At 37.8% G+C, this 72,089-nt stretch overlaps 2 protein-coding genes across 7 annotated transcripts; one reads left to right on the forward strand and one right to left on the reverse strand.

Annotated features, from left to right (window-relative positions):
• Window positions 1-12,671: 12,671 nt before the first annotated feature.
• Window positions 12,672-56,734, reverse strand: SFPQ (splicing factor proline and glutamine rich). Of its 4 annotated transcripts, XM_074334371.1 has the most exons (13): window positions 55,811-56,734; window positions 54,877-55,065; window positions 54,250-54,551; window positions 54,058-54,153; window positions 53,332-53,528; window positions 53,150-53,234; window positions 52,700-52,817; window positions 52,310-52,358; window positions 52,108-52,229; window positions 46,515-49,674; window positions 43,332-43,377; window positions 42,333-42,421; window positions 41,467-41,555 (listed from the first exon to the last, which is right to left on the reverse strand). In XM_074334371.1, exons 1-10 carry the CDS (start codon window positions 56,624-56,626, stop codon window positions 49,537-49,539), a joined length of 2,112 nt encoding a protein of 703 aa, XP_074190472.1. In that variant the 5' UTR covers window positions 56,627-56,734; the 3' UTR covers window positions 41,467-41,555; window positions 42,333-42,421; window positions 43,332-43,377; window positions 46,515-49,536. The 4 variants fall into 4 exon arrangements, with proteins under 4 accessions (XP_074190474.1, XP_074190475.1, XP_074190472.1 ...); XM_074334373.1 differs by lacking the exons at window positions 41,467-41,555; window positions 46,515-49,674 and adding an exon at window positions 12,672-14,863; XM_074334374.1 differs by lacking the exons at window positions 41,467-41,555; window positions 46,515-49,674 and adding an exon at window positions 25,042-30,685.
• Window positions 18,999-34,253, forward strand: ZMYM1 (zinc finger MYM-type containing 1). 3 transcript variants are annotated; one of them, XM_019730109.2, is made up of 9 exons: window positions 18,999-19,131; window positions 20,246-20,318; window positions 20,498-20,747; window positions 26,218-26,392; window positions 26,483-26,695; window positions 28,642-28,795; window positions 29,656-29,808; window positions 29,966-30,003; window positions 30,517-34,253. In XM_019730109.2, the coding sequence occupies exons 1-9, from the start codon at window positions 19,036-19,038 to the stop codon at window positions 32,830-32,832; spliced, it is 3,468 nt and encodes a 1,155-aa protein (XP_019585668.2). In that variant the 5' UTR covers window positions 18,999-19,035; the 3' UTR covers window positions 32,833-34,253. The 3 variants fall into 3 exon arrangements, with proteins under 3 accessions (XP_019585668.2, XP_019585669.2, XP_074190471.1); XM_019730110.2 differs by lacking the exon at window positions 26,483-26,695; XM_074334370.1 differs by lacking the exons at window positions 18,999-19,131; window positions 20,246-20,318; window positions 20,498-20,747; window positions 26,483-26,695; window positions 28,642-28,795 and having other exon boundaries at window positions 26,258-26,392.
• Window positions 56,735-72,089: the final 15,355 nt, after the last annotated feature.

A 72,089-nucleotide genomic window follows, 5' to 3' on the forward strand; every position in this document is an offset into this window, starting at 1 on the left:
TCTGGCTAGGACTTATTTTCAGGGAAACAGGGTAGTAGAAATGCAGATTGGTGCAGGTGCTCTGGAAGGGAGTGTGGAGGTTCCTCAAAAAATTAAGACTAGAATTACCATATGACCCAGCAATCCCTCTCCTGGGTATCTACCCAAAAAATCTAAAAACATTTATCTGTAAAGATATATGTGTTCCTATGTTCATTGCAGGTTTACATACGGTGACCAAGACATGGAAACAACCAAAGTGTCCTTCGATAGATGATTGGCTAAAGAAGATGTGTTATATATACACAATGGAATACTATTCTGCTGTAAGAAAAAAATGAAATAATGCCGTTTGCAACAACATGGATGGATCTTGAGATTATAATGCTGAATGAAATGTCATTATAAATGAGTGAAAAGTTGAGAACCATATGATTCCACTGATATGTGGTATATAAACCCAAAACAACAAAAGAACGAGAAAAACAACTGAAAGAACAAAAACTCATAGACACAGACAATAGTTTAGGGGTTACCAGAGGGTAAGGGGGGAGGGCGGTGGCCTCAAGGTTAAGACCAACTTAATAGTGCAGCTGTAAGACCACATTAGGAGGTAAACAGTGTCCCGTGGACCCTCTCATCTAGATAGAAGGGCTTCTAAGAAACATAAGGTCATTGTCCCATAGCAATTTGACGTACCCAAAGTAGAGAGAGCTTTGTCTCAGAAGTATGGATGTGGTTCGGGGAGCATGGAGGGAATCCCAGTAAGATTCATGAAACACCCACAAGGTTTTTAAGGGAAGCAATTTGGCAGTTGACTAACCACTGGATTCTCTCAAAACCAAAACCTTAAATTATAAGGAACAATGTCAGTTTGAAATGAAAAAGATCTTTAGATTCTCCACATTCTATGAGCAGAGAGAAGCTGAAAAAGCTATGCAGTGGCAAATATGAACCATTCCTTACGGAAAAGAAAGGTTTGTCAGGGGGGCAAAGCCACGAGCCCAGAATGCTGTGGGAGAGCTCCCTCACTACAAAAGTTTTAAGCCTCCCTCACTATGGAAATTTTAAGTCTCCTTTCCCTAGTTTCTTGGCTCCTTAGCCCCTGGCTTTGATTATTCTTCTAATCAGTTTCTGAGCCTTAGACTAAAGATTGCTCATAGCCTGAATCACAGAATGTCTCGCAGATAACGGTTTAAAAGCCTGTGACTTCCCAACATCCCTCAAGCCATTCCGGACCTAACTTTTGGACATTTCCATCCCACAGGCCAACTAAGTTTTAATATACCCCACAGGCCAGTAATCACTGTCCAACCCCTTCTGGCCTCAGCTCCTGGACAATTGACACCACTTAAATGACTGGTTGAATGGCCACAGGCTCTAGAGAGCTAACGGGTTTATTAATTAAAATCTATTTTTCCTCATTCAGGGGCCTTGGGGATACAGAGGATACCCCAACAAGATTGCCAGTGGCAACCAAAGAAGCCAACATGGTCTTCCAGGCAGATCTCAGGATCCCTTCCTCTCATCTGAGATCAGATAGGGTGAGAGTTCTGCGAACCCCCCAATAGGTAGGGAGAGCTCTACGCCCCTGCCCAGCAGGAAGCAGATACAGAAAAACAGACCTTCTGTCCCTCAACTTCCCATAGAGATTTTATGGGGATCACGTCTCTCAAGGGGAAAACAAGGCAGGCAGTTAGACATAGGCATCATGTCTCTGCATCACATCTCTGCATTACTGCCCAAAAGACCTCCCCTCTCTGCCCAAAACTTCCCCTTTCCATTGTAAACAAATGGGTACTAGATACCCAACTAGATCAAACTGGCCACTCACACCTGCACAGTTTAAAAAAGATGAGGTAATAGCCTCTTGTCAATCACAGGTCTCAATCAGGTGGTCAACACTCTGGGAAAGGAACAGCCCATTTGAGAGAAAAAGAAAAACCACCAAGACCTCTTTAGTCAGGGCCCTTGAGCCATTCTCTACTGCTCGGGTCCGCTTCCATTTCTTTGAAGTGTACTGTCTCTTCTAATAAACTACTCTTTCACCACTTTATTTTTGTGTCTTGTTCAATTCTTTGCTTGAGACGCTAAGAACCTGGACATCGTGCCGAGAAGGACTCACTCTCCGGTAACAAGAGGGCAGAAGCAAAAGCCTCCAAAAAAATGGATTAGGGAACTATTCCCATAGAACAAAACAAAGAACATCCCTGTCTTAGAGTATAAGAATCAGTATTAGTGGATGGGGGTGGAGGGTGGCTTTCTTTTCAAAAGGGTTCCAATTCCATTTGGAAGAGGAGAGTCTGTAGCACTGGAGAGGATGTCTGTCTGTCTGTCTGTCTGTCTACCTGCCTGCCCTCCTCTCTGTGTTCCCTGGTCTAGAGGGTTCTGTCTGTGCTTCCTTGCCTAAGCACTACCTCCCACAATGTTAGACTGGGCCTCAGAGTCCCCCCTACTTCAGCTATATTGGCCTGGCTGGCTTGGGGAGTGATTGTGAATTTAATTATTTAGTTTCTCCAGATCGGTAGATTAATCCATCCATCACAGGCAGGCCAAGCCTTCTCCACCTCTCCCCCTCTCAGCACTGCCTGGCAAATCCCAAGAGAAAAGAATTACATTGCTTACCTGGGCCTGGGGACAATGGAAGAAGTTTTAATTAGGGTGAAGGAGAGTGTAAAAATTGGGGGCAGTGAGTGTTTATTTAGTGATGTGGTCAGATTTAAAACATGTTTATCTGAGAAGGATATATGAAGATGAACATTCATAGAAACATGAATATACAGGCAGGTGTTTCTGTAAGTTGTATGTGAGTTAAATTACTATAAATATACATGTGCAGATACAAGCAAGGGCTAGAAGGAGTTAGGAGTCGATTAGGCTGTGACATTCTCCTGAGTGGCCTCAGGCAACCTTGACAATGACAAGACAGACAGCTTTCTGCGTGTTGTGCCTCTCTGGGACCAGCCTCGGGTCCTCGCACAATGTTAGACTTCAGAATCGGACAGCACTTTGGTGATTACGTGGTAGAGGCTTGAGAAGTACATGAATCCCTGCCACAGCATTCCAGAAAGAGTCTCTGGTCTCTGTTTGCACACCTTTCAAGGCAAGGAGTTAACTCCTCCTTGGCAGCTCCTTTCCCAGTGGACAGCTCTGCCATCAGAAAGGTTCTGATGACAAACCCTGGCCGGGCCACAGGAAAGTATCTCCCTTTTCTGCCCTCACCCCCACTTACTTAATTCAGCTCTGGGGTTTCATCAATCACTGTGCCTAAAGTTATCAAGTACTGTTCAGCCAGAGCCACTGCTGGGCCCTAGAGACAGATAGATGGATGAAGTAAATTTTGGCTTTTAAAGTTCATGCCTTAGAGGGAAGGCGGATATGGAAAAATTATAAACAAGAATAGAGGAGGGAGTGATTAACTTGGCCTGGGGGAAGAGGGGCGGCTTTCAGGAAAGGATTCCTGGAGGAAGGAAGACACTGGAAGTAAATCAGAGGGCAAAGTCAGGCAGAGGGAACTTTGCAGTCAATGCTGCCTCCTCTACCCACATAAGCTCCTACTATGTCCCTAGCTCTAGGCTCTCTTCTCTCCTGCCAAGTCCAGAAATCCAGAGCGAAGAAAACAGGCATAGAAATCCCTGAGGCCAGGGCAGGGTCAGGCAAAGTTACAGGTAGAGCTGAAGGTGCCACCATATAAACCCAGCAGTTAGCCAGCTGCCCCGTGGGGCCCAGACCTATGCTTGACACCGCTGTGGAAGAGGCCCAGAAGGAAAGGACAAGTCCTTGATGAGGCAGAATAGGGTTAAAAAAGTGAACCTGAAGCAGGACTGCCCAGGCCTGCATCCCCTCCCCAGGAACTGCCAAGGCTCATCCCCTAGAAATAAATCTGATGTCTAAACCCTCATAAAAAGAGGAGATGAGACACAACTGGTTTTAACTGGTTCTTCACACATGTGCAAACTGCCGAAACCTACCCATTATTGAACTCTAGCGTAATTATAATGCAATTAGAATAGAATGAATATTAAGGCTTGCCACCCCACCTCTGTGGGTTTTTCTGTATGCATTCTGGGTAAGAGCATGCTCAAAAAGAAACTAGTTATATAACTAACATACGTCAATCAAATGACCTCAGTCTATACGTCACATCTCCTGCATAAGGAAATTTACCTACACTTTCCTATATAAGGAAAAGCTAACCTAAAGTTAGGGACAGTCCTCTGTCCTGGCACCGTCTAGGCCAGCTTCTTTCTTCTTGAATAACTTACTTCCTTGCTCTCCTCATTTCAAGCTGAGTCTGTGAATTCTTTTCATCTTTTGTGAATGACTAGGGGTTAATTCCAATGACACAACAGTCCTGGTGCTGAAAACCCCCATCCCAGCTCACACAGAGAGCTTACAGGAGGGTGTGCTAAACCAGGAAGCTGTCCTAAGTTCTGGCCTTGGTGGGTGTCTGGACCCCTGGACAAGAGAGTAGGAAAGGCCATGGGCCTGGCCTGGCTGAACAAGCTCTTGTGTCATGGATCCCTGCTATAGACTTGGGCTCCTAACTACTGCTATGCAGGCATAAGTCTGTGAGCACCGTGGAAGCTAGGACACACCTTGGACTCTATGGTCACACCATCCCAGCTCAACACTGGTCATAGATTGTCAGACTAGAGAAGGCTCTAGGGCTCTAAGGAGGAAGAAAGGAAGGAAGCAAGTGAGTTCCTACTGGAACAGCCACTACACCGGATGCCGGGTATTTCACACAAATTAATACCACAGCTCTGAACTTCATCCTGGTCCCAAAGAAGGATACACATTAAACTATTAACAGCACTTATCTCTAGTGAGTAGAATATTAGAGGACTTTGTTTCAATGTTTTACAGGATGATATATTATCAGGAATAAATTATTTCTAACAGCCAAAATGTCAGATGATCAGTATATCTGTAATCTGCATGGATTTAACAAAAAGAGTCTCTAAGGGCTCTTCCAGCTTTAATAAGTTATGATCAGATGCAATAATTAAAAATATATAGATAAAATATAGATATAGATATAGATAAGGTATATACCTTATTTCCCACTTTGTGTATGTAAGGAGTCAGTCATTATAGAACTAACTTCTGTCCACCCTCTCATTCTCCCTCAGTTGAGGTAGTGACTTCTCTAAATGGGGAGATTGGAAGGATAACCTGATTATGTGCCTCTTCCTCTTTTCTTTCTACATAGAAGCAAGTTGTCAACAGGGAACAGTAGTTGTTTTTTGGTTCTTCTCTGCCTTAAGCCTCACAGAGGCAGGCTTGCCACGTGGGGAGGCTATATCCTCCAACCTAGCCTTTTCCAGTGATGAAGGTGATATTTGCCATTTCCTGAGTCTTATTTCTCAATTGGTTTAGAAGTTAGTGGGGAAGAGGAGTACTAATTATTGGGGCCCCTAAAGGCCCCCAATAATTTAGTTGAAAGAACACTAAATCAGGAGATGCAAGGTCAAGTTTGTAATCATAGATCTGCCACCCATGAGTTGTGCCCTGGGGTACCTCAGTTACCATTAAGGCCTCAATTTCTTATCTGATAAAGTCTAAATTCTTGATTATAAGCAACAGAAACAAGGAATGGTTATTTTAAGCCAAAAAGGGAAAATATGTGATAAGGATATTTATTGGTGGCTTGCAGAATGATAAAAACTAAAAGAAATGGTTGAGACAATGGACAGAATCAGGGACCTCCCAAGATCTTGCAGCTTGATCCATATTACTGCTATTGCTAAAACAAACGTTATGCTAAACATTCTGTCTTTTAGTCTGGGTAAGCTAAATACTAAAATAATCTCCCAAATTACAGAGGTTCTACACAATGCAAGTTTCTGTCTCACACAACTGTCCAACATGAGTGCCCCTGGTCTTGTAGCTTTTTTGGGCAGCTCTCCTCCAGGCAGTGTCTCACGGACCCAGACTCCTTCCATCTTGTGGCTCTGTCCTCCTCTATGTCCGTGGAGTCCTTTCCATTCAGCTAATGATTGGGAAAAAAAGGGAAAAGATCTTGTGTAGGAGGTTTATACAAGTCTGGCCTAGATGTTGGGCATTCCATTGTCCAGAACTCAAGTTACATGACTACACCTAACTACAAGGAAAATGTAGTTCATCTGTATGCCTAGGCGAATAAGAAAATGGGGTTTGGTGAACATTTGACAATCTCTGTCACAACATCCCTTGAACAAAATTCAAAGTTCTGAGAATGGTCATCTGATTGGCCAAGTTTAAGTCACATGCTAATCTACTGGCCATACCATTTCCCTGAAAATAAGACCCACCCCAAAAATCAGCCCCAGTTAAGATCGTCAGCCAGATGGACACATTTAGTACGTTATGACAATGTTCCAGAAGAATATGACATGACTGTATTTGAATAAATGTAGGTTTTTGTACATGAAAAAATAAGACATCCCCTGAAAAAACGTCCTAAAGTGTCTTTTGGAGCAAAAATTAATATAAGACCCCATCTTATTTTGGGGGAAATACGGTCTAAGACCTGGTCTTATTTTTGGGGAAACATGGTATCAGGAAGGAAATACAGGAATAATCTATACTTCTTTATGAATTTCCCTAAAAAGGGGATCAGGGTGCTTAGAAACAGGGGAGAATTGGATGCTAGGCAGCCAAAAATGACGAGTGTCCAGGATATCTATAATATGCATAGATTAAACAAGAAAGTCTTCAAGGGCTTTTCTAACTTTAATAGTTTATGATTCAAATGCCAGAACTAAAAAAATATATAGATGTCCCAAGATTTCTAATGAGGGCAATAGTCCTCCCTGAGTCCAGGGCCTCCCTTGGAAGACCGAATAATTCATAGAACAAGATAACATTTGTCAGTGTATAGGAAAGCATTAGTGGTCAATGGAACCATATACTGTAAGAAAAGTGTGATTCAGAATGTAATATATTAAAATCGAGAACAGCACTGCAAGGTCATGACCTTAAAATATTTTTTCCCCAGGTTTCTCACTACTACTTTAGCAGCTCTTAATAGTTTGCCAAACATTTACTCTCAAGTATACTCCTAAATCTTAAAAGCAGTCTTTAGTAGTTTTATTCACCAAAAGAATCTGGAAATCATTGCAGAGTAGCTGATTCTATGGGACTGGGTGGAAAATTCAGTATGACTTTAGAACATTCTGTTGTGTTAAGAAAGAAAGGATGTTTCAAGGATGTCAGGAGTAGAGCTAAAGGGAGAAAGCTTAAAGATGTACCCACTGGCCAAGTTGTAATAATTTGATTTTAAAACATAATTAGAGTTAATAGGACTAGGTCAAATCTACAAAGACTATGCATTCATAATAAGACTCAAAAGAGAAAAATAAAAAATAACTTTAATATAAGTTTGAATACAATGTGATACATTTAATAATGAGTTATATGTGTACCTTTGCATTTGCAAGTATGAATGCATATTTTTTCTTCTGTAAAGGGTATGTTGATTTAAATATATCCACATATAATTTACTTGTATTTATGTTTTATACATGAGCAAGCTGGTAAAAATGAACCAAAAACTTATGAATATGCCAAAGCACCTTTTAAAAGTACCAAGTACAGGAAGGATCCGTCAGTACTAAGTGATTTCATTAAATTGTTATGACCGGATAGGAAAGTCCACCAGTTAGTTAATTAGCACCAGATTAACAATAAGCAAGTAAAAATAGAGTTCGACAGATATTTTAAGAATGAAAAGAGTGAATCAATCCTTCATCTCTCAGGAGATAAAACAACTACACGGCCTTGCTAATTATAATAAATGACTGATAAGAAATACGTAAGGTTTTAAGCAGATTGATGTCATGTAATGGCAGGATGATTGATTAGGGACTACTGGTCATGCAAAACTTAGAGCTTACATCATTTCCTGAGTAGAAATGAAGTTTCAAAAATTAAAAACCATAGGAAAACAGAGACTTATAAGTCTCACATTATTTAAAAAATTTATTATAAAAAAGCATTAAGTTAATGGTCTAAATTACCTTGGACAGAAAAACTAGGTCTTATATCTCAAGCAAGAAAGAATTAGTTGATATCACAGATCACAGAACCTCAATTGGTCTAAAACTGTATTTCTTTTTCTACTGGATTTTGGAAGATTTCTGAAATCCCAGAAAATAATCAAAATTATATTACTTAAACCTCAAAAAGATATCAAAGTAAATATAGGTATAATCTTAAGAGGTATAAAAACAGTGCAAAAATAATGTAGTAATATCTAACCCATGGCACTGAATAGGTTTAACTATAAGTGTAGTCGACTTTGTAAACTGTGTATTTGTGCATGCTTTGCTGATGTTTGTGGTATATGAGGTACTCAAAAAAATCAACCATATTAAATTTGAAATTGCAATTTAAATTGTTTAAGGGAATTAATCAAATGTGTAGTCCATGTTTAATGCTCAAGAAAAAATGATCTAACCTTTCATTAGAAATATGACTTTGGTAAATTGTTACTAAACAACAAATTGTAAGTTTTCTTCCCCAGGTGAAAAAGCCCATTGGAAATGAAAGAATCCATCAATAATTCTGAATCATAAGGCACAAAGTAGATAATGTGCTTTTACTACTCCTTAGGAAGAAGAGGAAATAATAAATGGGAGACTGGAATATGGGGTAGGTTGAAAGAATTTGGGAAACTGTTGCATACACGTTCTGAGAAAGATGGACAACCAAACAGATAATTAGTCCACAGTGTGGTGAATATTGCAGAAGGAATGCTCTGGGAGCACAGAGGAATAAGAGGTTAACCCAACCTATTACATACCAGATATAGTAGAATACTATGTAATTTGTAACCAAGTATCATGGAAACCTCACATCAGTTCTAATTACAAGGTTTTCTCAGAGTGTGGGGAAACCAGATTAAACCTAAAATGTCCCCATGGCTATGATCTAGATATGTATTCTCCAGGCCTACCTAATTGAAAAGATAGCCAAGAAGTCTCTTTGCCAATAGGCTTCTGGGAGAGAACTGATGTGAAGAGAAAAGATAAACCATCAGTACAAGCCTGCTACAGTAACGAGCCTCAGGGATAGAGGAGAGGCAACCAAATAGATACAGTGTCTGTCACTTGGATTTGATTCAACCTCAGTTCAAAGGGACTCATGTCTAGGTCTAGGGAAAGGAAGAAAGACAGGCCAAATGAGGTCTCAAGAAGAAGCCAGAAAGAGCAATACTCAAAACTTGAAATATCAGTTTTAACTAGCATTTCTGACATATATTAACACTATCTTGGGACCCATTTAATTGAGTATAACACAAAAATGGGAGAGATCATCTCCTCACGTTTATTATAGATATCAAGAGGTCCACATTACCAGGGAAAGAACCAGGAAAATGTTGAGTACAAACAAATTAAGGGGCTCAGAGATTAGTTAAGCAGCTTCTGCCAGGTTGTAAGTGATAGAGTTAGAGTTTGGATCCAAACATTGTGTGGATCCAATTCCTATCCCTTTTTCAGTTCAACATGCTTCTCTGTGGTCTCCTGGCTTTGTTTATTTCAAATGATAACTACTTCACCTGCAGCTCTCTCAAGTGGAGGATGCTCGGTCTCCTATACCACCTGCTTTAAGATCTCAAGTTGAATCTACATCCCCCATGCTCCCCATTGCTGCTCTTATGTAAAAATTCATGTTTCTTTAAAGCTTATATCATCAGGCTTTATTAGACACTTCTCCTTACTACTGGCATCTACTCATCTCTTAGTCACTCTTCAACACTCATTGAAGAATTTGGCTGCTAGCTCATTATTTATCTTTTCTGCCATGATTTCACCTTCCTCACGGACACTTCTAACACCCTATCTCTCAGTTTTTTAGCTTCTCATTTTCAGTGAACTTTCCCCCATTCCACTTGAACTTACCCATCCCAGTGACCACATCTTGAATCTTTTGATTGCCTAAAATTTCTCCACCTCTGAAAATATACTCAGATATCCCACTTTATAAACATAGCCTTTTGTCTTTTCTGTTTTCTCACTCAATTTCTCCCTCTAAAGCTATACTTCTATTTATATAAGCTATAAAGACTTCTGGTTCCTCGCTCTGTCTACTTTCTTCCTATTTATTAACCTTCTGCTGTCTTCTCTTCCTTTTATGTTTTCTCCTAGTCACCTGCCAATATCCTAAATTCTCTCCTATGGACCTGCTATTGTACCTACCTGGAAACACAACCCTGAGGCAACTTCTTCATGCCCATCCCTGGGCTGCTTACTATTGTTGGTAAAAATCATGCAGACTACCAACTTGGTGCAAATATAAATTCAAGGTCCTCAGCCTCAACTGGGCTAATGGTATTGCCCAGAAATCATCCCATGCCTGTTCTCTCTTCCATTCTTCACAATGACTATTTAGAGTTTCTCATTTGTTTTCAAATCTCTAACCCTATCACCTCATTCACAGCAGATGACCTGACCTCTTATTTCACAGAGAAAATACTATAGAAGCCATTAAATAAGAACTTCCTCAGCCCCTAGCACCAAACTCTCAAAGTTTTCTGCAGTTACGCCCACCATTCTTTCTCTCCTCCCATTACAAAGGAAGGAGTGTCTCTCCAGCTACCACTTTGTCTTTGTCACAGCCACACACCTCTTAGAAGAGCTGACGACACTCACTGGTTTCATTTCTTCATATCACACCCACGCCTCAATCCACTCCTATCTAGATTCTGCCTTCTATGGAAACTGCTCTTGGTAAATTCACTAATGACTTTTTTGCTAAATCCTATGGAAGTTGATCTGTCCTTATTTTATGAATCAGCAGTATTGCTATTGTTGACCTCATCCTCTTTTAGACCCCCTTTTCACTTAACTTTGTGATACCATATTCTCCAAATTTTCCTCATACGACCTTGGCCGTTTCTTCTTAGTCTCTTTTTGTGTTCTCATCTCTATGAGGTTGGACAATTAAGTTTGCGAACTCATCCTAGAAAAAGTGCTACATACTTCATTGCTGAATATCACTATGGTCACCTTCGAAGTACTCCCCTTGGGAAGCTATGCACCAAAGCCAGCACCTAGTCCACCCTTCAAAGCAATTTTGGGACTCTGGAATGGCCATCACAGTTGTCATCATATTACCCTTGATGTCCTGAATATCATCAAAATGTCTTCCTTTCAATATTTCCTTTATCTTTGGGTAAAGGAAGAAGTCACTGGGGGCCAGATCAGGTGAGTGGGGAGGATGTTCCAATACAGTTATTTGTTTACTGGCTAAAAACTCCCTCACAGACAGTGCTGTGTGAGCTGGTGCATTGTCATGATACAAGAGCCACGAATTGTTAGTGACAAGTTCAGGTTGTCTAACTTTTTCATGCAACCTTTTCAGCACTTCCAAATACTAAACTTGGTTAACTGTTTGTCCAGTTGGTGCAAATTCATAATGAATAATCTCTCTGATATCAAAAAACATTAGCAACATTGTTGCAACAAGTTTGTGAACTTAATTGTCAGACTAATTCTTTAATTATAAGTCTGCCTCAAGGTTTCTCTCTTTGGACTTCTTTTCATCTCACTCTACCCACTGTGACTATTCTTTCACCACCCACCTCTATGGCTGTAATGATCAACTCCATATGATGACTCATGAAGCTGTAACTCTTTCCCAGATATTTCTTCTGAACTGTTTATCCAACTGTCTATTAAATATTTCCCTTTGGGTATTCCACAGGATCTCAGACTCAACATATCTAAAATTGAACCCATTATTTGCCTCAGTTCCATACCCCCTCAACTGCTCCTCCTTCTGTGTTACCTATCTCATGGAATGATACCACTATCCACCAGGTTTTCTGATCAGCATACTTAACTCTTTCATCACCCACATTCGTCTACAGTGATTCTTCTCTTAAACATCTCTTTAATCAGCTCGTTTTTCTCCACCCACACTTCCACTCTCCAGGTTCAGTACACCATCCTCTCTGATTTGGTTCAGGACACCATCATCTCTAATTTGGAGGCTGGAAGTAGATGAGGCCACATCATGTTAAGCATTATAAACCAGATTACGAAGTGGGAAGGGTAGAGGGAAGACATAAAAGGCCTTTGATCAGCAAGTTACTGGATCAGATTTACATTTCAGAAAAACTGCTCTGGCTGCTGCTGTTGGGTAAGAAGGGAAGAATAATTGTTATGTACAGAGACCACTTCTGAAGGCCAATTTGGAACCTAGACTGGAATCTGAGTACTCCACCTCCCAGGTATTTTGATTAAGTGAGTGATGGTCATTTAACAGACTCAGCACCTTGCTGAGATTATTTTCCCCTCTAAATCATCAGGAAACTCATGTCTATATCCAGTAAAAATATCCTTCAGGCATGGAGGTAAAATAAAGACATCGTTATAGGAGAAAATCAAAATAATTTGTTGCTAACAGACCTGCTCTAAGAGAATTGCTAAAGGGAAGTTCCTCTGATAGAAGAGAAATGGTACCTGAAGGAAACTTGGAACATCAATAACAGAAATGGTAACTATCTGAGTAAACATAATATACTACTCTTCTCCTCTTGAGTTTTAAAAATCCTTGATAGTTTTCACATTGATGGAATTTACAATTCTAATACATAAGACAACTGTAACATAAAGGGTAGGGAGAAGATAAAGGGACTTATATGGGGTAAAATTTCTACCTTTCACTTGAAGAGGTCAAATATTGATTCTAAGTGGACTATGAAAAGTTACTTATGTTTATTGTAATCCTAGAGTAACCACTAAATATAACATACAAAGAGATATGGTCATAAACAAAAATTAAAATGGAATACTGAAAAATGTTCAAATTAGCCAAAAGAAGGCAAGGGAACAAAGGGAACAAATAACAGATATAAAATGGTATACCTAATTTCTATATACTATATTAGGAAGGTAAGAATAACTGTTGGAGAAATTAACTTCAGTTACCAGTCTAGTACAGCAGATCCTCCAATAACATTGTTTCAGTGTTACTCATTATAACGATGCCCTAGGAACTTAACTTGTCTATTATCAATTAGCCTATGGCAAAATTGGTTTCGTTATACTTTGTTTCCCTTAAAGTCAGAACCTATGGACGATGTTACACGAAGACTTACTGTATTCAACATCACCAAAGGGTCTGAATTTGAAGTTAATTACAGAGGATATTTAGGGACCAAAACAGCAGGGTCAGGAGGCGCCTAGACATCACATTCACAAGGAGCCTCATATTTAGACTTTTCATAGTATCTCAAGAAGTATGGTCAAAGACAGGATTGCAATAAATTAATCATTCGACTTTATGTATCTTTTATAATCCTATTATGACTTTAAGAATAGCACTTTTTTTTTTTTAAGATTTTATTGGGGAAGGGGAACAGGACTTTATTGGGGAACAGTGTGTACTTCCAGGCCTTTTTTCCAAGTCAAGTTGTTGTCCTTTCAATCTTAGTTGTGGAGAGTGCTGTTCAGCTTCAAGTTGTTGTCCTTTCAGTCTTAGTTATGGAGGGCACAGCTCAGTTCCAGGTCCAGTTGCCGTTGCAGGGGGCACAGCCCACCATCCCTTGCGGAGTCCAGGAATCGAACTGGCAACCTTGTGGTTGAGACCCCGCGCTCCAACCAACTGAGCCATCCGGGAGCTCAGCAGCAGCTCAGTTCAAGGTGCCATGTTCAATTTTAGTTACAGGGGGCGCTGCCCATCATCCCTTGCAGGACTTGAGGAGTTGAACCAGCAACCTTGTGGTTGAGAGCCCACTGGCCCATGTGGGAATCGAACCGGCAGCCTTCGGAGTTAGGAGCATGGCGCTCTAACCGCCTGAGCCACCGGGCTGGCGCAGCACATTTATTTGATCCCATACTTTTTTTAGGCGTTGAAAGTGTTAAAACTTGTTAAATAGCATTTAAAACCTACTATGATTTTTGCCACACTATTTTGGGATTATGCTAACTGTAATATACTAAGAGGTCCCCAAAATGGAAGAAGCGGGAACCCCCTCACCATCTCTGTGAATAATTACTTTTATTGGGAATTTACTCTGTACCTGGCACTTTACTAGCATGGCCTTTCTAATCTTCACAAGCCTATGATGTAGCCATTATAATTATCCCCATTTTAAGGATGAAGAAATTGGGATTGACAGAAGTTGCCAATAGAGACCTCTCTCGAATCCAGGATATCCAATTGCTGAGCCTGAGCTCTGAGTCAATCGACGCTGCCTCAGCCTTCAAGGGTCCAAATGTGGCTTTCATCTAGATATGACTTAAAGGGTTAAGAGCCTAGGAGGCCGTGAGGGCTCTACCCAGTCCCCTCACCCACCTCCCCCCTTATTCCAAAGTCACCCTTTCCAACTACAAAAGGGGCCTTAAGGGGGCGGCTGCGCTGCGCATGCTCTGCCGCGGAGCACTGCGGGAAAGGGGCGGGGCCCGCGCTTCCTTTGGCGTCCAAGTTCCTGTGAGAATCCTCGCGTGGCGGGCGGCCGGGGGAGAAGTTGGTAAGCTTCCCTGAGCCGCTCTGGTGTCGGTCTGTATTCGTGCCTTACGGATGGGCGGAGAGTTTCGCGTGTGGGAGGGAGATGAAGCGTGTTGGGCAGGGTTTTTAGAAACCGGGCCTGCGAGCGGATTCCGCCGTCTGGCGTTCGGCAATTCCGGGACAGGCCCCTCATTGTGTTTGTGGTCTTCTTTAACCTTGTCGGCAGAGAGTCGGGGGGCCATTGCCCCCAAATTCCAGCGTTTCTCGCCGCCTACTGCTCCTGCATCGTAAATGGGCTTTCAGCCTTTGGTCTCTCCGCGGCCTCCGATTTTAAAACATTCATCTGGTCACATTTGTGGCTTCTCCTTCATTAACTAGTGATTTCTTTAAACTTGAAAACCTGGAGCTCCCTTTGCAAATTGAATTATACACAGGATCTCAGCTAAAAAAAAGATAAAATAATTACAACGAAAGTTAAACTTGATGAATGCGGACTTGAAATGGAATTAGATGAAGGTGCAATCTTTATCACTTTATTTCAGTAGTTTGCGGTAGTGGACAAGATTGAGGGTGTCTTGGTTTGCTTGGACTAGTGTTTGCAGACGGTTAACTTTTTCAGTCTCGTTTTACTTTTCAATTAAACTGATCCAAAAGCTGGAAATTAGATAAGTGAATTTTCTCTTAAGAGTTGAACCACCAGTAACCTCTGATAATAACTTGTATTGCTCATCACAAATTTATAAGACAAAAAACCATTAAAATTATAGCAAGAACTATAATGCATTTATCCCTGACAGTAGCAGGACTTAACAGTGTCCTTTTAACTCCTAGGTTGAGGCAAGAGCATTAGAGGAGTAGATGCCCTTGCATTTGAGTGAATTTGCTTTTAGGGTTTTCTGTGAGTGAAAAAGCATAGTAGGTCCAAAGCTGTAACCTTCCTCTGCAATGACCTAGCTGCAAGGAATTGAACTATATTCACCCAGATGGCAAAAAAGCTATTTTCTGAAAGTCTGTGCTAATCTAGCACAAATTAGTGCTTTGGACATCTCCAAAATACTTACCATTTGGTATATAACACATTAAGTGTATCTGGTGATTTTTATCAGTTTTTTAAAGTAAATTTTTATTTAAAAATGAGATGTGAATGAAATTTTTGCTGAATCCCAAAAGCTACTGATATACAAGATTAATTTCAAGGTTTTTTGTGTTTAAAGACCTTCTTGATACAATACCTGTCTGCTTTCCCAACTTCATTTCCTTCCACTATCACTCTTGCATTTTATCTTCAACAATAACTCCACTCCTTATGCTTCCCATATACTTGTGCTTTTGCACATGCTGTCCCTATACCTGAAATAGTCCATTATTGCTTCATAGAAACCTTCTTTAGAACCTACCTCAAATTCACCTTCTAAAAGACTTTAACCATCTTCTCTTTCCTCATTTCTACTTAGTACCTTGTATATACTTACAGTATTATTGCAGTTATCATACCGTGCTAGGCAGAGCATTATGAGTGTGGGGACATCCTAATAATCTCTGTAACTTTGTAAATAGTGGCTCCCCATTGCCTATAAAGCTAAGCATGGACATTTTAGTTTAGTTTGAAAATCATTTCATCTTCTGCCTCCAACATTCCTATCAAGCCAGTTAAAAACTTGCAGAACTCAACTGAATAGTTTTAACTTTGCAAAGTATAAAGGATAACACTATCCTAATTATTGTAGCTTTCTAGTAAGTCCTCCAACTTTTTTTTTTTTTTTAGATTGTCTTGGCTATTATTTGCCTATTTGTGTGATGACTGACACTTTTGAAGGGATTCCAAGATGCCAAAGCTCAGAGATGCTTTATTTTTAATTGATGTTTGGGCTTGCATAGCATTTTTACTTTCAGGTGAAAGGAATCTACTTAATGACAATCTAGTAAATTTCCAGTGACTTTTGCTTTGCTGGTTGTATGTATTAGGTTGGTACAAAAGTAATTACGGTTTAAAAGGTTAAAAATAATTGCCAAAACCGCAGTTACTTTTGCACCAACCTAATAATACTCAAATGGGCTGGACAGAGGCCATATGAACTTTTATTGCACTTCACAATCAGGCCTTATTTGTAGGGGCTTTCAATAAAAGCTGAGTTAAAGATCAGGGTGGTTGACTTTCGACCTCAGAAATAAAAGATAATGGCAAAATTTCTTGGGTCTTTCATGTACTAACTCGGAATAAAACCATAGAATTACTCCTGTAAGAACCTTAACTTATCCATATGTTTTAGTTAACCCCTGCCCTCCATCATCGTGAGTTGTAAAACTCCTTTTTTTTTTTTTTTTAAAGTTTATTGGGGTGACAATTGTTAGTAAAATTACATAGATTTCAGGTGTACAATTCTGTATTACATCATCTATAAATCCCATTGTGTGTTCACCACCCAGAGTCAGTTCTCCTTCCATCACCATATACTTGATCCCCCTTACCCTCATCTCCCACCCCCCACCCCCCAAAATTCTTTTTTTAAAAAGAGTATCTTTGTCTTGGTGATCAAGGAAGGGGAATCCAGGAGGCTTGTACTGTGCAGCCAAGCTAGGGTGGCAGGACGGGAAAGAGGGCCCAAGGATTTAGAATCAGAGGTGGCAGCTGCCAGAAAATTGGAGAGGAGACCTCAATTAAGGAAAAAGAACACAAGGAACCGGTTTGCCTTGAAAAAGAGACCTTGGGGCTAAGCCATCAGAAGCTCCTGGGATTCCTCAAAAGTTATAAAATGGAATTCTTTTTTAAGCCTGAATGTGCAATAATTTTTTATATTGTGGTTTTTACATTTTAGCTATCTTTTTACCAAAAAGGAATCCATTGGTTGGGGGAGGGTGTTGCAGGCATGAGCTGTGATGAGAAAATAGATTCAAGACATGTATTTAGAAGGTATATTTGATCCAATTTGGTGGTTAGATGTGGGGACTTTGGGAGACAGGAATTTAGTACTACCCATAGATTTCTGGTTTGGGAAATTGGGTTTATATGACAGTGCCATTTACCAAGAAAGAGAACATGTGTAAAGCAGGTTTATGGGGATAATATAAGAATACAATTTTAAATTTCTTGAATTTGAGGAACCTATGGAACACCCAAGTGGAGGTATTTAATAGGTAATTAGGTATATGGGCTGGAGCTCAGGAATGTAGAGGAATATATAGGTATTAGTTGAACCCCAGGTTGTACCTGTAGAGCAAGTGAGAACAATCCTGGGTGTTAACATAAAAACCATCCAAACCTGTAGAGAATTTTTATAAGTTTATTTGAGACACACTGACAGACAAATGCCAGGGAGCAAGTCTCATATGCTCCAGAAAATAACAGTTTTTCGGTTTCATGCATTTGAAATTAAGGAGGGGACATAAAATTACATGAAGGTAGGAGAAAGCAAGGCGAGGATTGGATTACAGGATACTGTTCTCTTGAGGATGGTTATGTCTTAGAAGGAGGGCTCTGAAAGCGAGTATTTCAGAGGAGTGTTACCCTAGATGAACAGAAACTGTGGACAGGACTTAACTTAAGGCAAAGATAAACCTTTTACTAAAAAGGTATATGCCTGGGGCAGGACCACTCACCCTGACCTGCCCAGTTAGGAATTTATGATCATATCACCCAGTGAGGTGACTTTCCATAGAACCTTTTTTTTGTCCACATGGGGAATTGTGCTTTGGAGGAACACAAATAGTTTAGAAGCAGTGAAATAAATGTTCGAAAAGAAGACTGGCAAAGAGGTAGGAGTAGAAATAGGTCTTGGAGTCATAGGACTCAAGGAAGGAGAGAGTTTCAAGGAGGAGGGAAAGCATAGTCAGAGAGAGGGCAATAATAGCTTTAGAAGTTGGATCCTTGAATGTACTTAAATGCTTACCTGAGAGGAACCTGTAAGGACGGAAGAAGAGTTGAAGATGCAGATGATGACTGGCTCTATAGGAGGGCAGTGGTGAGGAGAGGTAGTGCTTACAGTTGATTGGATTAACCTCAGATAGAAGGCTTTACATTTGTAAGACTTTGATAAGTTAAAAATAAACTTGTGGTGGTGGCCTGTTAGTGAAGTTGCTTAGAGCGCGGTGCTCTTAATAACAAGGTCGCCTGTTGGATCCACATGGGCCACTGTGAGCTGCGCCCTCCACAACTAGATTGAAACACTACTTAGAGCTGATGGGTCCTGGAAAAACGACTTAAAATAAATAAAGGTTTAAAAATAAATACATACATACATACATACATACATACATACATACATACTTGTGGGTTTAATGATTTTATGCTGGAATCGGACCTGGGAGAATAGAAGTGGAGACTAGTCCCAGATGAAAGCATAGAGGGGTGTCTACCAGATGAAGTGTAAAGCAAAGCTATATTGGGGAATAGTGGATGAAGGGAAGAAAGTCAGTATTGATACGCCGAGAACCTTGAGGCCTAGCTATCTACAGACCCTTTTGTGCTTCCAGAAAATTGCTATATTTAAATGGACTAATTTTAAAATAAGACTCTTCATCAATTACTATTTTATTTTAGGAATCTGGAGGAAACTGTTCCCCAAAAAGAAACCTATTGGTTTGGAACTGGAGGATTCCTTTGTGTCAGATATTCAGATGAAGGAATCACCAATAAAGGGTGAACCTGACAAGGCAGTGGCACCACAACTGCTGCCGTTAGATGAAATTAAGACAGAACCCGACAATACCCAGGTAAATAATACTTGACCTTATTTTCTTTTCTCTAGAGCAGCATTTATGTATAAATTTTAGTTATGCAGATGCTGGTGTGTTGGTTGAAAATTTTAAATCCTATCTTTCCCAAAACAGTTGATCAAATAATATAAGGTTAAGTGCCATGACAAGTATGCAAGAATGTGACTTGACAGAATGAATTGTTTGGAATTGGGTTTTTGGGTTGATAAAAGGATTGGTTAGGATATCATGGTTCTGGCTAAGGTTAACACGTTTTTTCTTTGTTTTAACTTGAAACAATACAAATAACTAATACATTTTTATGCTACTGCCTCTATTAAGTAGTAGATTTAATACATTTAAATTCTTAGAATTCTTTTCTTCATAATTTTTTAATCCAAATTAGTTTCATGTTTTTATTCTTAAACTTTTTTCAATATTACATGCTAAAGAATCGATAAATTGATTCAAGCTGTGAGTGTTCTATAGAACCAAATTTCCTTAGAATGTTTGCATATGATCTAGCTGAAATTTCTAATGAAATAAAAAGTAAATTTAGTTTTAATTTATTTCTCATGTTCTGTTTAGAAATAGCCTAAAGTAAATCAGTGTCAAGTAATGATATGAATCCCATTGAGTTGGTGACACTGTTGAATGTTGTCCCTCTAGGAAATGTCTGTTGCCTTTTCACACATAGACATTCAAAAACATAGGTCAAGTTTAGATAGATTGCCTGCCGCTCTGAAAAAAGTCCTTCTTTGTAAACTCAGCCCAATCTAACAATTCTTGTGTTTAGGACTTTATGAAAACAATTAGCTGTTAGAGATTAGAACAAAGAGGGAAAAATAGGTGTCATTATTGAATATGTCCACTCTCTATTTGTAGGAGCTAATAAGGGGCTGTGTTAACAAAAATTTCTGAAGTCACATTTAGGTATGATAGAAATAATGTAGTAACTGGTTGCTGTTGTCAGCCAAAGGCCATTAAAAGGGGAATGCTTACCTATGTACCATGGTTCAATTCAGTTATACAATTCACTGAATAGACTTGAGCATAATTTATCATTTTCTATTCTATCAAATGACTTGTTGTTTAAAACACATTGTATTCATTATTTTCAACTTTTTTTTAGGAGTATTGTCAAGCCCAACATTCCAAAACTCAGGAGAATGAAATGAAAATAAACACTACGTTTTCAGACAGTGGTAATAGGATTATTTAAGTTAATCATATTTATTCTGATCAGTATGATGGCCAAGTTATTCTACTGTTTTAGAATGCATTGTTTGAGTTTTAAGTCCAGAAGTAACCTCTAAAATAAAATGAAAGTATGCTTTATTGTATATAAATACTAATTTTTGTCCTTCCTGTTTTGTGTTTATAGCCTCACAGTTGACTACAGGCATTCTGATTTCTCTGACATCATCTGGCATGAATAAAATGCTTCCTTCAGTTCCAGCCACAGCTGTTCAGGTTTCCTGTGCTGGTTGTAAAAAAACCCTCCAGAAGGGGCAGACTGCTTATCAGAGGAAAGGGTCTACACAGCTGTTCTGCTCCACCCGGTGCATCACTGAGTACATCGCATCTGCCAGTGCACCAGCTCTGCCCAAGAGAACGTGTTCAAACTGCTCAAAGTATATAATTCTCAATCATGCCTCCTTTTACTTCCCTAGATAGATCTTGATCAGAGTCTTGGCTGTCGTTTTTTACATTTTCATTTTTTCTGAAGAAGTATCACCTTGGTTTAGTGAAAAGAAGCTGCTTCTGCTTTCAGTGCCTCTAATAGTCTTTAGAAATAGGGTGGTGGTGGTGGTGTTGAGAGATTTGCAAAAATTAGAATGTGAGGCGTTCTGTTTCTCTTCGACTTTAAGTAGTGTGACTTCCAAAACTTATTTTCCTATTCTTTTCGTTTCAAATTCTGTGTGAGGTTGTATGCCCATTTTATCATTTAAACTGTGTAAGAACAACCTACCGAAAAATTAATCATACAGTTACTTTGGATCTTCCAAGGGATAAAATTGTTTCTTTTGTAGTGGTAAATGAAGTTATTTAATTCTTTTGAAAAATTGAATAGCCATTGGTAAACATGGATGGATGGATGTAATCTTATTAAGATTTCTGTGAGCTATTGTTGTGGTCTTTGATGCTAACTTCTTTACATATTCCTATGTATAGCTATGTAGATGCAGAGAAAGGAAGTAATGGTAATTTCATAATGAATTAGTGAAAAATGTTCAGGACTTTGAGCTCTACCCTGAGATGTACAAGTATAAAGGAGAGGCTTATCGTAGTATAATCCTGGTTTGTTAGTATTCATTAAATGATAATGCTAAGTTTTAAATAGCTAGTTCAGAACAAGAAAGCAGATAGGCCACCAATTTTACTTTAAATATAATAAATTCCTTTAAAATAATGTCTTGTTTTGGAGTTGGATTGCCATTTAGAACTACATTTTGCTACTCAAAGTGTGATCCTTGAGTAGCTGTTTCAGCATCATCGGGGACCTTGTTAGAAATACAGAATTGCAGGTCTCACCCAGACCTGTTGAATAAGAACTGCATTTATCCCCAGGTGATTCGTATACAGTTGTCCTCCCTTATCCATGGGGGATATATTCCAAGACCCCCAGTGGATGCCTGAAACCATGGATAGTACCAAACTCAGTATATACTATGTTTTTTCCCTATACGTACAGACATATGATAAAGTTTATAAATTAGGTACAGTAAAAGATTAACAACAAATATAATAATTATAACATATTGTAATAAAATTAAAGTGAATAGTTTCTCTCAAAATATCTTACTGTACCTGCACTTATCCTTGTGGTGATGCTATGACCTTAGGTAATGAAACTGGAAAGCAAAACCTTGGATAAGGGGAGACTACTGTACATGAAGTTTGGAAAGCATTGAGAACTTCTTTCTTAGTATTCCCATCTGTTTTGTTAAATGTACATAGGAACTATGAACATTAAATAATTAAGTGATCCAGATAATACTGGCGTGTAATATAACAACTTAAATGTTAGGTATCACTATTCTCTTAACAAACTCACAAACCCTCTTTTATTGGTTGCTTCAGTTCCTCATTTGGCTGCTGCTTCAGGTGTTATTTGTTGCTTCAAGTCTTATTCCCTGGAACTTTCCTTACCTTTCTCTTGGGAGTTTTCAACCTTTTAATACTCTACTTTGTCTTTTTTCTTTTTCGCTATGGGCTGTATGACACTCTCTTCAGTCTGCTTCCATCTGCAGAATCATAAAACTAGAAGGGACCTTAGAGATCATCCAGTGCAAACATTTTCTTTGGGTTTTGAGGAAACAGGCCCTGAGAAGTTTAAGGTATCAAGTTGCTATGTTTGCAGTTTACCCATTATACGTCTTTAGAAGATCTCCCAGATAGATTGAAAAGGCTGAAGCAGGAAGGATTTAGTGTGTAAGTTGTTCTCAGAGGCAAAGAAATCAAATCTGAGCAAAGATGTGAAACAAGTTTTGCTTCCTTTGGAATAAAAAATTTTTTGATACAAAACACTATTGATAGGTTGGTGGAAAGGTGGTAGAGTAATGCCTAGGCTAGGAGAGGCCATCCATTGTTGAGAGGAACCTGTGCTTTTTTTAGAACTTTTTTTTTTAATTTATTGGGGTGACAATTGTTAGTAAAATTACATAGATTTCAGGTGTACAATTCTGTATTACATCATCTATCATCTATAAATCCCATTGTGTGTTCACCACCCAGAGGCAGTTCTCCTTCCATCACCATATATTTGATAGAACATTTTTTTATTCCACATTAATTAGCCTCTTGTATTAATATGTAGTTCCCAAGATTTTTAGCTAATTATCAGTTACTGTTTGAGGTTTCTTTTATAGCATGATTTAAAATGTTTTTGAGATGATGAAGTTTTTATTCTATTTCATGAACCAAATGAAAACTATCTTTGAAAATGATATTTTAAATCATGTTAAAGATTTTTTTGAGAGCTGTATATTTAAGAAGTGTCATTTCTGCACTCAATATCCCAGTTGGAACCAACTAGAGATCCTGAGAGCAACCAGTCGAGTTCAAAATAGGCCCATGCACTAATGCTATAACACTTATTTAGAGGAAAGTTCTCAGACCTATGCTCAGAGTCTTTTAAAGCTAATTTTAGGCACTTTGATTTTTTTTATTTATTTAGTAAATTAGAAACCAGGAACCTAGTGTGCTACTAGCAGTATAAATCAGTAAGCGTTTTCATTTCCATGCTTCTGTCAATGCAGTTTCTTCTGCCTCCCTTCCCATCTGGCTAATTTTGTATCCTAAAGGCCTGCCTCAAATATCTTTACCTCTTGTCTGTTCTCACATTCTTCCTCTCCTCTTACTACCTGCCACTCACCCAGATTACTTGTTCTGTGTTTTGATAGTGTTTTGAACTCCCAAAGCATTGATCATAAAAGTAGTATTTTTAAAGAATTGATATTGCCCAGGTTAGACTATGAGCCTCTTAACAACAGGGACTAGATTACAGTCATCTTTATATCCCCAAGGCCTAAACACTGCCTGGCACACAGTGAATCCTAGAAGAATTTTTGTCAAATGAAATACAAGTATAGCACAATTCAGGTACGGCATTTACAGCTGTATTTTAAACCAATAAAATGATTGATGGTTTGGTAATGAAATGAGCCTGTTGTTTTTGGTACCACCTGTTTAAGAGGGTGGGAAAATCATACACTAAAAAAATTGTAAATATTGAAGTGTTAAAATAATGTTAATTTTAGGAGTATTTCATCTGAAAAACTTATCCTGAAAGATTGCTGTTCTGAGGGTCCTAGGTAGCCAGGTATCTTGGTATTTGTTGTAGCAGCAGTTCTTAAATTTTCTGTTTCACACTCTTAAAAATGATTCAAGACCCATAGAGCTTTCGTTTTAGGTAGGTTATACCTAAAATGAGTATATACTGTGTTAGAAATTAAAACTGAGAAAATTTATTTAATCATTAACGCATTTAAAATACAAAACTTGGTGCATGTTCACAAATATTTTTAGGAAAAATAGCCATATATATTTAGTGAGAAATTTTAAGAAAAATTTAGTGAACATTGTTTTATCCATTTTGCAAAACACTTTAATGTCTGGCTGGGTTTTCATATCTGCGTCTGCATTCAGTTTGTTGCAAAATATTGTTTCGGTTGAAATCTGAAGAAAATCTGGCCTTATAAATATGTGATTGGAAAAGGGAGGTGTGTTCTGCTAGCCTTTCAGGTAATTATGAATACGCTTCTTTGATACATCAGAAAACAAAGGGTAGTTTTTTCAAGGTTAGTTGTAATGTGGAATCTGAAACCATATCAGTGAAGTTTTTGTATTGTTATTAATATATTAAAATTCATTGGTGTAATTGTACTTTGGTATATTTGTACTTTGGTCCTTTAACCCGTAAATGATTTTTGTTACATGCAATCTTTGGGAAATATTAGTTCACTGAGTTAAGCAGATCTTCCAAATGTTGACATATTTCATTATGCAATATTTCAAAACCACATTTGTTTTTAAAAGTCACTGATCTCATTAGGAGAGTCTTCAAGTGTTGGGAAGTGATTAAGCTGGTGGTGGCAGATATAAGTTTCCCAAAATTCTTTCAATGAAAGCTCAACTTTTATCAGTGGCCGTGATACTGACAGTTGTTTTTCTTGAAGTACGAGCCTTGCTTTACTCATTTTTGAAAAAATATCTGCCAGGTATCCACTTCTGGATAATAGTTTGTCTGATACTTGTTCTTTAAAGTAACAGTGTGTTTCATGAGAATGGTAGATAACTCAGGTTGTAACTCAAAACATTCCCACATGAAGTTTTCCTTGAGACAACCATCATACTTTGACGTCCAGGGGAAATAGTTTATGCCTCTATCCCATGCATCACACAGAATGTTAAAAAGATGTGATGTACTCAAAAATCAAGTTTAATAAAGTGAGTAATTTTTTACAGGGAATGCATGGCAGTAACAGTAACAGTACTGGTACATTTTGGTGCCACTGCCTTAATTTGTGCTAAGGCTCTGGCAGTTTTACCCACTATTGCTTATTTTCCCTCCTAGTTTACTGAGGTGAAATTCCTGTAACAAAAACATTTCAGTAGCACTTAGTAACACTCTGTCTAGTTTCAGAACATTTTTATCATGCCAAAGTCAATTGCTTTATTCATTAAGCACTTTTCCCCCATTTCCCATTCTCTCCCCTCAGCCCTTGGCAACCACCAACTTGCTTTCTGTCTATGGATTTATCTGGATATTTCATATAAATGGAATCATACAACATGTGAACTTTTGTGTCTGGCCTTTTTCCCTTAGAATGTTTTCAAGGTTCATCCATGTTGTAGCACGTATGTCAGTACTTCATTCTTTTTTATAGATGAATAATATTCCACTACATGAACATACCACAATTTATCTTTTCATTTATTGATGAACATTTGGGCTGTTTCCTTCCTTTCGCTGTTGTGAATAGTACTGTTATGAACATGCATGTACATGTACTTCTTTTGAGTAATTGTTTTCAATCCTTTGGGGTGTAAAACAAAGAGTGGAATTGCAGGGGCCCACCATTGCTTTTGCACTGCCAGTTCAAATGTCAACACAGTGAAAAAGGCAAGTAACACCTTAATATGAAAATAGTTTCAATCTTGTGGACCCCCTGAAAGTATCTGGGGAATCCCCAGGCATTTGCAGAACAGATTTTGAAATTCCAAAGTCGGTCAAGTATGAATATGACTTCTGATCAATTCTATTATCGCTAGCACCAACTAATACAGGCTAGATAATCCTTAAAATGGCAGTTAGGTCCTTAAAATGGCACTGTCAGGTATGTTTTATAATCCCTACTGTATAGATGAAGTTAACATTTAGGGAGCATAAATGACTTGTTCATTGTTACTTAACATAAATGAAAAGAACTGGATACCAAATTCAAGTTTTCTTATTTCAAGGCTAATATTACTATTTCACAGTTCTTCAGGTAAATGAAACAACGGAAGAGGGTTGTTTGAGGGAATGATTTAGCTTATAAAAAAAGAAATTATCATTGTGGTAAAGTGTTTAATGGTGCCCTGTTGTTTATTTTTTAGAGACATTTTAAATCTAAAGGATGTGATCAGTCTCCAGCTGGAAGACACTACCTCTAGCAAAAATTTTTGCAGTCAATCTTGTCTTTCATCATATGAAGGAAAAAGAAAACCATTTGTTACCATATATACTAATAGCCTTTTAACCAAATGCAGCACGTGTCAGAAGACTACTCTTGTAAGTTGCAATTTTTGTCCAACCTTTAGGAACTCTGATTCTGCTTAAATATCAGAATTTTTACTAAATATTTTTTATTTTTTATCCTAGATTCAGTATGAAGTAAAATACCAGAACGTGAAACATACTCTTTGCAGTAATGCCTGTTTTTCAAAGTTTCACTCTGCTCACAACCTAATTATGAACTGCTGTGAGAACTGTGGAACTTACTGTTACACTAGCTCTAGTCTGTTTCATATACTTCAGATGGAAGGACAGTCTCTTTATTTAAACAGTTCAAAGAGTGTCACGGCATCTAAGCAGGTATGAATAAAGATCTCTTGCCTAAAGTGAGGACCACTCCATTTGAAGTTTATTCATAGGACTCAAATGAAAAGTCGATGATTGAATTCCTTCCATTAATTGGCTTGTGAATGGTCCCCCTTTAGGAGAATGTGGAGATAATAGATTTTAGTACCATTGGGAACAGTTTCAGTTGGTAAGATGATAAAGGAGATGAAATAAAAGACTTCTGCCAGTTCCTTCTTGCAATTCCTTATACTTCATGATAAGTGCTATATGGAGATTTTCCTAAAAATCTGATCATCTTACCTTAAAGAAAGGCAAGCAGATAGAAGCTTGTTTGTAAACTACAAAGATAGTGAAAATAACAATAGTCTACTGGTCAGTAAGACTAACCGCAAAAGTGAGGTTAAGGCGAATCAAGAATGTTATGCTTTTTCTGAATCAGTCATGGGAGGAAATAAACCAATGAGAAATAATCCCCTACTGTATATAGGAGAACCTTGAAAGGGTGGTTCTGAGAACCGAGAAGCTGAGATGAACACAATTAGTGGTCCAAGCCCATTTCATGAGGTGGGACTGTAACATATCTTGCTTGTTTAGATGATGTTTTGAGACCCGACTCTATCCCTATAAATTCTTCCTTAAAAACAAGCAATTGAGGATGGGTGTCTTAAGCCTCATTTCAAATAGGTCATTTGTGAGCCACATCTTTGGCTGAATGCCCACAGCATGAGTCCCGTCTTGGGACCAGAAATGGGAGGGTAGAATGCATGGAAGCCTCCCAAATACAAGAAATGCCGTTCCTTCTTTTTCTTTATCCCTTACACTCAAATAGACTGGCCTGTTTCAGGAGCCTATGTTGAGTACTTATTCAGCCTATGTGATGGGGCAGGGCTGATTTGTAGAGACGAGTTAAAAAGCACCACCTAACTAACCATACACAGCATGTAAGATATTGTGTTAGTGGTAATGGAGAAAACCTAAATTGTTAGTGAACTGTAATCAAGTAGAAAATGTTCAAATCTGTGAATCTAAAAATGAGGTGGCTTTGTATTTTCAAAAGTGACTCGGTATAATTGTAATTATTTAGGCCATTACCATCTTAATAGAGTATGTTAAGTATTATTAGATTTCTCATATGATTAAATCATCATAAATTATACCACTATTTTTGGTTAATGTTAAGTACTGGTGAATTACAAAAATTTATAATAAAGGATAAAAATACAAATTTTCACAATTACACTCTTTGTTCCATTCTTCCTTTCCCAGTATCCTGTTCTTTCACAGAAAAACAAGTCATACAGTGTATTTTCATTTGTCTGCACTTTTTGCCCCACCAAGCAGTTCTATTACATCATTATCATTAGTATCAACTTCTTAAGTCCAGGAATGACTGTTCCTCTTTCACTAGAAATAGGTGGTGAACCTGTTTCTATCCTTTTCCTTGGCACACTTACTGCTTACTAAACATGTTATAGTCTATACTTCTTATTGCTTGTATGCTGCTTTCATTCAATGTTTGCAATTTTTACCGTGAAGTTAAGTCTAGTGACTCCCACAGCGTCTTATAACGTGTTGAGCACCCTTTTCTGGCTCCTCCTCAGTATCAGTAGGTTTTCCTGAGCTGACACCCAAATAGGCACTGAGGGAAGATCTGTAAGACTTTTGTTTATCAAGTTGGCTTCGATTGCCTGGGATGGTGAACTTCTATGACCACTTTCTTCATTGCTTGCATATATATTATTGCTATTAATATATCTGACAGATCATACAAATAATAGATTGACCAATTTCCTGCGTGTTAATCGTTGTAATCCATACCTTTTTTTCTCCTTTTTAAAAAAGTCTAAAAATGTGGCTTCATTGTCATTATTTCTAGAGCAGTGGTAGTGGGTATGCTTTTATAATGTTAATAACTTGTCATATACCAGGAACATGAAAATTATTTTAATCTCTAACAGAAACCAGCCAAAACACTTATATCTGCTCTTAGCAAATCATTGAAGCCCTCAGATGAAATGATTGAGATTACCAATGACTCGGGGAAGACAGAGCTTTTCTGCTCTGTTAATTGTTTTTCTGCTTACAGTAAAGCTAAGATGGAAACTTCTACAGGTAATATTTAGTAGTTATCAGAGGTTTAGTAATTATTGAATATTACTACCTTTAATTTATAACCTTGATTCATTTCCAAATTAAACTGACTTAAAAGTCAAAAGCATTCAAAACTTGTTGCAAAGAAATGTTTTCCAGTATTTTTGTGTAAAAGGAAGGCTACTTCACCACCAGAGATTTAGTATTTATTTATAGACTGTTGTATTAGATATAGAATCTTGTACTTAGCCCTGCTTTGTAAAAAAAAAAAAAAAAAAAAAAAAGGTCATTAGTTACATTTTTCACATGCAGTAGAGGGAGTTGGAAATAGTTTATGAAGTTCACCAATAGAAAAGCCCAGATAATCCAGGGCCAACTGTTTTCCATCAAAGAGCCACATATAGGACCAGTGGTGCTATTTACATAGACAGTGGAGTGAATGATGCCCTGAGGTTTGTACATCTTGCAAACTGGCTTACTATAGAAATCTCTGCAATACTCAGAAATCTGAGACAACAGCCCAGCTTGATTTGTGTTGAGGTTTATGAATCTTGAGTTAGAAATGATACCATTAGGAGACTGAATAGGAGTCTCTTTTCTGTTCTTCATTGGTAATTTCACAGAAAAGATATGCTTGAAATTTCAAGCAAATAGTGTAAAGACAGAAAATGTGTGCAAAGGTAGTGGTAGGACATCTATCAGTTTAATGTTGTTACTGATGTTATCCTCAAGAACCTGGCTACCCCTAAGCCCTAATAGAATTTACTCAGCAATTCCTAAAGCTATTAGATATTTGCATTGTCTGTTGAAACGTTTGTTATTAAACAGTGCTTTCTGATTAATTCTGCCTGGCTTATAAGAAATCTTTTTATTTTTATCAGTAAATGTTTCCATGGCGCATGATACTTCAACAGAACTCCTTTCTCCGAAGCAGCTTTCTCCAAAGAAAGATCAGACTCCAATTATAAGCAATATAGTGTCGTTGGCAGATACTCATGTTGCCCTGCCCATCGTGAACTCTGATGTCTTACAAGGTAAAAATGGATGTGAGGATATTTGACATATATACTGTTACCATATGTGATGAATCTCTAAGTTTTTGTTGCCTGACGTGAAAGAAGCAATTATAGTTATGTTATTGTTTTATAGATTATGGTGTAAGTTCTTAAATTTACGCTTTGTTTTAAATAGGTACAGTTTCTTCAGTAACAGCAAATGTGACTGCAGATGTAAGTTTTATTAAGTTTTTTGGCTCTTCAACTTTTTAAAGTATATTTTGTGCGCGTATATATGTGTGTATATCTGAGCATATTAACTTCAATTTTGATCCTACAGCTGAAAAAAGGAGAGCAATAAACCCTTTTTGGTATTTACATTCAGTTTGCCAAATCTCAAATTTGACTTGAAATTATTAATAAGAATATTTAAGCAGAAGTATTATTAGTCATAGTTTTTCCTCTGGGTTCTTTATTACTTTTCCTAATACTTATTAAGCAATTCTCACCAGAGCAGTAAGAATTATTTTTATTACAATTACATACCAAGTGACCCTTTGAACAATTAATGCTGAATCTAGATTGCAAATAAGTAAGTTACAAATAATTAGTAAGGTTTCCCCCTAGTGGAGCTCATACTATAACACGCCCATTCACTTTATCATGTTACTAGAATAGATGTATTTGATATTTTAATTGACTATTTGAAAACTGTTAAAAGTAATGTTATTTTATCCTTTTCTAAAGATTTCTAAGAATTCATCCAGTGAGTCAAGTAGTGGTGTTGCTAACAGCAGTGTGGAACAGCCAAGTCTTTCCCCGTCTTCATCAATACTCGGTCAGCATACGATTGACTCCAGTATAGAAGTACAGAAAGATCAAGTGTCAAACCAAGATGACACGTGCAGTATGGAATCTGTGAAAATAAGTGACAGACTATGTCGCCCAAAATTTACATCCAGAGTACAAAAAGTTAAAGGTAAATCGCAAAGTATTAAAAAATCTTGGTGTTCAAATTTTCAGCAGTTAGAAAACAGTGTTAGAAAGAATGTGACATTCTGTTATTCATGCCAGTTGTTCTACCAAAAAACTTCTGGGTATGGAAGGGAATCATTTGCAGCCCAAGGAATTGCTAATTGGAAAAAAACTCTGGAAAAGTTCAGAAAGCATGAAAAAAGTAAAATGCATTTGAAGTCATTGCAGTTTTGGAGGGAATACCAGTTTGGTGATGAAGCTGTCAATGGTAATTTATCTATTCATTCAAAACAGACTGAAGGAAATACAAAGTACCTAAAGCTTATAATTGAAAATATTTTATTTCTTGGAAAGCAGTGTTTACCCTTAAGAGAAAACGATCAGTCTATTTCATCTGTGAATAAAGGCAATTTTTTAGAATTGTTAGAAATCAGAGCCAAAGATAAAGGAGAAGAAATATTTCGACTTACGAATTCACAAGTTGACTTCTATAATAGTACACAAATTCAAAATGATATTATTGAAATAATAAAGACTGAAATGTTGCAAGATATTGTGAATGAGATCAATGTCTCCTCAGCTTTTTCTATAATATGTGATGAGGCAACTTATAGTGTCACTAAAGCACAGCTTTCAATTTGTGTAAGATACCCACAGAAAACATCAAAGGCAATTTTAATTAAAGAAAGATTCTTGGGTTTCATAGATGTTGAAGAGATGACTGGGACCAACTTACACAGGACTATCACAACTTACCTGCAGCAAATTGGAGTTGATTTGAATAAAATACGAGGCCAGGCTTATGACAGTACTACTAATTTGAGGGTGAAATTTAATAAAATTGCAGCAGAATTCAAGAAGGAAGAGCCAAGAGCTTTATACATACATTGCTATGCACATTTTTTGGATTTAGCAGTAATTAGGTTTTGTAAAGAAGTAAAAGAACTCCGAAGTACTCTAAAGATTCTCAGTTCTTTGTTCAACACTTTTCATATGTCTGGGGAAATGTCTGCAAATTTTCAAAAGATTTGTAAGCTAAGTCAAAACGAAACATGCAAGAAACATACATCACAGTCATGTTGGACAGTCCACAATATGTATGCATTACTATCTGTGATTGAGGGTCTTCCAGAGATTATTGAAACACTGGAAGTTGTATCAAGCCATTCTTCAAATACAAGTTTGGCTGATGAATTGAGTGATTTGTTGACATTGGTTTCCAAATTTGAATTTATTTTTTGTCTGAAATTTCTTTATCGAGTATTAAGTGTTACAGGAATTCTTTCCAAAGAGCTTCAAAGTGAAACCATAGATATTTTTTCCTTGTCTTCAAAAATAGAAGCAATTTTGGAATGTTTATCCTCTGAAAGAAATGATGTCTATTTCAAAACTATCTGGGATGGAGCAGAAGAAATATGTCAAAAAATAATCTATAAAGGTTTTGAAGTTGAAAGACCTTCTTTTCAGAAAAGAAGAAAAATTCAGAAAGTAACAGACCGTGGCAATTCAGGCAGTACGTGTTTGTCTACCTCAATAGAAGAACAATATAAAATTAATATTTATTACCAAGGATTAGATACTGTATTACAAAATTTAAAAGTATGTTTTTCAGAGTTTGATTATTGCAAAGTGAAGCAAATTTCAGAATTATTATTTAAATGGAATGAACCATTAAGTGAAGCAACAGCCAAGCATGTCCAAGAATTTTATAAACTTGATGCAGACATCATCCCCGAACTTAGATTTTATCGGCAATATGCAAAGCTCAACTTTGTCATAGATTATGATCACATCAACTTCATCAATCTTGGCTATTTGTTTATTCAGCATGGTCTTCACAATAATATTCCTTGCATATCAAAGCTATTAGATATTGCTTTGTCTTGGCCAGTTACTTCAGCAAGTGTTGAAAATTCATTTTCTATACTGCCTCGTCTTAAAACATATTTATGTCATACCATGGGACAAGAGAAGTTCAGTGGCTTGGCTCTAATGGCTGTTGAGCAGGAATTGGTAAATAAACTGATGGAGCCTGAAAGACTAAATGGAATTGTGGAAAAGTTTATCCATCAGATGAAAGACATATAGTACTTGCTAATTTGAATTTACCTGAATTTTGTGTTTCTGTTGTAACAAGTTTTTATTTCAAATTGTTGTCTCTTAAGAAAAACACTTTATCTTCAACTTGCCTTTTTCACTTTATATTTTTTTTTGAGATTGTCCCATCTTACAATTGTAAGATTTAATTGTATTGATGTACCATAATATATTGGAACAGTCCCTATTGCTAAACACTTTAATTCTTTCTAATCTTTTGCTAATATAAATAATGCTGCATTTAATAACCTCTCAGATTATGTTGCACATTAGTGAGTTATTAGAAGATAAAATTTTAAATTCGAGTACTAGGTCAAAATTTGTATTTTTATTTTTGATAGATATTGGCAAACTCCTTTCTATAAAGATTGTGCCAATTTACAGTACCACCACTACGGTGTGAGAGTGCCTGTTTCTTCAAATCTTTATAAGGCAGTGTTAAATGTTTTGATTTTTGCCAATCTGTTAGCTGAATGAGATTTTAATCTCTGTGGCAATTAAATCTCAGTGGAATTTTGTACTTTCACTTAAGAATAAGCTTGGGTATCTGCTTGAGCCATCTGTATATCTTTTTCTATGAACTGTAACATTTAAACATTAAATCTACATACTGCTGGGTTTTTTTTGTTGACGCAAGAGCTGGATGAACACAATAGGAATTCTTAATCTACTTTATGAAAATAAGACTATTTTTCAAGTAACTCCAAAAGAAAGGACTCTTTATACTTTACAAAAGTTTAGATAACAAGGAAATCTTTTCCTCAAAGATCCGAAACAATTTAGTGGTAGATATAGCTGGGCCTGGATTCCCCCCCACCCCCTTTTTGGAGGAATATTTCTCTGCCACTTTTCCCTTGGTGTTTCATCAATTTTTATACTTTCTAATTTTTCCTAGAAAGAGCATCCATTTCATCGAGGCTCTCAAATCTATTTGCTTAGAGTTATAGAAAGTATTCTCAATTTCTTCTCTATACCTATACTAACTTGATTCATTCATCTTCTGTACCTTTTCTGTTTTGATTACGCCAACCAGTGATTTCTTTAGTTGATTTACTTTGTTTTTCATACACATTCTTAGGTTTATTTAGCAATCCTACTTTTAAGAAAAATTATGGTTGATTTTAACATAGAAAAATACAAAGAACATAAGTAATATTTAGTTCTATTAAATCCTAACATCTTGCTGTGCTCCAAGTTTTTATTTCAGAAATAAATTATAGATCACATTAAAGCCGCAAATCTTTTCCTGATAACATTTCTATAATTTTATACTTAGTATGTAGCCTTGTTTATAAACTTTATATAAAACTATGTTGTATTGTACGTATCTTTAGTTTGCTTTTTTCACTTAGTTTTTGAGACACATGGATTTCTAGCTATTTTAACTGTTGAATAAAAATCTGTTATATGAATATACAAGTTCTTCCTTTTTCTATTTTAGTGGATATTTTAGTCTCGATTTTGCACTTTTATAATACTCCAGTGACCATTTTTATATGCACTTGTACATTCATCTAATATTTATTGAGCAAGTACTATATATCAGGTACTATTCAAACTGCTGGAGATTCAGCAAAGGATAAAATAAGGACCTGACTCCAATGAAACTTAGCTTTCTAATGTGGAACTCCAAGAAAGATACTAGAAGAGGTTGCTCATCAGCTCTTTTCATGTAAGTAGATATTTGTACATTACACTAGGGTAAAAGATGAGGCTTTGAGAACTGTGGCCATTTAAGGCCCTATCCAACCACGGATCCCTGGCACACCAGTTGAAAAGGTCTGCTCTGGGGTGCTTGAGGGCCTTAGGAGTGGAGTTGATGGGGCAAGGCTACCGTGTTTCCCGGAAAATAAAACCTAGCTGGACCATCAAACTCTAATGTGTCTTTTAGAGCAAAAATTAATATAAGACCTGGTCTTGGGGCTGGCCCAGTGGCTCAGGTGGTTGGAGTGCTGTACTCCTAATGCCAAGGTTGCCTGTGCAATTCCCACATGGGTCAATGAGCTGCGCCCTCCACAACTAGATTGAAAATGATGACGCTGATGAGTCCTGGAAAAACTGTTCCCCAATACTCCCCAACTAAAATACAAATTTAAAAATAAATTCAGATTTCTACTTTTATTTAAAAAAACAATATAGAAGGCAGTTATTATCTAGTACTGAATACTTATTGCATGTATTTTCCTTTTCTGTTTGGTAAAGTGTTTACCACTGAACTTTCCTCTTAAGTCATCTTTGTCTCCCATGTGTTTTTCTCATATTTTCTAGCTATTTGTACTTGTTTCTCTCTTGTCATGGAAGTAAGAGTTAGTTTCAAGAGGCTGGATTTTTATTTTTTATTTTCAATTTTTTTTTACTTAAAATAGTCCACTATAAAGCCAGTGATAGACCTAGACCTGAAAAAGGAAACAAAAAACAGCTATCTTTGTTGAATGCCCACTACATAACCTAGAACTTTTCTCCATGCTTTGTCTGTTATTTAGTTCTCAAAACAACCTATTGTTTTATAGAGGAAATTAAGACAGAGGTTATGGATCACACAATTAGTAAATGGTAAATCTAGAATTTGTGCCCAGGTAGTAGTGTGACTCAAAGCCCATGCTTTCAATCACTGCTCTATTACTTTCCCGCCCCCTTCTGCCCCCACCCCCACCCCCACCTCGGTTCAAGCCGTTGTTTCCCAGTCTAGTTGTGTTGTTTCCCAGTCTAGTTGTGTAGGACACAGCTCCCCGGCCGATGCTGGTATGAGCTTTGTGCTCTCCCTGTTGAGGCAGTGGGTCGCCGGTCAACTGCCGGCCACTGACGCTGTCCACCGGCCACTCATGGCAGCCCACTCCGACCTCCAGCTGCGCACGGCAGCCCAGCTCCAGGGAGAGCCATTGTTCACAATCTTAGCTGTAGAGGGCACAGATCACTGGCCCATGTGGGAATCTAACCGGCGACCTCTGTTAGAAGCATGGCGCTCCAACCACTTGAGCCACTGGACCAGCCCTCTATTACCTCTTATACAAACTTATCAAATATTCCTAAACGTAAGATTAACTACCAGGAAATGCATTAAAGAAGAGAAGATGGCAGAAATAACAGTGTAACTTTTAATCTCCCCAAATCCCTCCATAAAAGCAAAAACCCATGCACAGCATCTACAACAAAGCTTGGTGACAAAGTAATCCCCACAATCCCAAAATGAGATTAGGTAATAACAAACTGAAAAGCAGGTATAAGACCTGAATGTTATCAGCTGTCTGTATAGGTCATGGAGGAAAATCAGTGGCATGTCTGGTGGCCTCGAGAATAGGTCCCCCAAATCAACAGGCTTCCATCCATTGGAAATTATGCAGGCCAATTTGAAAACTGCCAAAACGGAAAATTCCTGAAGATGCCAATTTGCAGTTCAGTTTAAGAGGACTGCTAAATTCTGAAGATGTTAGAGTAGGCTAGGTCCTTATGAACTCGTGAAACTAACAAAACTAAGCATTCGAAAACAAGATCCATTTAAGGAGAAACTGCTAGAAAAGTTATTCTGTCCCTTTCCCTCCCTCCTAAAAGGAAAATGCGTGTCACATAAAAGTGAGCAACAAAAAATTGTGAAACACACAAGATTAAGAATATAGAACAGAGTAAACCCTTACAAAACAAAAATTAACTTGTTTCAAACCAAACTAAATGAAATTAAGAAAATGATAAAAGTTATAAAACAATGTAAATCAGAATTAGACTCAGATGAGTAAAAGATTTGAGGGTGACAAGAATTCAAGAAAGCATTAGAAATTAAAAATAAAAATCAGTTTAAAAACTAAAAGGAACTCAAGTGAATAAACACTGTTGATCCGTAACAGGATGGAAAGGTGGAAATGTTTTAAATCACGACACTTGAAAAGGATTCAAGAAAAAGCAACAAACGGAACACCAATACCCATATAAAGTGAATCCTCAAATCCAAAGCAATGGAAAACAATACTAAAAAATATGTAGCTGTCTTGTTGGTACAACTGCTTTGCTAAATTCACCATCCAAAGATTTTGTCTTAACATTTGATGAAAAGAAATCCCTGGCTCCAAGCCAATAGGTAAATAGAATGCCAGTCTCCCTAAGACACAAAGTAAAATACTGATAAATCCTCAAATACAAAAATCATTCCTCTTTAGGTCTATTACTGCCAAGGGCAGTGTTTCTCTACTGCTCAAAACCCTTTTCTTCGACACACTGGCTTTCCTTTTTTCTAGTATAGGGCTGCTTTCCAATCTGTTGGGATTGCTGTTATAGCCAACTGTCATTTAGGTGTCTTTTCCCTCTCCATACCACAGGCTCAGTCAGAGTGGACTGTTCTCCAAAGTCCCTCTTCCTCACTTGCCTCAAAAACAGTCACCAGTCTGTTTTCCTTTTAGGAATTTAGACATACCTATTTTGTGGAAACAATATAAATGTCCCAACCACCTCAGCTGAGGCATCAGATGAGTGAAATAGCCATGTTGGACAATAGCCATGCACCCCAAGAGTCTTCAGAAGACTCAGCTCCAGCCTCCACCTGCGTCACTGAGACCCATTGACCCCAACACCGTAATTTATTGTCCTAAGCCACTGAGTTTACTGCCGCTGTGCTGAAAATGGATCTCAGTGGGCAAGGAGTAAACAAGTTAGGAGGCCACTTTAATAATCTAGGTAATCTCAGTGCCTCTTGTTCAAGTGATTAGCTAGAACAAGGAAAAGCTTAAGATCAAAATCCTTAACAAAGCCTACAAGGCTTTCCATGATGTGATTTCTGCCTTACTGCTCTAGCCATATACTAACCACTCCCATGGTCTTTTTTTAAGAAACCCTTTTTTTGAAATGTAATTCGTATTATAATTCATCCAAAGTATGCAATTTAATGGTTTTTAGTATAGTCACAGACATATACGTCACAGTAATTTTAGAGCATTTTCACTACCTCAAAAACCCTGTATCCTTTAGTAGTCATCCCTCCTCGCCATTACACTCCCCTTCCTCAACTCTATCTCCCCCCGTCCTAAACCACCACTAACCTACTTTGTAGATTTCCTTGTTCTGACCATTTCATATAAATAGAATCATATGTGGTCTTTTGTGACTGGCTACACTTAGCATGGTTTCAAAGTTTATGTTGTAGCATGTATCACTACACTTCTTTTAATGGCTAATAGTCCATTGTTTGGATATACAATTTTTTAATCCATTTATTAGTTAATGGACATTTTGTTGAGTTTCCACTTTTTCACTATTATGAATGATGCTTTAAGCATTCACATATATATTTTTGTGTGAACATGTTTTCGTTTCAGGTATTAAAATTGCTGAGTCATAGGGTAACTGAGGAACTACTAGACTGCTTTTCAAGGTGGCAGCACCATTTTACATTCCCACCAGTAGCCTGTGAGGATTCTAATTTCTTCACATCCTTGCCAACACTTGACTGTTTGGTGATTCTTTTAAAAAAACTTATTTAAGTGTGTTTTTCAGGACCCATCAGCTCCAAGTCAAGTATAGTGGTACCTCAGTTTTTTAACATAATCCGTTCCAGAAGACAGAGTTCTAAAACAGAAAACCGAGGCACGGTTTCCCCATCCATAGAAAGTAATCCAAAATGGATTAATCCGTTCCAGATCTTAAAAATCAACCCCTAAAACTACAAATTTAGCATGAATTTTACTAATACCATAGATCCATAAAATTTACGGCGTTCATAAACCGAAATGTTCAACAGAGACGTTTGAAAACCGAGGTACCACTGTGGTGGTTTCAATCTAGTTGTGGAGGGCGCAGCTCACAGTGGCTCATGTGGGGATCGAACCAGCAACCTTGTTGCTTAAGAGCACTGTGTTCTAACCAACTGAGCTAACTGGCTGCCCCCTTATTTGACTTTTTGATTCTAGACAGTCTAGTGGGTGTGATTATCTTTTCTCCTCAGCTTTACTGAGGAATAATTGGCAAATAAAATTGTAAGACATTTAAAGTGTGTTGTGATTTGATAGTCATGTACTGCTTATCGGGATTCCTTCTGAGAAATGCATCGCTTTGCGAACATCAGTGTAATTACACAAACCTAGATGGTATAGCCTACCACACACCTCGGTTATAAGCCTGTACAGCATGTTATTGTACAAAATGAGATTAAGTCAAGCACAAGAGAAAATGATGCATTGAAGACACAGTAAACATGAGATGTGACTGCTGCTGGTGTAACTTGGCATACTGTTTAGCAGCAAACTATCAGAAAAGTGCACTGACAAAAAAATTAATAACAAATCATTTATTATCAAATATTATACAATGTACCGGCAGATTTACACAAGCACCACCACAAACACGACTGATGCGTTGCACTACATGATGGCTGTCACTACATAGTAATTTTTCAACTGCATTAATCTTATGAACTACAGTATATGCAGTGCATTGACTGAAACATTGTGGCAAATGACTATATATACATTTTTGAAAGCATTCACCACCTCACCTTTGAGAACATTTTCGTTCTACTCTTAGCAAGTTTCAATACAATTAACCAGTCAGCATGTTATAAATTAGACACTCAGAACTTACTCATCTTAGACAGCTGAGTTGGAAGTGGTATCTCATGGTTGATTCATAATTCTCTATTGACTGGCTTCACTTAGCATGGTTTCATGGTGCTTTAGCATGATGTTAAGCACCTTTTCATGTGCTTATTGGCCATTTATCTTCCTGGGAGAAATTTCCATTCAAACCTTTGGCCTATTTTAATTCGTTTTTTTAAATTGTATCCTTTCTAGATAAAAGTCCCTAATCAGATACATGATCTGCAATGATTTTCTTCCCTTCTGTGGGTTCTTTTTACTTTCTTGATGGTGTCTTTTGAAGCAGTTTTTAATCTGGTAAGTCCAATTTACCTATTTTGTTGCATTTTTGGTGTCATAGCTAAGTCTCCTTTGCCAAACTCAACGTCATGAAGATTAACCCATTTTCTCCTAAATTTTTGTTGCTACATTTAAGTGTTTGGCCCACTTTTTGTTAACTTTGTATATGCTATAAGGGGCCATATGAATCTCAGTTGAATTTCAAGAAGTCAGTTGGGATCATGTTGAATCTGTAAATCAGTTTGGGGAATACTGACATGCTAACAATTTTAAGTCCTTCAATCCAGAACATGAAGATGTTTTCCCATTTGGTTCTTCACAATTTCTTCCAAGTCATTTTCACTTTCAATCCTTGAGATATTTGTAAGTACTATGCTCCCTCTTGCCTCAGGCATGTTTGGAACTCAACCCATTTTGGGTGCAAAACATATGCCCCATCTATGTGTTAAAATCTTGTGGGCTTTATCGTGTAATTCTGAGCTTCTTGGGCTTGCTTTCCCCCTACCTCGTCTCCACACACTTACTGATATCTATGTTGGGCATTGTGCCAAGTACTTAAAATACCAACTAATCAACATACAACTCTGCTAGGCAGGAATTCTTATTTAACCCATGTAATATTTGAGGTCAAATAACTTGTTAAAGCTAAATGGTCTCTTCCAGGGCTCCCAATCCCTTCACTACTAAGGATCTATTACCGTGTTTCCCGGAGAATAAGACCTACTAGCTGGTTGTCCGGCTAGGTCTTAGTTTCCGGGAAACACGGTACTAATTTTCCCTTAAGGACTACACAGTCTAAAAGCTTACCAAAATTAATACATTTCTCTATTCTTTGCTATCAAATATTAAACTATATATCAGATCTTCTAATTCCATGCTATATAACCAGGTAAAGAATTCTCAACTTGTTGGCTATAAACCCTATTTGAAAATACCACATACTTCTTTTCTTCCAGGAACTGTGCTAAATGCTTTATGTGTATCATCACCTTTGATCCAAATGACCCAATTAAAGTTATTTTCTTCATTCTACCAGTGAACAAACTGCAACTTGGGTAACCTGCAAGATAATGCAGCTGGGCAAATTGCTCAATACTTGAACTCTAGTATTTATGACCCCATGATACCCTTAACCACTGTCTTACACTGCAGGTTGTTTTTGCCTTGAGAGCCATAAACCTTCAGATCCTAAGTTTCTAAGCTCGCAATCAGAAAGAGAAAGTTGAACCAAGACACGAACTCATAAAAGATTTCTTGATTTGGGATAGCTGGCCTCCCTATTTGAAAAAATATAGCAACCACAGATAAGCAGAATGACCATAATCATGAGAAAAACAGGATCTTGGTCTCAACCCTAGTACTGACTATACAGCTCTTCAAAGCAAATTCCATGGCACCAGTGACTGCTATGGCTTTCAACTCTCTTCCTTTGTGGCTATTTTAACTATCTTGAACAAACTCCTGAATTCCGACTTTCTTCTCTTTAATCACAGCAAGCTAATAAATTAGCACTTTAGGTATAAAACCTATAAAGAGTAAAGACAATTTTAAAATACTGATGGCCAAATCAGGTTAGGCAGAAGAGCTATCTAACCGATTAGTAATTAGGTTTAAATAGCTCTGCCAAAAAGCCTCAAGAAACAGTTCTGAATTATATATAATCTGTTCTGTCTAGAATCAGAACATCTTAAGTCACCTAGAAACAAGCTGATGACAGGAAAATTCTAGAAAATGAGAGAGTCCTACTTAAAAACAAAACAAAAGGACAATCTGATTTTAAAATGTCTTTATTAACAATTAAGCTGTTCACTCCTCTTTGCCCTCTTCCTCACTGGTTTCCTGGACACAGTTCACCTGATCCTGCCAATTAAAGGAAACGATTACTCCCAAAAGACGTAAGAATAGTTATCAAGTTCTCAAACATTTATCAGCACCAAGTAAACTTCCTAACAACAAAGAAATATTAATCAAGGAATGTGGTATTAATAGTATTTAATAGTCCACATGCATGTAACTATGGCTTAAGATGCAGATTGTTTCCATTTCAAACTGATATGAGAGCCCTTTAAACCTGACTGATACCTTACCTATCTATACATGCAATTCATTAGATAAGGGGACAGGTAAGCTACTACCCACAGCCACCCTTTTGTAAAATAGTCTTATTGGACACAGCCATGTCCATTTGTTTATACACTGATTGCTTTATAGCTAGAATAGCAGAGTTATGTTTTAAATTGTCAATCATTCTAGTAGATCATTTTATATTTTGTTCTCATTTATTTTCAACTGTAAAAGATCCTACCATATTAACTATATAGATGAAAAACAAAACAGGAAACTTCAAATTTTCCGAACCCTCCTCTGCATGGTGCAATGCGCAGAAGTGAATATATATACCTATTTCTTATTGAAAACTGAAGTCCCCATTTTTCTGAGGCTGGAGCCAAATCAACAAAGCCTACAACCTCAAAAGGCTGTTAAAACAATTTTAGTACTGTAAAAATATTTCCCACAAGAAAGTTTTAATGTAGAAGAAATGAAAATGAGATGTTCACACACAAGTGATTATTTTTGTACTATCCAAGAGTTCTTTTTTCTAAAGGCAGTTTATAGAATAAGGATTGTGTAACTTACCTAGACACTTCCTCAGTCTAGCAAGTTCTGGCTTTCCTTCTTGGCTGGCTCATGCTGTGTGATGTCTTGAGAACAAATATCTTATCCACCTATCATTAAAAACGTGATTTTATTAAAATAACATTGCTCAGCATTACATTCTTATTAATAGTTAATGTGCATATTTTATGTTTGGATTCCAATCAGTGGTTTTTTGTTTTACTATGGCATTGCTTCAAAAAGATCCTGCCTACACCGGTAAATTCTAAAATTTTTCTACAAAAATTCTAAAATTTGTACTTTTGAATGTGTCCTAAGTTGAATTTAGAGTACTAAAAATACAGCATTTCTCCACTAATTCAAGCCCACTTTTCTGCTCTCCTGTGACTGTTTGCCCTACATAACCATGCACCTTTTCTCAATTCTTCTATTGTTTGACATTTTTATAATAAATATTCCCCATCTGTTCTCTTTCCAACTCACACAACACATAGGTACATGCACATACCTATTTTCAAAAACACAGAAATACAGGAATATCATCTTAGGAGCGACAAAACACCTTAAAAATCGAACGTTTCACCCCACATAGCTAAGTCACATTATTTAACCATTATGTAGCATACCCGATAGACACTTATTAGGGAGACAACTTCAGGTACGGTGTAGATGTCTGATCGCTCCGCTGTACACCTGACGCTGAATAATGTCAACTATAATTTAATATATGTATATATGTATATATTCACATAAAGTGGAGTACAACGTAAGGAATAGAGACAGTGGAAATATAATGGCTGTTTTCGATGTCAGAGGGGTAGTAGAAATATAATGGCTGTTTTCGATGTCACAGAGGTAGTAGATTGGGGGAGGGGGTTATCACTTTGTGAGGATATAAATGTCTATTACATTGTTTCGTACACCTGAAACTAATTTAAAAAAAATCATTTAACCATTAAATAGAAAAATCAAACCCCAAAGTCCTCTACTTCTAAGGTTAAGATTTCTAAGGCAACTTACTTCAAGTGAATAAGCACTCCAATCAGCCAACATCAATCATTGGTACCTAAAGAATAATTAGAAAAAGTTAGTATAAAAGACAAGGGTGTAAAGTTTGAAAATGCTATTAACTTCAAATTTTAAAGAATAAAATTCCAGAGACCAAGATTGGGGGCAAGTTACAGCATTTAAAAAAAAAAAAAAAAAAAAGGAAGAAACTTCATGGGGGGAAATCTAAAATTATTCTTACGTAAAGCAATAAAGCAGACACCTGAATTAGAATGAAAACTGTATCTTCTTAAAATACAAAAGCCTAACTGCTATTTTCACCAGTCTGAGCACAATATAAAGTTTGACTGCAACCCAAAATATACTATCCCTTATGTGAAGGTATGTGACAACGTTTACCTTACCAAATAAGTTTTAACATCGCCTTTTTTCATAAAAGCACATACCCTGCTCCTCATTCAAGTATGTCTTCCATTCTCGGGTGGACTGACCACCTTCAGCAGTCCTCCAAGAGTACCCTCCCCATTCCACAGTACACAACAATTCAGTTGTTATCCTGCAATCCTATGTATTTGCCTCATTCTTTCCCTCTAAGTCCTCACTGAGTTTTAAGTTAGGGCAGGGAAACTATGCCTTGTCGGGACAGCAAGGAACCTGAGTTTTTTCTGAGGGAGAAGACATTCACCTTCACTATATATGCCTGCAGGGCCACAGTGCACAAAAACCAGAAAGATCAGCCTTAATTCTAGTTCCAGGTTTTTCTTTCTCCCTAATTATCAGTTACTGCCAAGAGTATATGAAATCGAGTTCCCTGTTGCACATGTACCATCCATAAGGGATACTATATCGTTTTGCATTCTTCCCCCATTCTCCAGATTACCCTATTCTGCATCCAGCCTCCCTTTTCACCCTCCGAATAAAATCTTTTCAGCACTGGTGTTCAAAAGCAACATTTTTATGGTTGATGGTTTACCAACAACTGTGAGGTTTCCACAGTTGAGTCTTAAAAATTGCCAATCATTATCTAGCAGCAATGACAGATGATTAGGAGCAGTCAAATCCTCCAAGTTCTTTCCCTAATAGGCAGCCATTTGAGAACTGCACTAGCTGACAAGAGCACTGAAACATATCAGCTAAAGCCAAAACCAAGTAAGGCCCAGAACAAACATCCTGGCTCTCTAAAACCTGTCCAGAATCATTAAGGGAAAGGCAGTAAATGCAGGACTGTGGATCGTGTCACTGCAGCTGACAATGATTAACAATAGGAGACATGCAACCCCCATTAAGGTTTAAAAGTCCAAAACTAGTCACACGCATCTCTTTATTTGGGAAAAGTGAGACTATTGTGCATTTTTTGTAGGTTTTGCAACCTTGTGTGAAGAGCACCCATTGCATTTCTTCCATCTTTCAGAAAGCACCTGTTAACTGTTCCAATGGCCTAACAGTACGAAAATGCATTCTGGCATCACACCTCTGAACATCAGACCATTCTCATTAAAAATAATAATTTTGGCTTGTAGCAAGAAAAGATTATGAAATACAATGCAAGCACCTCAGCAGTGTTATTACTGAAACCCATTTATTCCCAGCTTTTTGACTGAGTGATTTAAGACCCCCCCTGTACTAAGATTCACGAATTATAGCTACGTACAAATCAAAACTAGTTTAAGAATCAACTTCAGTCACAGGTTTCTCATTCGAAAGTGCAAAAGCCTCTTCACTTTGAAATAAGCAGAATAAAGCAAAATTAACCCCCCACCCCAATGATGCTCCTAAAGTCCGTATTATAACAAGTACATTCTCTTAAAATTGTTATGACTATTAAGAAACAGAACCTGAGCTTTTATTTCTAAACAATCTCTAAATCACGGTAGCAAGTGCTGGCCACCGATTTAATGGATTATGCCACAGGAAAACCCCATCAGGGTTGTATGCAAATTAAGTGACACTCTTGTCACTATTATCTAGCATTATGTTTGCTTTGCATTGTATTATTCACATAGAGAGCTAAACTAGTCACCATTTACTTTTATCTAGTAGCAGAGTCAAAAGTTATTTGCTTGAATGGACTACATATTAAAGTACAAATTTGTCCCCACCTTGTGAATTGCTTGCCAAAGAGCAAGCCATTTTTTCTTAATACAACGGAAGAAAATTCTCAGTCAAGAAGAGTTTTTACACATTTATACAAAGTAAACCAAACTTTCCAGTTACAGAGCAGAAAGCATTATACATGAAAGCTGTTTCTCATGCGTGCTAGCTAAAAACGAGTTCAGAGACCAAATATGAGTTGAGTTGAGGTCTGGAACAACAGTTGATGCAAAGCTTACGTCCTAAGCAACAAAAGAAGGTGTTTTAAAGTCTTTTATTTTTTTGGTAATAAATATTTTGGATTATATCATCACATCCCTAAAGCTAAGGGAACCAAATTCAAAAAGCTACTCTGAACATTTGCAGTTATTCTACAGAATACGACGAAGTCTTATGATTGGGAAATGATTCCCAAAGTGTGTTCAACTGTAGGCAAGTCAATGTGCCACACCAATTTCCCCCAGGTTTAGAGTATAGACATATTTAGACAAATCACGTAACTTGAACTATTCACATTAGCGTCCCATCTAAGCCCAAGTTAGTAACAAAGGTGTTTCCATGGAACCCATTAAAAAAAAAAAAAGCATTTTAAGTCACATTACAAAAAACTGTACTTTCAGTCTTAATTCACTCAACCTGCCGAATTACCAAGATTGCATTCTGAAATTACTGATATTGCTGACCTATGGGCAGGTCAGTTTGCTACAACAGAGACTAATTATCACATGCTATACAGTCCATGTCAAGATGTAAAAAGCACTCTAGCAGGAGAGTCAAGTATGGTTTGGTTCCCTTTCCCCCACACCACTGATGTGTTCCATGTTATCTTCCGTTACAATGCAACTAAAGAAAACCACACAACTGAATCAGATATACCAAAGAATCAAGTTTGCACTTTTTATCTGAGAACTGCAACAGCACTGAATTCTGCCTGACAAATTACAGCTCTAAGCCCAAACCCACGCAGTTTTGATAAGCTAGCTTTAGCATACAAGTGTTAGGTGCTGCACTGTTATTTCATTGTCAGAAGTGTGATGTCAGAATGCCCACGGATTAAAAGTACATAGCAAGTCACCAAGTTAGATTATATTGCTTGTTACCTACCTGTATGCAGTCGGCAATGAGAATCTTGGAGCAAGCAGGAATACTACATCCGGGTCCTAATGTCCATTGCCATTTGCGGTACTACGTTCCTCACAGTTACGCACTGCAGAAATGCTGGCTAAATGCAGTTATGTAGCAGGCCACTACTTTAATAGTGCATAATTGCAGTCCAAGAACACCAGAAAACATTCCGCCACACATAGTGGCTTGCCCAAGAAAAGCCAAGTATCTCAATTTTTACCTGCCATAATATGCCACTTATAAAAATTGCACAGGCGTAACATTACAATTTCCCAAATTATAAACTGTTTATATTAGTGGTATGATACATCTATAAAGAGTGGTGGGATTTATAGTTCTTAAGGAGCTTAATTAGTGTTCTAAGAAAAGAGGATTATGATTTCACTAAATAATGTGAGCCAATGGGTTAAGCTTATAAATAAGATACCTATTAAACACACTGGGGTCTCTTAGAGAATGCAGTTTTTAAAGATTAGGAGTACCAAGTTTCAAAAGGATGTGTTCCTCTTAAAACAATAATATGAGAGAAAAGTGGAGAAAAGGAAAATGGGGGCAGGTGATTTCTTTAAAAGAAAAATGGCTAAATTCTTTGAAAGTACTACCCTTCCCTTTCCCACCCCAAGATTCACATCAGCTTTTAGGCAACTACTTTTTAAGATGACTTGAACCACATTAGGCTAAAAACTATCATATACATTGCAAGACTTATAGAAAGTCTATTTGAGTAGCTGACAACCCTTGGTACACTATTTCAGTGATAAAAATAAAAAACTTAGTTGAAACTAAGCAACATTATTTGCTAAACAACGTTTAGCAATTCTACAGCTCACAGTAAGGCTATCAAAAACCACAACTTTCAGCAGATTATCCATTAGCATCTTTCACCACTCTTCAAAGGTAAAGTACTACCAAAAGCTTATTTTAGGGGTCTGTGCCAGCATCCCTTATAAAGAAAGGCATGTAATCTGAAAAATAAACTGAAACATTAATTTTATAGGCAGATTTTCCCACTTCCCCACCAGCCCCCACCCACACACACACACAAGTTCACCCTCTATGGGTGTCCCATGAACACCCCTTATTTTATGATTAGTGGAGTCCCTACCATACAATTCAAATTGTAACGGACTCCTTTCGAATCAAGACCCTTGTTTTCCGCACAGAAAATCTCATACATTATCACCAATTCATAACTTGACTGGGGACAAAACTCCCTCATTGATAATTATGGTAGAGCTACCCATTTCCAGGTGTCATGTGAATAGAATGAACGTTATCTAATGAGATTCTCTCCCTTAATTAGCACACCATGTACCTGTCAGTCACACAACCAGAATTGGGTGACATGCCTTTATACTCAACTAGTATTTTGCTTTTAGTATTATCCAGTTTCCTATGCAGAAAGTGCTCATTGTTTCAACAATAGATTTCCCCCTTTATACTCAGGCACAATACTAAACTTCAGCATTTTAACAAAGAATTGATTTAGATTTTTTCTTTTGCCAATTAGCACCAAGAACAGAGGTGAAGAGGAAGACACATTCCATAGTAAGAGTTCTATAATGTACAAATTTGAATGGAACCATGAGTAAGAACAAAGCCAAACCATTCAATTACTTTACCTACTTTTAGGAAGCTGTTCCTCTGCTAACACATATACACTGGGAAAGCAAGTTCCCACTGTACTAACAGACAACAGTCATAATGTACTGTAAGTCAAAATATCTTATTCTAATGGAAGGAAGTTCGATGAAGTTGACAAAAAATTGACAACACCATCAAAACACTCCAAAGCTTTATGGAGGGAGGGATATTTATATTTGTACTGTGTAGCATGAGCAACTCTCTCCAGATTTAGTGCTACATCAAAAGGAAATGATGGAAAAACGGGTTAACAAATATTTTACAATTAAGAATGGTTATCTGCAACCCTATGTTAACAATCACCACTCTTAGAAAAGAACAAGATTTTTATAGTCCTACAGATTTTGCCCATCAGAAGTAGCACAAGGAGATATAAAACTTAGAGTACAAATGTATATGTACCTAAACCTACTTTATGATCACTATACTTCTTCCTTTCCCAGTTGAATTTTTCAGACTAAACCCCATCTTTATAAATCGCTTGAAGTAATACATGAAAAGACTTCATGTTTAACAATCTTTAATTCAAATGTGAAAGTTTAGTACAAGCCATTTGTAGGGCTTGGGACTTAACTCTTTTAAAAACAAGAATGGAGGAATGCAACAAAATGATCTTTCCACTTTTTCTTCAGAAACTTTCAAGGAAAGGATAGATCACAGGGCCATAAAAGATCCATTTAGTCATAACCACTTTCTCCCCCTATCAATAGTCTTACACCCATTCCATAATCTTAAAACACATTCCTGAAGATTTACAGTTCAGCTTTGCTTACATAACCATTTAAAAGTACTTAGCACCACTTGCTTCCTATAAATGCCAAACAAATCAAATCATGAAACTACTTCAGTATGCATTTCTTCTTTTTAAAACAAGGGAGTACTTATTTGTAGAAAGCAATACTTAGCCTACAAATACATTTCCCAGAAATGGCATGTGCCATTTGAAGGTCTAGACACTCTCATGCTTTCAAAATGGAATACCTAGCCTAATGTGCATAGAAGCATGAATGGCAAAGTTGAAAATCAATATTATAACTATTTTATCTATTTATTTGAAGCACAGTAAAAAAAAAAATGGTACACTTTGGAAATTCAGTGGCACAAGGTACACTGCCATAACTTGAGGGGACATTATACAGTTTAAAAAAAAAAAGAAAAGGAAAAAAATTCCCCTGTTTCAAACACTGCATTACATAATTTTACCTGCCCAAACAGACCATTTACAAATATTAGGTCAATAAACTGCTAACATCCATAAAAAGTAGCTTTCTTACTAAAATGCAAGAATTTAAAAGATTGGTATCTAAACAAGAAAAGACAAAAACAAACTGGAATGAAAGCCTTGATATCATCACATCTAAAATCGGGGTTTTTTGTTTGGGCCTTCATACTCTTCTCTCCCTCTACCATATCCTGCTGGAGTTCCAGGCCCCATTCCTCTAGGACCCTGTCCACCCACAGGTCCCGCACCTCCCTGCCCAAAGCGCTCAGTACGCTATTGGAACAGTAATTAACAGTTCATTATATGTAGTTGATGTCCATGTGTGTTAAGTAAATATTTTAGAAGGTTCCGTAGTCAACGTTCGTCGATACAATCACCAATGAGTCGATCCACAGGTACCGGGAACATAGAAAGGAAAAAAGGGTAATTTGAAAATTAGTTTACGATAATACATGCCTTGTGGTATGTTCCCACTTGAGCCATTCTCATACACCTGTTTCAAAGAACAGATCTTCCCTGTAGTGCTAAAAAATTTAAGAATTAGTGTAGATGTGAAAACCCATTCCAAAATGAGTTTAAGAAATTTCACATCAGATTAACCCACTGAAAAGCTTGCAAACTTCTCACTTTCAAGGTCTGAACAGGATATTTAATTTCCAAGTAAGCCTAACAAGCCCAACCAGACAGATTCAATTCACTCAATGAAGTGACAAAGACCTACTCACCAGTTAGTGGCATGTGCTGCATAAGAAACCTTGTGCTTTTCAAGATCTTAAGACACATCTGCTAAGTTGCAGAACTCTTAAAAGGTTCAAAGTTTAATAAAATGCTACCAGACTACAAAAAGAAAAAACATAAAAGACTAATAGATTTAGTCACTTAACCGGCACAGTAACTTGATTAAAAAAACATGTTGCCATATTCTCACAGGTATACCACCTTCAGAGCCATCACTATATAACCAGAGACAATTATGTTCACAGTACTGTTCTGTATTATTGCAAATTGACTGAATATACAGCCCACCCCCGTAACAGCCCAACTTTTCCCTTTAGGTCTTTGAAAAGTCCACTGGCACTGAGCTATGATTTTATGTTTTGGGTATCTCCCGAACAGCCTAACACCAAGCTTAAATGACTGCAATAAAGCAGGAGTTCATTATTCCATCTAGTTTTAGGTACTTCTAGTCTTAGAAAGCTACGTACCCAAACAAAAAAACCCTATAGATATGCAAGCACCACAGCCTGAATTATCTTTCAAACTCCGTTTAGAATAGATCCGTTACTGAGTATTACTCCAATAAACATAAAACAAAACCAAAAATGGCATCAGGATGTAACTATTCCTATACATCATAATTTCAACATGTTCCTTACAAAATACTATAGGACTGCTTGAAAAGACTAAATCCCAATCCTTTACATTATTTTCCAAAATCCTAAGTTTTAGGGTTTTAGCACACTGTACTGTATATTTCAAAGCACTAAAAAGGAAAATTTGGAAGTTTCACGATTATGTTATTACAACATCTTAGAACCCAGAGGTTCTAAGAACCTGTTACATGGAATACAGAAACTTAACTGTGGGAGCATCATGTCAAATTAGATTTTTACAAATTTGTTTACATACCTACAGTTTGCCTTTTAGGAAGCACATAAGCCAAATTTTACCCACATTATTTTTAAATTCAATTTGAAGAAGCTAATAGCACTACGTTTAACCCAACCAGGTATTTACGGTTCTAATTCCCAAAAAGCCGTAAGTGGATTTTAAACAGGTGAGGCCCCATACTAAATCTTATGTTCCTATTTGTAAAATGAATCTAGTGAATTACACGCTGCAGCTTCCTTCCTTTGCCAAAAGACTGTGGGTGAACTAATCAGATTCAAGTCAGTTGTGAAAATGAACGCTTCTCTAAACCCACTTCTAAAGCCAATATTCAGTTCTTTTAAGGATTTGTAAAGCCCTATATTCAGCCACTCAGACCAATTCACTTGGTTGTTCGTTCTAAACCATCTGACAGGCTATCTGTACAGCTAAAATATGGTTGTATCAAGAAGGTTCAGATCAAATGCACACAACTAGTATGCTTAAAATTATCACTGATTTTTGGCACCCTGTAGCAAAATAGAGATGTCAGTTTATTTTAGAAGTTATACCTATAGACAAGCCCAACGGGTGGGAAACGACGAGTCAAAACATTAAACAATTCCCTTTTCATGGGTAGAAGCCACACCAAGTATAGGTCAAAGTCCTACACGTCACTAAAACATGCCTAGAAGCTGCAAACTGCAAGTCTAAATCATACATATGGCAAATACCAGCTTAATGAACAACAGTTTGCCATTTGATTACTCTCACTTGGATGTAGAATAATCAGGTACATTACACCTAACATGTAGAATTTGGATTTGCCATGCGCTGGAGTGCAAAAGTACACAAGCAATGTAATGGAAAGCACCTAAGTCTATTTATTGCCAAGATAACTCCAACATACTACTAAGAGCATTGACTTCCCGCTGGCAACCATATCTGTTTAGGTTACCACACAGAGTTCTTCTATGTTGCCAAAGTATTCCTCAATATTATGATTTACGTGATAGGGAAACTAAAAGAGGTCCAGTCACCTACTTTAAAAAACAACACACACACATAAGTTGTGAAAATGAGAATTTCCTGTGTACTACGTCCCACAGGATACATTACCATGTCACTTCCCATCATGGAACCACTCATGGTTGCTGGTGGAACTCCAGGATTAGCTTCATAACCTATGCCACCACCACCACCTAAAGGTGGAAATTTCTGGCCTCCTGAACCATAGGGATCTAGGAAACAAAAATGCTGGTTACAACGCAACCAGAATATTGCTCTCTAATGGTTTTGTTAATTTAATTTTCATGCTTACCTCCCATGTTCATTGCTCCTCCGCCACCCATTCTCATGTCTCTTTCTCTCTGAAAAAAGAAATCTCTTTCACACACTAGTACTATACACATGTCCTTCTTGAGAGTACAAAAAACCCCCACAAACTTGTTTTTATCTTTTAAAATAAAGTTCATTAAGGCAATTTCAAAGTCAATATTCTGAAACCAGTTACTGAGATTCAATTATCAAAAGACCTAAAAGCTTCTTCCCAACCAATGAAAACTGTAAGGCACAGTAATCATAACATACTTGTTTTAAAAAAAATGGCTGTAACGTGAAATGTTGTGTATTTAACTGAGTAAAATTTCATTCTACGTGTCTATAAGCTTTGTAGACAACTCCAATTAGATTGCAACAGAAGTTTACTTACTGGATCCATGTAGCCCATTCGGCTGTAACTTTCTTCTCTTTGGCGTCTCATTTGTTCTTCCATTTCACGTTGACGAATCATCATCTCTTCTTCCCTTCTACGTCGTTCCTCCTCTTGCCTGGAAATGTTCATCAAGCATATAAACCAAAGTGTTATCCACATCTTTTAAAATTCAGTCTGAAGAAAACTAGTAGTTTGCCTAACAACTTTACAAAGTCTAGATTAGAGCAAACATACGTAAAGGCCTGGAGAGTCTAGAATAGCCCTAAAGTCATTCTGGCAAAGAAAATAAGCAGTCTTTATAAAAATCTTACACACAATTCCAATTTAGGTGTTATACTAACACTGACAAACCTCTCTGTACTTCACTGGAGTCACCTGAAAAATCTAGGTACACCTTTCCTCTAAATGTGAATGCAGAAGCAAAGGCATAGTTTAACAAAATTTTACCTCAATTGCATTTCTTTACGTTTCTGCATTTCTTGATTGTGAAGTTCTTCCATGCGTCTTAATTCTTCCTGGCGTCGCATCAGATCTGAACATTGGAAAATTTTGTTTTAGATTCACATTAAGGGTTCTAATAAGTTCAAAAAGCAATTGACCCTATCGGCAAAATTCAGAGGATCTTTTACCTTGACGCAAAAGATTTGCCTGATGCTCATGATAGGCATCTTCCATTTCACTTTCCAATTTGTCTTTTGCATCTTTCATGTTTTTTTCAACTTGTTCCCTTTGCTGTTTCTCCATTTCATCTAGGGACTTCCATCGCTGAGAATATTCATACTCAAATGTGCCATGCTGGGCAAAACGAGGAGGGGTTTCTCTCTCCCTGTCAATATTTAAACATGAATCAATTTGGGAATGCACTCGAGAAATACTATCTGATTTCCCTAAAAACACTGGTCTTTCCCCCTGGCCTATCACTTGTAAGGAATACCAAGAGGCAAAGACCACCTTGGTTCATATAAAATATCTTCACAGTATAAACACATAGCCCAAAATGATACAGTAACAGAGAACATGGGCACTAAAAGATAAATCCTATCTTCCTCATTTCCTAATTGTTTCCTCTAGCAAAATTCCCATTCAAGGAAAATTTTCCCATCCTTAACAATAAGGATACCTCATGCCTCATAGAATTGTTGGTTGTAAGGACAAGATTGTCTGTGAAATATACCTACCTCAGAAACAAAAGCTAAGCATTTGAATAACTGCTTCAAAATCAAACTTTCTGAGCCTGAGGCTTTTATTAAGCATATCCATTTTGAAAAACTTTGTATTTTAAGCAAAACTGAAAAATTACTAGAGTAAGTTCTCACTTCAACTTGAAAACTGCTCCAAAATTTTATCAATCTTACTTTTGATACATTGGATTCTTCTGTGCAAGTTTTTCAGGAAGACCATCTTCATCATCTAATTGTTCAAGTGGCTCCACAATGACCGGACGAGGAGTTCTAATAACAAAAACAGTTCATCTTAACTTTTTTCCAGTCTTACTGCAACTTCCTCATACAAGTTTAACACAAATTAAAATAAGCACAAGAACTTACGTTGTCAATAAGAAAACGCCTTCACTGCATCTTTCAAATGCTTTTCTTGCTGCTGGTTTAGAAGCAAATTCAACAATGCCTTTCCCTGTCGATCTTCCACGATCATCCACAATTACAACAGCCCTTTCAATAGGACCAAACTGGCTAAAGGCTTCTTCCAACAGTTCATTGGAAACATAAGGTGAAAGATTTCGAACAGAAAGGGCAGCAGCATGTGTGGCAAAGCGAACCCGAAGCTGTCTACCTCTCATGGGTGTATCATCAAGTTCAGCTTTAGCAATTTCAGCCAGTGCTCTGGATTCCTGAAAGTTATCAGACACACTCATGTTAATGACCTCAAAAATTGGCTAATGCCCACTCTGAAATTGTCATAAGCCTAATTCTCATTCCTAGTCTTCCTCCAGCTTAGTTCAAAGTTTCTTTAGGTAGCCCTCCTCCACACCATTCACTGTAGGTAAATGTCTTACCCACCCATTCCCTTTGTTTCTTAGATACTAATTATGCACTGTACAGCAGTTGCATCTTTTCTGTAATGAAAAATTTAAAGACTTACTCCTTTTGGTTAAAAAACCATACATATGTGGTAGTAAACAATGGACTCTTAATTATACATATAATCAAACTCACAAGCTTAATAAATCCGAATCCTTTGCCTTTGTTGATAAAAACTTCTCCTGGTTCTCCATATTTAGCAAATAGTCTTTTGAATTCATCCTCCGTAATATCAGCAGGTAGATTTCCAACAAACAACCGACAACGCTGAGTGTAAGTTTTCTCTCCAGGTCTCCTCAAGAGAGACAAGTTGGCTTTAAACCCCTAATGAAAAAAGAAGGGAATTTTCAGACACCAGTGACCCATGCGAGCAGGGAAACCCAGTAGTTTTTGCTTTTCCCAAATTGGATGTTACCAACCGCGTTACTCTTCTGTTCCGTTTAAAGTCAAACCAAGGTTCTACTACATATGTGGGATTTCCAACGTAATCACTATCCTAACTTCAAACAGCCCAAATCATTCAAAATACTCTTGAAAACTGACACTTAAACCTGTCTACAGAGTAGAGTCTGTATCTGCTATCTCGTCAGCCCTATATGCTGAACGTCCTAAAGAATTTAAGTCGTAGCAGACAAAAGTTAAAATGGTGGTCAAGTATTAAATGAGCAAAGAAAATGACCAAAATCCGGTTGTCACCGACAAGAATTGCACCTGCGATTTTCACACTGTAAATCCCATCTCTCCAACTCCACATTTCACGCTGTACTCTGCTGATTCCCACAATCCGCTAGTTTTAACAGGGGCCATCATAGCTTCTCATGTCCTCCTTCCTTAGGCAACCCTCCCTCGGTGCTCTGCCAGCGGCGAGGCCAATCCCGGGGCCGGCTAGCGGACCCACGCGGTCCGCCCCTCGCTCCCGCAGCCCGCCCCGCCCTCCGCGCGCAGACGCCTTTCCGGTCTCCGACAAAATGGAAGCCGATGGGGGGGAGGGGAATGAAGAGTGGGTCGCCGCCATCTTAGGGAAACCGACTCGTAGGGAAACCGACTCGTAGCTCCGGGAGACACTCACCTCCGAGTCGGAGATCTTCTCCTCGCTGCGGCCGCCCGGCCCGCCGGGCGGAGGCCCCTGGTGGTGCTGCTGGTGGTAGGGTGGGTGGTGCTGCCGGCCTCCGCGGGGCTCCCCGCCTCCTCGGTGCGGCGGCTTCGGATGACCGCCAGGAGTGCTTAGGCCCGGGCCACCGCCGGGCTTCGGCCCGCCTGGCATTTTGACGCCTTTGGGGCCGCCGGGTCCTGGACCCTGCTTAGGCCCTGGCCCCGGGCCTTGGCCCCCCGCGGGTGGAGGCGGCGGACCCCCGGTCTGAGGGGGGGTGGTAGGGACCCCACTGCTCGGCGGCGCTGGCGGGGGCGCCCCTGGGGGCGCCGAAGTGACAGCCGGCGGCGGGGTCGGAGTGGGGCCTGGCCCCGTGGTAGCCCCAGAGGTTGGGGGAGTAGCGGGAGGAGCCGATCCGGAGGCTGGGGGAGCGCTACCTACTCCCGGAGCCGGGCCGGGTCCCTGAGGAACGACGGGCTTAGATGAGTCCTGTGGCGGTGGTGGCTGCTGATGCGGTGGCGGCTGCTGATGCGGCGGCTGAAGCGGCGGTGGCTGCTGTGGTGGCGGCTGCTGAGGCGGTGGCTGCTGCTGCTGTTGATGCGGAGGCGGTGGCGGGATCGGGGGCTTGGGGCCACCCGGGACTGGGCCGGGACCCAAGGGTCCGCGGTTCTGATTAAGGCCCATGCCGGGCGGCGGGGAGCGAAAGTCGTGGAGGCCGCCGCGGCCGCCGCCTCCTCCGCGCCGGTGGAAGCCGCCACCGCCACCGCCGCGGCTCCGGAACCGATCTCTAGACATGTCTGTGATCAAGGGGCGGTCGAGACAGAAGCGGAGAAGACGCTCAGGGAACGTGGAGGCCACCTTGCTTCGCACAAGATGGCGGATGACACAGGCTGCGCGCCGCCTTTGTCCTCTTCTTATATAGGCCAGCTGGCGCGGCCCCGCCTATTTCTTGATCGGTAGCTCCAATAGCCAATTGCAAGTGCCGTACTTTATGACATAAAGTTACGAAGCGCTAATATTTTCTATTGGCTCCTGGATGAGAGGCGGGAGGAATGGGTAGCTTAAGTTTCCAGTTGGCCAATGAGCAGAAAAGGAGTTGACTGATTCGCTGGGAGAAATTTGAATGAGTTCGCCAGACCAATTTTCCCATGAAAGCAAATAGCAAAAGCTCTATCAGCTCCGAGGGAGATGTTAAAAGACCCTTTTCTTTCTTGATTGCACTGGGAGCAGTCGGCTGGTATCCTCGCCTGGAAACAACAGACGTTCTCTGGTTCAAAAGCATAAATTAAGTGCCTGCTATCTACTCTGTCTTGTCCTGGGCCAGTGAAATTTGCGAAATAAAATCTTACCGATTTCACATACACAAGCTCACTGATTTCATTTTGGAATCTAACTGCAGTACAGGTTTGTTTAGCAGTATAAACGTCGCAATAGGCTTAATTGACTGCACTCTGTTTAAAAACAAGTCCTTGATTTTGTGTGTTTGTATGGACTAATAATTTGCAAACAAATAATGGGGAATATAACATTTTTCTTATCACAACACTTTATGCACAAATTAAGATACTTTAAAAATTACAATATTAAAATATCTATATGGAATCATCCAATGGGCAGTGTCTTACTTCCAAATTTCCAACCTCTGAACTGCCCTCGCCATATTCCTTAATATCTCTCCTAGTTACTGTTATCTATGAACGTTTTAGTGGATCATTCCTCAATATTAGCTCATGACTTACTGTCTTCCTTTCTACCTCGATTTCTGTTCATCATTCAACATCTATGGGGATGATCACCTAATACTCTGTCAATTTTTTACCTCCTCACCTCCAACGATCTTTTCTTCCATCCAATATCAGCTGCTCCACCCCCCACGACTGCCCCACAGGTCATCCCTGTGTTTGTTATTGCTAGTAAGTATTTCATCTCTAAAATCTCTGTTTCAAGAATCCTAACTGTCTGATCATAGTCACTCTGATTCTTTGACTTCATCAAAACCTCCAAGCCATTAAACGTATTACTTTTTCACTATCTCTCACATTCTTATATTCATGATTTGTGTAACACAGTTTAGACATTACTATTGCCTATAAACACATACAACTGTTCCTCTTTCTCCATTATGCACACCAGTAAAACCCCAATTCTAGTTGGACCCAATAAATGACCTTCTTTAACAAGGGTTTTACTTTAAATTCTTGATCACAAGCCTCATAAAGGCATTAGACTTTTCCTGGTACTCGTACTGCATTTCCCTAGTAAGTTCACTTTCCCTCTTCCAGAAATAGTGTATCTCACACCTTCTCTGTTCAAACTCCTACACATTCTTCTCTCACTCCACTAAAACTAATGACTTCACGTCATATTTGAGAAAACAAAAATCAGACAGGAACGTTCTCGTCCAACTGGAAAGCCACAAGCCAATTTGATTTATACTGTGGGGGCACAAAAAATAACTTTCCTCCCACCTAAGTTCTTCTAATTGAGCAAATAATCAGATTAACTTGAGACAGATTAATAGGAGAAAATGTCCATAATTCATTATGGATGTACATTTGAGGGTGCCATAAGATATGAGACCGGAAGACTCACTGGGCAGTTGAGATTTATATGCCATTTTGAACAAAGGAGAAGGGGGGCAGGGGTCTGGGATTTATAAGGAAAAGTAGGCAATTCACAAGTAGATGAGAAAGAGTAAATGGTAAAAAAAAAAAATGTTATTGCTGGGCCACCCAAAAACAGTGGGACACAGAAGGCCAACAAACAGGCTTTGCTAGATTTTTTCCCCTGTCTGCCACATTTAGTTTATATTATGATGCTAAGATGATGCTTCATTCCTTTAAGCAGGGCTTCTTTCTGAATTCCTTTAGACAGGAAGGGGGAGGATCAAAGTTTCTTTCTGAGTCTTTTGTTTCTTAATAACCAGCTTAAAAATCAATATTCCAAAAGGGACATTTTGTGATGGCAAACTTTGGCCCCCTCAGTACCCATCTTCCTGATACGATGAAAGATGTGCCTTTGCCCCTATCAAAGGGCAACCCTCATATAGTACTATGGATCCCACCTGCTCTTGCCTTTTCTAGGACTTTTCCTTGCTGTATCATCAATTACTTCTACTGGATCATTACCATCTTAAAAGTAAACAAAACCCTCCCTTTATCCTTCACTCTTTGTAACAAAACAAAAACAAATTGTCTACACTAGAGGTCTCCATTTCCTCACCTCTATTTCCTCTTCAATCCACCCAATCTGTTCACCCTTCTCCTCTTAAACTTGCCAAGGATACCAATGATCTCATGTTGCCAAATCCAATAAACACTTCTCTATACTCATCCGTTATTACCTGTTAGCAACATTCAACATAGACATCACTCAGTCTTTCATGAAACACTTTTCTCACTGCCCTCTTTGAAACCACATCCTCATAATTTTCCTCCTGCCTCAGTGATCTGTCTCCTTCTCTGACTCCTCCCTCATAGGACCTCTAAATGTTGGAATATTTCATGGTTCATTTCTGGGCCCTCGTGGAGACTTCAAATACCATCTAAATGTTAATAATCTTCAAATTTACATTTCCGTAATAAGGTAAAGCTCTCCTTTGAGTCCCCAACTCATATATCCAACTACTTATTAGACATCTCTACTTGGAGTCCTAGCTGGAATATCAGATTTAATATGTCTAAACTGGAGCTCTTGATTGTATCGACCTAATTTGTTTCTCACCTTAATTTCCCCCACCATAGTAAATAGCATCACCTTTTTTTTAAAACAAGGATTCATCCTTTTCATAAAATCCAAAAGTCGATTCTACCTCGAATGTATAGCTCAAATCCATTTATTTCTCTCCATCTCTATCACTACAACCTAATCTTTTTCACCTCCATCTCTCACCTGAGTTACTGCAACCACTTTTTAACTTGTCTCTGTGCTCTCTTTCTGGGTCTTCTCTAGTCCATTTTCCACATGGCAGCTAGGGTGATGTATTAAGAAAAAGCGATTCAGATGTCATTTTCTTTCCCTATTTAAAGGCCCTCAGTGGCTTCCATTCATCTTAGAATAAAATCGAAACACCTTACCAAGATCTATAAGGCCTAACTTAATCTGACCCGTCTGCTTCCCTTGTTTCATCTCTTTGGTTCCCTAACCCTAACCACAAGAGAGAGGCCCCTATCTGTTCTGAGGATCTATCAAGTTACTTTACATGCATTTTGCCTCAGGGTATTTGGACTTGGTGCTTACTTAACTTGATACGCTCTTCTCCCAACTTTGTGCAGTTATGGTTTCTTTATTCTTCTATCTCAGCTTGAATGTCACCTCAGAAAAGTCACCTCTGATGATCAGCACATCTACAGTAAACCTCTCCTCTGTTACATCATCCTGTATGTGATATCAGATATATAGGTCTGACAATTAAGTTCTGGAACTCGCCCTAGAAAAAGTGCTACATACCTCATTGCTGAATATCACTGTAGTCACCTTCGAAATACTCCCCTTGGGAAGCTATGCACAAACGCCAGTGCCTAGTCCACCCTTCAAAGCAATTTTGGACTCTTTCTGGAATGGCCATCAGAGCTGTCATATTACCCTTGATATCCTGAATGTGATCAAAATGTCTTCCTTTCAATATTTCCTTTATCTTCAGGTAAAGAAAGAAGTCATTGGGGCCCAGATCAGATGAGTAAAGAGCGTGTTCCAATACAGTTAATTGTTGACTGGCTAAAAACTCCCTCACAGACAGTGCTGTTAGAGCTGGTACATTGTTGTGATGCAAGAGCCATGAACTGTTGGCGAAAAATTCAGGTCGTCTAACTTTTTCACACAGCTTTTGCAACACTTCCAGATAGTAAACTTGGTTAACTGCTTTTTCAGTTTATACAAATTCATAGTGAATAATCCCTCTGATAATCAAAATAGATTAGCAACATCGTTGCAACAACCATGTTTCCCCGAAAATAAGACCTACCCCAAAAATAAGCCCCAGTTAAGATTGTCAGCCAGACAGACGCATTTAGTACGTTATGACGATGTTCCAGAAGAAGATGACATGACTATATTTGAATAAATGTAGGTTGTTGTACATAAAAAAATAAGACATCCCCTGAAAATACGCCCTAATGTGTCTTTTGAAGCAAAAATTAATACAAAACCCTGTCTTATTTTTGGGGAAATATGGTAGAAGATCCGTTCTTATTTTGGGGAAAATACAGAAGTTCGAGAACTTAATTGTCTAACCTCATATGATAGCTCTCTTCACAATTTGTATTTATCTTGTTTATTTTTTCACTTGTTTATTGTCTGTCTCCTCTATTGGACTGGGATTCTGTCTGTGTTCTTGAGGCTGTACCATTGGTACCTAACACAGAGACTGTTAGCACAGAGATGCTTAATAAATATGTGTTTAATGAATAAAAGAGTGGATGAAAGCATAACAATGAAGAATAGGCTCTGGTTCCATCTCCAGGGCCTTGTCCCAAGGTCCTTCACATTTCTGACATACTCCTTAAGGAAGTCATGAAGATTGTGTGAAAAGTTTAATACTAAGTGCTCAGTAGATGCTATTACCTGTTGTTATGAAAAAAAATCAGAGACCTTCAAAGACACTTGAGTGTTAGAGCCCAGAAGAAAAATGGAGTTGAGTAATAAAAGTCTGGTTAGTGTATTCTTGAAGCGGCGAGGAAATTTGTAATGCATTTTAGAAGAAAGCCTATCCTTGAATTTAACAGTAGATTAAAAGAACTAAGTAGGGCTTTTCTTAGGAATACTGGGATATCTTAATATTAGGAACGTTATTAAGATATAAGAAGAAAAGTATTAAGCTAATACATCTCATCAATAAATCAAATAAGGAAAAGCATGTGGATGCTAAAAAGACATTTGATAAAATTCAACACATTGAGTTTTAATTTAATTTAATCTTACTTATTTTTATTTTTTTAAGGAGGGCGCAGCTCACAGTGGCCCATGCGGGGATCAAACCAGTAACCTTGGTGCTACTAGCATCACACTCCAACTAACTGAGTTAACTGGCTATTCCTGAGTTAATTTAAAAAAAATTTGGAACAGTAGGAAAATTGTTATAAAAAATCTTTATCATTTTGTTGGGTGAAAAAGTGTTCAGATTATACCAACCACATCTGGAAATGGAAAATTGCTGATTTCCTCCATTCTACATAATGGGAATAGCTGCCACTTAATGACCATTTAGTACTTTGTACCAGACACTCCATTATCTCAATTAATGTTTACAACAATGATATGAACTACATATTATGATTATTCCCATTTTACAGATGAGGAAATGTGTTTACAGAAGCTAATTAACTTTTCTGGTGTTACACACAGTTAATGAATGATAGAAGTGGGATTTGAGTCCAGATATCTCTCATTCTATGTTTCAAGTTCTTAGCCATTCTGTTATTCTTTCTCTCTGATTCTAGATGTTGATGCTTAGGTTCAGCTATAGACTGTTTTTAATTTTTAAAAATTACCCAAGTAGTACATTACATACATGTTAACTGTAAAAGATTCAAGTAATTAATAAGTTTCTAGAGTAAATTCTGACCCCCATTTACTCACTCCCACTCTATTGTTAAAAGTTTGATGTGTGTACCAAAAGGAAAATCCTTTAATATGAAAAAAAATAGCTGCCTCAAACAATAGCCAATATCATAACAATAGCCAAAATTAACTGATCATTTACAATGTTAGACACTATAGTAAATACTTAATATTTAATTCTAATGACAACTCTACCACTACTGTAATCTACGCTAACACGGCACCATGATTTCACACCTAGACCTTTGCAAAAGCTTCCTAAATGGTGTCATACTCTTACTTTCTATTTTCCAGACAGCAACCAAAATTATCTTTTTAAAAAGCAAGTCTGATAGCTCTTAATCCCTTCTTTAAAACTCCTTGTCTTCACATTGCCTTTAGGAGAAAAAATACAAAGTAAGATGGCCCTCCATTCTCTGGCCATCACTTTCCTCTTCAGTCATCTCTCCCTCTTGCATTTTTTGCTGCAGTAACACTGACAGCCTTTTAGTTCTTTTAACTTATGCTCTTACCTGAAATAATCTCTCCCTGACCATCCTCTTTCCACTTTGTGGTTAGTTCCTATTGATCTTTCAGGACTTGACTTATACCTACCATTCTCTGAAGGCCTTCTATGACCCCAAAGATCAAGTTGCTTCATTTGATTGGCACCCTGTGCTTTTACTCTCATAATGCTTATCCCAGTTAATTGTAGAGGCTTTCTAAATTGTACCCTCTAGACTGGAAGATTGTGAGGGCAATGACTGAGGTTCTCTTTTAACCATCAAATCCCCAGAGCCTAGTGCTGGGATACTCAATTATGTTTGAACGAATGAATAAATGAATGAATGAATTAATCCATTAATCTTTCTTTTTTTGAACCACTGAGGAATGCCCCTAGTCATAAACGACTAATTTCAGATATTAAACATAACTTCATAGCTCAACTGTGTGGTAAATTATGCTGGATGGCATGTAGAACAATCTTCACCTTATAATACTCTGAATGTGGATGAAGTTACGATTCAAAACTATAATTGCAATAAGTAAAAAGTACAATTATCTTCTGGTTTGACTTTTTATGAGGCCTAAAAGGGGGAAGGATGGAAATAATGTGCTTGATTAAACATATTGCTGCTCCCCAATGAATATTAATTGAATTGACTAAATTTACATCTTCAATTGTATCCTAAAGCCTGAGAAACTATGTTGGTCAGTATAATTTGTGTTAATTTAGCTTCATAGTTCCAACTTTGCAGATGCTATTTATTCAGTTACCAGATCTATCAGCACTTGTCTCTGTAGCTTCATGCACACAATAGAGGCCTCAAGTAATTTTGTTGGGGAGCAGAAAAGAGGGCACCTAAACTCCCAAAATGCACACTCCCCTGTAATAAGTGGTTCCTAGATCCACCCAATTGGCAAACTCTGACGGTGCAGTAAAGATCATCACCACTAGGTGTCTCAGTGGCCGTGCTACTTCCTCCATCACTGGAAAACAGTTATGTGCACACACTCCATTACTCTATTGTTATTGAGCCTCCAAGCAAATAACCTTTCCGAAGGGTTGATTTCTATACCTGGGTAAATTTTCCAACAGATCTAATCAGTATTTAGATCGCCTCTCTCAATAAAAACATTGGATTAACCGTAGTCTCTCACTCTGTTACTGCTTTCCTTTGTTTGGAGATAATATACTGTGTTGGTAGTCGACTTATTTATTTATTTATTTCCCTATCTATTTATTTATTTATGAGGGAGGGGAGGAGTCTTAGCCTGAAGGGATTATGATGTTCTACCTGATCTTGAACACCTCTCACCCCCACAGTGAACTAAATGTCCTTCTAGGCTTTCTCTACAGAGGTACTATAGTCTTAAAGGCATTTATCACTCTTTGCTGCTAAATTGACCACTTGGGCTGATTTTAAAGGTCAAAAAAAGTTGGAACTTAAAGAATCACCAAATAGAGGAAGATAGCATTGAGACAGATCCCATATATATATGAATTTTTGTCAGAAGGGGACATCAGAAATCAATGAGAAAAGAAATAGTCAACAAATGGTATTAGAATAACTAGTTTACCAAAAAAAATTATCAAACTAATTCCAGAGGATTAAAAAGATAAATATGCTTTTAAATCAAATCCTGAAAGAAGGAAAAAATATGCATGAATATCAGATCTTTGTCAGGAGGAGAAATTTCTAAGATTTAATATAATAACTACAAAACAAAATATCAATAAATTGCCTTGCATGAAGATTAGAAATCACCATGTGAAAAAGACAAGACAATAACAAAAATTGAGTCAAACTGAAAAAACAATTGCAAAGAAAAATAGTCAGAACATACAAAGAATTTATACAATTTTATAAGGAAAATCACCAAGAGCTCAATAAACAGCCAAAATAAATGAACAAACATATGGAAAGTATTTATCTTCACTGATTATTTCTGAAATACAAAGTAAAATGAAATAACCATTTTTTATGTAAGTTAACACAAATTGAAACAGCCACTACTAATATATCCCTTATGGAAAATAATTTAGCATACCCTTGCAAATGTTTTCTCTCTGTCTCTCTCCTCCTTCGTTCTCAATCACCCCCTCCCTTAGGCTCTCTCCCCCGTCATTCATTCATTTTTATTCAACAAATACTCTCTGTGTGCATGCTAGGTGCTGGAATCTAGCCTAAATTCTAAATATGGGAAAAAATTTGTGTACAAATTTGTTCATCTCAATGTATGTGATCAGTAATAACCTCAAATTGAAAACCTCCCACATAGACAAGGGAGACCAAAAGTCCTATTTTACTCAGGACAATCTTGGTTTATGCCTGATGTTCTTGAACAATTATTAAACGGTACCCCCTCTTAAGACAACTTTCTGGCTGATGGCAGTCAAGTATCTTGAGGAAGGGCCAGCTTTCCTAATTTGTACAAAGTACCATGGGGATTAGCCACTGCCCAAGGAATTACTGAGGTTGGGTGATTATTGGTTTTGTCTCTTATTTTTCTGTAATTTCCAGGTTTTCTAAGATGCATGTGGTTTTTACGTGGATTAACTCATTTAATTTTCATAACTCTATAATTTTTTTATTATTTTGCTGCTTTTTTTTTAATATGGAGGAAATCAAAGTACTACTGAGAGATTAAGTTACTTACCTAGAGCCACACAGTTAAATGGTAGAACCAAGATGTACACCCACAGTCTATTTCCAGACATTTACACAACTAAGGTAGCCTACCCATAGTGATAACTATATCCAATTGGGCTTGTTATTCAATTTATGGGGGAATAAAGATTACCTATACTTATAAATATAATTAGAAAAGTACTTACAAATGGTAGCCAAAAAGGTCTTTCTTTATTTCTTAGAAACAAAATCTTTCTCTTAAGTCTACTAATTAGAAACACATTAAAAATATAAATAGTTGATTATTTTTAAAAACATAAGATGCAAAAATTCATAAACAAATAAGTAAACTATAATAATCCCAAACACCAAGTTATAAATGTGTCTTTTTGATATGTGGTTATATTTCTGTTTAAATTTCAATGTACATTAAATATACTCAATAAAAATATCTGCTTTAAATGTGTTGGTGGACAAATAATATTTTTCTTACATGATTAAAGTAAATTAAACAATATGCATTACTAGTTAAATGAGGAAATGTAAAAAATTATGTATATTTTATGAGTGTTATTAAAGATTTATAAAAACAACTATATAATGCTACCTTTAATTATATGTTAATCTAAAATAAACTTCAAATCATTTTTTTATCATATACTACAGAAGGACAAAATTTAAATTATCTCCTTAAAAGGGATCCTAGTATATTTAAGTATCACCTCAGCAGTCTGAATCATACTATAGTGAGTGTTCCCAAGTCTCCTGAACTATGGATTCACAGATCATAGTGAACTTTCACTGTAGATGTCTCATTTATTATGTGTTGACATTTCCTAGATTCATTTTCAGACATTGGAGGCAGCTTAGCTCAGCTATGAAATGAAACAGATCAAGTTCCCATCCCAGCTCCATCTCAGGCCATTTGTCCCTGGGCAAGTTTCTGAATCTCCCTGAGCTTTATTTTCCTCATTTGTAACAATAAGGTAATAACACCTCCTAGTGTTGGCTTGAGGATTAAATGAAATGGGTCACATTGAGTACCTAACATGGTCTGGCTTCTAGTAAATTCTCAATTTAAGTTAGTAATATTGTGACGTCCAATTTCTGGGAACCTAACTGGGGCTCTTATGTGGTGACCATGGTTGGACAGGGTCAGGTTTGAAAATAATCTCACTGGCTTGAACAAGGAAGGACACAATGGAAGCACAGTTTGAGTGACATTTCCTGAGAGGATATAAGGGAAACAATTTGGAAGGGTAGGGCAAAGCAGGCAAGATCACCAAGGCTGGTCGGTTTTTGGCAGGCATGCTAGGCACTGCAGGGGGGTATCTGGGGCAAGCCAGATTGAATTTTAATATCCTTCAGGCCACAAAGGGAATACGCTTCCTGTATTCCTGACACTGCAGTGAAAGCCAGTTTGGGTTCTGACCCTTCCCTCCTAATCACTGGGACTGCACCAAGAGCCGCAAAAGGGCCTCTGCCTCTTCTGCCTCCAACACGCCCAGAATGGGGCCTAAACTCCAAGTTAAATGCCTCTCTGTATTCAAGGCTCTCATTATCATCGTATAACATGCCTAGAGAATCCATGAACTTATACCATAGGAATAGGTGCCTAACATGGGAGGCAGCATGCCTTGAAATCCTTTTGCCATCTTTCAAAGTCCAATTCCAGATCAATGTTGCAAGGATTAAATGAGATGATGCATATTTAGTACATTGCTCACCACAAAATATTGGCTGTTATTCCTCTGTATCGCCAAGATTCACATGACCTGGAATGCAGTGGGCATTGGTTGATTAAAGGTTATCTTCCCTGGGCTTTTTCAGGCAGGACCTATCACTTGTTCCTTTGGGCTCCTAACCCCTATGTTCTTGGTTTGTCACTGTACTTACCACTCTACATTACATTTCTACTGTCTGCTGACTTGCATACTTTTTCCATCAGACTGTGAGTTCTCTGAAGGCAGGGATCACATCTGTCGTCTGTGAATTCATATCTTAGGTGCTTAATAAGTGTTTCGTGATTATTAAATAAAGCAAAATACATTGAAAAAAATATGCATTTGGAATCTTTACAGACTTGGATTTGAATCCTAACCTCAACATTGAAGCTATGTTTCCCTAGTTATTTCCCTGAAAATAGGGATGATAGTAACTCCCTTCTAACATTTGTGAAGGATTAAAGAGGATAGTGTAGGAAAGGATGTAGCCCCTGGACCTGGCCAATTTTAGGTGCTCAGTAAATGTGTTCCGTTTCTCCTCTAGGAATTTACACTGAAAATACAAATCTCTTGGTCTCTGACTTTCCTTCATTTCTAAAATTCTCACGGAGTAAGAATACGTGAGTTAAATGTAAAATACTATGATGTCTTTGGCTAAGCAATGGCTGTATTAGCTGGAGGAAAAGTCTAATGTGTTATTACTGGGCTTAATTAAGTCTTCTTTGATATCCTGCCATCATGGAAGAAAATACGTTCTCCTTGGCGTTAATTCAAGGAGCACTACTCACAGGAGGAAAGTCTGGGGCAGGAGTCATCAAGGAGGATGAGCTCCATTCCCCTACCTCAGGCAACAAGCAGCATTTCTTCCCAGCCCTCTTCACAGACACTAATAGACCCTGCATCCTTCTCCTCCCCTGGGGTTTCTTTGTGAATCACCCCAACCAGACCAAGGCTGGAAACAGGACTGGGATTCGTCAGGCCTGGTGGATAGCTGACAGCAGGAACTGAGTCTGACAGAGAGGGCTGGATTTTAAATAAACACAAATCCGATTGGACAGAAGGTAAAAGATGAGGAGAAGAGGAGGTAAACCAAAGGGGCAAATGGAGAGATTTTCCTATGAATGCTCCTGTAAACCAGATCCAGAGATTGCTTAGTAGCTCCTCCCCCAATTCCCCACTACCCACCTTCCATCCCTCCCCCACTGCCTTTTCACTGCTTGCTGAATTTAGACCACGAACCACGTGCTTGCTGCCTCTTCAGAGCCTTCCTGGGAGTGAGAATCTCATGCTTCTGAAGCAGCGGGATGATCCACAGCACAAAGTCAAACAGCCTGCTCCTTCTGTTTTCCACAATTGGTCCCGATTATTTGAGAGGAAACGATTCAGTCACACAAGAGATGACTCTAGGAGTCAATGGCCTACAATTCTAAACAGCATAGTCACAAAACTGGATTAAATCCATTACCTGCCCCCAGCCCCTTTGAGCTATTTCAGCACTCATCCACCACTGTCCACTGCCCCTGTTCTCTTTCCCATTGCCTTCCCACTGTGGTCCACTCAAATGAGAATGGCCTCTTCTGCCCCCACTGACTTCCTGGAGTTAAAATATTTTTCAGCAAATTACCTGAGCCTCACAAGTCTGAAACCATGATTTTGAAAAAGCTCAAAACCTTTCATTCTAGAACATTGGCACCTCCAACCTCTTTTCTTAGGATGTTTTATCCACTTCCATAAGAAAATTGATCTATGCTATGTTTCTCATCCTCTCAAAATTCTCAAGGAATTATCTACCCCTAGGTACTTTAAATCAGATTTTTCTTGTAAAAGAAAAGCAACAACAACAAAACCAAAAATGTCTCACGAAATAGAGACAAACTCACTTCTGGGGGACAGGCAGCATAGCTTTTAGAAAGTTCATACACTCTACAGCCAGACTGTCTGGGTGTGAGTGCTGGGTGGGTCTTTCACTTACTAGTTATTTAATATATGGCTTTGTCCTAGTCCCTTAACCTCTTTGCATCTTGAAAAATTTCCTCATTTGTAATATGGATGATAATAATATTTGAAGAACATAGACATGCTATAAAAACATATATTATTTTACTAGAATATAGATTTGAACACACACACATATATATACATATATATGTGTGTGTGTATATACATATATATATATATACACATACATATATATATATATATATATATATATATATATATATATATATATATATATTCTGGAACTATGGCCTAGATCTTTAACAGCTAAGCCACCCTGGTACATTCTGACAAGCCACCATTCCCAGTCCATTGAAACTGAACTCCAACCTTATACCTTTCTCCTACTTGGCCATTTGAAAGCTTGTTCTTACAAGAAAAAAGTAACTTCCATTGTTGAAAAAAGAGAAATGAACCCATTTGCTTTAGTGAAACCGTAGTGGCTCAATTTCTAGGTTTGAAGAGATTTCAATTCATGGAAATGAGATTGTTTGCAGAGTTGAATGGAGGAAGAGTGACCTTTAAAAAGGACATTAAGGACTGATATGTGAGTTAGAAGGGTCAGCAGAGTCCGTAATCACAGACAACAAAAGACAGGTTTCAATGCCTTGAAATTTAGCTCTTGTCACAGCCACACAACTTTAGTTGTACTTTGAAAGGTCACCAGTGTCCCCTGTGAGCCAGTTTAGGTCTTTTATCAGTCCTCATCCCTCTTGAATCTTTGTAATTTCTCCTTAGCTCCACACCAAAGTCTTTAAGCTCCTACAAGGAATATTCAGAGGACAGTGGCAAAGGTACAGTCTAAAGGTTACAAGGATTCTACATTAAAAAGTGGAACAGTGGAAATAACACATAGGCTAGAAAAGATGGAGAGAAATGGATGCAAACTGAACTAAAAGTGGCTAGGACAAGCTTATTACCTTCTTCCCCTTTTTTTGTTTTCTATTTGCTTTCCTAATGCTAAGTATAAAGTACATTATAATGAGGAGAGAAACTTTTTAGAAAGAAATAACAGATTACATGTAGAAAAGTTAATAATTTGTTGTTTCTTTCACGGCACCTTCCTAATTTTTCATTTTATTAATTGGCTTCTTGGTTTTTGTCTGTTACTCCACTACAGTGTAGGCTCCAAGAGGGCAAGGAACAGGCCTTTGGTCTTGCTTCTCCTTTTATCCCTAGTAACCAACACAATGCCTGGTATATTGTAATAGATTTTAACATAGAAAACAAGATATAAAAACACTAGGAGGAGACATTGGAAAACATTAGTTTTATATTCTTGGGGGACATCAAACCTTCCTAAACAAGAAAGATAATCAAGAACCATGAAGAAAAAGGTAACTAAATCTCACTACTTAAAAAAAAGAAAACTTTCTGCCTGAAGAATAATAATAACTAGTAATTATTTGTCACTTTATATGTGCCAGTTTCTGTTCTAAGCATTTTACATGTCTTAACTCATTTAAGCATCCTAATAATCTTATGATGCAGGTACTGTTATTATCATCTCCCTTTTATAGATAAGGAAACTGAGGCCCAACAAGGTTAAATATTAATAGTTTGCTCAAGATCGAACAACTGTTAAGTGGTAGGGTCTGTATTTGAACTAATGCAGTCTAGTTCTACGTATCAATAAGAAACATACAAATAATCCAGTTGAAATATTGGCAAAGAATATTAATAAAAAATTCACTGAAGAAATAAACACATATGGTTAATAAATATTTCTCACCAGTAAGTAGTGATTCCTACAACTATAACAATACTGAGATACTACTTTTTACCCTCTAGATTAGCAAAAAGTAAAATACTGCTAATATCCAGTATTGGCAAAGGTATGGGGAAATAGAGTAAATTGGTAAAACCACTTTCTTATTTTATTCAATAGGTTATTTTTTATTATTCTCACTAATGATTGACTGATCAATGAGTGTTGATTCTCAAATTGTCCAAGATCTGACCAGTGGGAACCCCTTCAAACTGGCTCATATATCCTTTTCACATGTCCCATCATTCTTTGAGCACTACTTACTTTCTGGCACAACAAGATATTTATAGGCTTATTCTGTCCCAGCCCTGTAATCAGTCATTTCTCTAAGGGGCCCTGGTTCCTTGTAGAAACCAATCATATTTAGTGTATGGTAGTGTCATTGCTTTTAGGTCCTCTTGAAAGGCTAGAAAATGAACGTGTGTAAAATGCTTAATTAGTAATATTAAGTAAAATAACCCAAAGAGAAAATTGTATATACGCATACAGTATGGTAGTTTTCATTCATTAAACACACACATACACACACACACACAGATTAGCAAAGGGCTGAATTAATTTTCTTTCATTTCATTTTGTATTCCAAATTTTCTGAAATGCAGCATGTTATGTTTTATTATTTTTTCAATAAACTTTTTCTTTTAGAGTAGATTTAGATTACAGAAAAGTTGCAAACTTAGCACAAAGAGTTCTCTTATACCTCACACTCAATTTCCCCTATTATTAACATCTTTTGTCACAACTAATGAACCAATATTAATACAATTCATATGAATGAAAGTCTATATTTTATTCAGATTTCCTTAGTTTTTACCTAATGCCCTTTTTCTGTTCCAGGATATCACATACATTTAGTCATTATGTACAGAGGGTGCCTTTCAGTTTCAAATTGTTGTCCTTTCAGTCTTAGTTGTGGAGGGCGCAGCTCAGCTCCAGATCCAGTTGCCGTTGCTAGTTGCTAGTTGCAGGGGGCGCTGCCCACCATCCCTTGCGGGAGTCTAGGAATCGAACTGGCAACCTTGTGGTTGAGAGTCTACTGGCCCATGTGGGCATCGAACCAGCAGCCTTCGGAGTTAGGAGCACAGAGCTCTAACCGG

Source organism: Rhinolophus sinicus, linkage group LG06 (genome assembly GCF_036562045.2).
Source record: "Rhinolophus sinicus isolate RSC01 linkage group LG06, ASM3656204v1, whole genome shotgun sequence".
NCBI classification, from domain to species: Eukaryota; Metazoa; Chordata; class Mammalia; order Chiroptera; family Rhinolophidae; genus Rhinolophus; species Rhinolophus sinicus.

Bases quoted from the DNA above. Each gene is read 5' to 3' on its own strand.
- ZMYM1 (XM_019730109.2), top strand. From the start codon at position 19,036: ATGAAGGAATCACCAATAAAGGGTGAACCTGACAAGGCAGTGGCACCA. The intron at 19,132-20,245 runs GTAAATAATACT...ACTTTTTTTTAG, and splicing joins CAGAACCCGACAATACCCAG to GAGTATTGTCAAGCCCAACA. The intron at 30,004-30,516 runs GTAAGTTTTATT...CCTTTTCTAAAG, and splicing joins CAGCAAATGTGACTGCAGAT to ATTTCTAAGAATTCATCCAG.
- SFPQ (XM_074334371.1), bottom strand. From the start codon at position 56,626: ATGTCTAGAGATCGGTTCCGGAGCCGCGGCGGTGGCGGTGGCGGCTTC. The intron at 52,359-52,699 runs GTAAGTAAACTT...TTCTTTTTTCAG, and splicing joins GAATGGGCTACATGGATCCA to AGAGAAAGAGACATGAGAAT. The intron at 49,675-52,107 runs GTAATGTATCCT...CTGTTCCAATAG, and splicing joins CCATGATGGGAAGTGACATG to CGTACTGAGCGCTTTGGGCA.